The sequence below is a fragment of the Chrysoperla carnea genome, chromosome 2 (assembly GCF_905475395.1).
Source record: "Chrysoperla carnea chromosome 2, inChrCarn1.1, whole genome shotgun sequence".
NCBI classification, from domain to species: domain Eukaryota; kingdom Metazoa; phylum Arthropoda; class Insecta; order Neuroptera; family Chrysopidae; genus Chrysoperla; species Chrysoperla carnea.
Window position 1 is genome coordinate 15228519 of NC_058338.1, and position 72089 is coordinate 15300607.

A 72089-nucleotide genomic window follows, 5' to 3' on the forward strand; every position below is an offset into this window, starting at 1 on the left:
GAATTTTTTATAACTGACCCTCGGTGGAAACTTTTAGATTCAAGTAGAAGCACCCCCCTCCGTAAAGGCATTTGAAACCATTAGCCTTTTTAAAATAATTTTCTTTAGTGAATGCAGAAGATCCCAATTCTCCCAAGTTTTAGAGAAAAAAGGGATAAAACTTTTTCAAACTTAGGTTTATTTATTGTTATTAATATAGAGTTAAATATTATTTAACCAATAAGGCTAAATGATCCCGATAATTAGCCAAATTTAACCTAAAGTATACTTAAAATTTGACTAAAATCGTAGTTTTTGCATATCTTTTGATATTTTCTCATACAAAATCTAAAAATTATTATAAAGTATAAAAAATAAATAAAAAATATTTATTAATTGTGCTTAATTAGTTATTTTTTATTACACATTTTTGTGAGCTATAAAAGTTAAAGTTCATAAAATTAATTAAAACTTACTTAATATTAATTAAAAGTTAAATAATGAAAATGTGTAATCTGAATAAAAAACTACAACAAATTCAAGTTAGATTAAATATAAATTGACACATGTAAACCTACACACAAAATGTATATACTTACATACAGACATCATTGAATTATGACTATTTTACATTTAACAAAATTGAAAACTGTGCATATCAAGAGAGGTGGAGACTATAAAATGAAAATGAAAATGAAATAGTCTCCACCTTTTAAATGAAAATTATAATTATGCATTAGTAATATAAAAGTAATATAGAAATAATAATAGAAAAATAATAATTAAATAAATGTGAAATATAAATTAGATAAATAAGCATTGAAACTCTGATAGAATAGTGCACTGAAAAAAAAATTAAAATAATGACATCCTCATCCCGAAGTTGGCCGTTTCATATTGAAATAAAGTAAAAATACTTTCTTCAAACAATTGCCTAACGCTTGGAACAAGTACAGCTAAATATTTATATTTTCAATAGAATGGGATTGAATTTCAAATATGAATTCATTGATACAAAATCACTGAGATTGAAGTTAAATAAACCAAATCATTACTTCTATGAAAGAGATTGATTTTAGTTTAAAGCTATGCATTTTATTGATAGAAAGTAAAATTGTTCTTTGTTGGAATATATAATCGTGTAAGTAAAGCGCACCGTAGGATTAAGAAGAAAATTCCTTTGCGTTTGCTTTAAATAGATAATTTTTTTTATGATGATCGCATATATATCATGTCTAGTCCATATGTGATTGATTCAACTACATGAAGATTGTTACTAACTTACAGATAGTTTCAAATAAAGTTATTGATTATTTTTTATAATACATATCATTTTTTGGTATATATGCAACAAACATCGATAGCCTAGTTGGTTTAACCGTAGTAGTAATGCATATGCCGTTGGTTCAAATTCGACTCGAAGAATTTGGAATGTTTTCTGAAAATTTGGAATTTCGAATCATTAGTAAACTATATATAGTAGGTATTATTTCACCGTAAAAAAAAAATAGAGAACATCGATAAAAAAAAAATTAATTGAATAATATGAAATGGATATTATAAAACTTTTTACAAATGATAGTAGTTTATTTTTTACAATTTTTATTCGCAAAATCAATAAATCATCCAATTTTTTTCCGGAAAAAACATTCATTCACTACAAACAATGCAACATCAGTTTATAACTATTTTTGTTTGAATTATTGAATAAAAAATGTTGGTATTGGATGTCACTCATTATAGGTATCATTTATCCATCGCATATGCCTTGAGTTACGGAACGCTTTTTCATTGCTCATCAGCAATCGGCCTTCAAATTTGCGCTAATTCTAAAGTGATTCAAAAAGTGCCGAATAAAACGATCAACAAAAGGTTACTCACATGCTCTTATCATCTAACTAATTTACTTTAAGAGACAATTGCCTACAAAAAGAAATTTTAAACATATTATCACTAAAAATGGCCAGCACAGTCATAGAAATGATGTCCAAGACGCCATGATTCACCTACTGTTTTAGAGACCGTTTTAGAAGTAAATTTGAATTGGTTTTTTTCGTTTTTTTTTTTTTTTTTTTTTCGATAATAAAGTTAGAAAATCATAGCACCACTACCAAACATAATGAGAATCAGCTATCTCGAAAGTTTAAACTTTAACTTTTTTTTACTTATTTCGAATATAGGTCGAAAACTTTATGTAGTGATATTCTGTATTATAGGAAAAACTAATAGAATATCATTTATTTTCTCAGTAAAATAACACCGAAACACAATGTGAAAAATATTAAATTCATTCTTATCAATCAAAATGAAATATTTGGAAAATGTATATACGAAACAGATGAGGCTGGATACAGGAAATAGAGATATATTTAACCAAGTAATATTTATGTATAGTAAACAACTAAATTTATATTATAGAGGGATAATATTATCCTTAAATATACAGTGATATATAATGCCACCCTTAACTCTTCGCACGTATTCCATTAGTGTCTTTAGGGCATGATACAGAAAAAAATTCCTTAAAAACTTATTTCTTTATTATATTGTACTTAGAAAATAGTTTATATCGTTCGTAAAGAATTCTTTCAAAAGGACATTTGGCTATTCCTTTCATTTTCTTCAACATTCACGGATTATATTTAAAAGTATAAATTTATTTTAATCCGTTTTCATTTCAGGAATGTTTACTTTTTAAATTAAGGGGATATTTCAGTCTAGAATTACCCTCTAGAAATATATCCTCTAAGAAGAATTTTCAAAATTCCGTTTATTTTAAAAATAATACTTTTGATTTGTTCAAAATTTTGCTTGATAAATGATCAGAAGATGATAAATTATTATTTAATTGGTTTTCTAAAACTTTACTAATTACCAAAATTTCCAGTTTCTTAAGACTAACAGAAATTTGGTGCAAATTCCAGATCGTTTATACCCTTTCATTCACGAAATCGTGATCGAAAAAATTGTATTAAAACAATTAAAATTAATATTAAATGGGCTGTGAACTATCTAAAATTTATTACCCCACATCATAATTTATTATGAACAAGTGATTACTTTTGTGTTTAATCATTGGCAGATTTAGGCTTGATGCCGCCCTATAAGTATTTTGATGCCGTCCCATTATTTAAATATTTCACCAATTTGAACTTGTTTACGCAGACTATCAAAATAGCAATTGAGATAGAAATAAAAAAAGCAAATAAAAATTGTAGTAAATAAAACGACACAAGAGGGATTCGAACTGACTTCAGTTCTAATACATAACACACTAACCTGAACTGACCACTTAACTGATTGCGCTATGAGTAATGTTACAAATGTTTACAAATTATAATTAATATTCTGTTTCCTCTATAAGCAATTGCTTGTCTTTCGGCAACTTCTTCAAAGAATTAGCAGAATTATAGAAAAAAAGATATAAATCACAAATATTTCATTGATCGCCACTTCTCACTTATATTCACGAAAACTTTTTTGAAAAATTTAATCACTTTTAACACAAGTAAAACAGTAAATTCTAATTTTAATTTTGAAAGATGTTGACACTTTGACGTTTTGTAATTTTTTTTTCAAAATAACAAATTAATAATCAAATGTGATGAAACGGTTCGTGAAAATTAGTTTTGTAGTCTAAAATTTCCATTTTCTTGATATCCTATATTTGCGACCAAGGAAAACTTCAATATTTTTTAAACATTTGGAAAATAAACTAGTTTATGGAACGCGCTTTGGTAGTATTATTATATATCGTGACGGTTTTCGTTGAAGGTACCTTCGATAGTACACATTCAGTTTCTTATAAACAAAGTCTTAATATTTCATATTAAAGCTATATTTCATAACAAAATACGTTTTGTAAATTTATATACGTGATTTATTCGAAAGTTCGCAGCTTCAATATCTGAAGCTTTGCTTTATTCAAACAATTATTTTTGATGAATATCATTTTAACGAAGTAACATTATAACACAATAGAATTTTCTAGAAAATTATGCTTTTCTAGAAAATTATGCTTACACGAGTTGTTATATGTGTTGTATGTGATAATATTGGATAGAATATATCTGAATGGTGCTGAAAAAATCTACATATCAAGTTACAAGCGTTGTTTTCTCAGACTGCTAAACTATTTCTGAGACATCAGATGTTTTGGCACATTTATTAACAATAGTTTCTTGGACGCCAATTAAATTTGTTGATAGAAATTTTGATGAAAACAAGTACTTGAAGCGGTAAAAATTGATGGATTGGAACATAATGAATACATTTTTTCGTAATTAAATTTTTGCCGAACAAAAGCATCAATAGACATCTTAAGAAAAACCTATTTTAGATAGAGGGAGGTACTACGCACTTGTGGTACTACAAGACAGATATGATCTGAGTACAAGTGTTCCGAAGATCTTATTACATCGCTTCAAAGGATCTCTATAAACAAATTTGTTGCGATTCTTACAGGATACTATCTAGGCGGCAGGTACGCTTAACGCCCGATCCTGATAGTGTATTACGATTATTGTAGGAGCTATCATAGTGGTAAGGAAGAAAAAATTATGTCTCATCTACCCCATGTTTCACTCTTGCCATGAAATGGGCTCGTTTGAGCCAGCCCTTCTTTAATGGCTTCTCCGACTATAAGTCAGTTGACCTCAAAGCACTCTTGCTGTTCTTAAGCAGCTCCCAATGGTTCAGGGAGCTGGGATCGGGGATAGGTGAATCCTTTTTTGATATCACAACGGTGCCTTCGGTCTTCTACCCCAGGACAGTCACTCTAATTTAACCTAGCCTTAACTACACAGTGAGTTATTTAAATAAATAACATTTAGTAAGGACATACATCACTTGAGATCTATGTTAATAATAAAGGTTTACGAATTTCTGTTAATTTACTCGTACCCATAGACAAACTATGCATGTTCCCCCTCCCCACTTCCTTAATTGGCCGTAATTCTTACAGAAAAAAGATGCATTACAGCGATTTTTTTTTTGTTGAAGCAGTGTTTTCATTCTAAAACTTTAACAAAAAATTGTATGTAGTTAATACATTTTAATGATTAAATTTCTATGGAAAGGAAAAACTTTGTGTAAAAATGATTATTACGAAAAAGTATTCATAATCATCAGGTTTTGATATATATCGTTGATATAGATTTTTTGTTGACAAATATATTTTTCTAAATAGAATAAATAATAGAATAAAATGTTGTGCCTTGGATCGCTTTTTAAAGGAAATAGAAAGACAACTGTTCAGTGTAAATGTACAAACTTCTTTTTTATTTTTTTCTTTATTTAAAAGTTCACTGTTGTGTTTTATATTTCCAATCACTCTCTTCCTAGATTACTGCACCTTTTTTATTGATTTGTGTTTGGTTACGTAATATTTTATTTTTTAAATTTACGTACATATATGACTTTTGATCCTGTTTCCTAGAATGAAATGCAATCAGAACATGTAGAAGAAAACATATTTAAATACAATCGATGGGATTGGCTAAAGTACCTACAATATGATGTGCTCTTTTATATACAACTGTTTTGTATCATAGATTATATACAGAATGTTCGATTTACATCTAATATAGGCATATAAATATCACGAGTATGAGAGAATACATGCGTTAAGCAATGCACCTAAGTGAGAGATATTATAGGTGTGATATGAAATTGCAAAAGTGACTTGAATCGTGGCTTATCTGTTGTAGTTCATTTATTCAACTAAGAAACTCCCACTCTCCAAGCGTCTTACAACTATCTCAACGCATATTGAAGCTTCAACACATGCATATAATATCTCTCACTTAGAAGCATTGCTTAACGCATGTATTATGTCATACTCGTGATATTTATATGCCTAGATGTAAATCGAACATTCTGTATAATATAAATATAGTTTTTTTTCTCGATAGTTGTTTAATATGTATACTCTCATAAAATCAAATAGCATGCAAGACTAACTAAGTGCTATAAGGAAGTACTATTTCCATAGTTTAAACAAGTGAAATTTTCAAAATTTAAAAAACACCCGACAAATTTTTCGGGTATCTTAAACTAGCACTTAAAATATAGCTAAGAACACTCTCCGTTAAATTACCTTTCAAAAGAAACCAAAAAAATTAAAATCGTTTAATCCGTTTGGGCTCTACGGTGCCATAGACAGACACACACACACACACACATAACGGTCAAACTTATAACACCCCTTTTTATAAGTTAGGGAATTCAAATAGTTTTAAAGAAGATGTGAAAGTAAATTGGGATTCAAGGTACGACATTCTCTCATATGATTACATCAAAAAAAGTTTTCCCATTATTTGAACTACTGATGTGGAACATAATTATATTTAATGCAAATGTTTTTCTATTTAGGAAGAAAATCTGATTATTTATTTTATAGTATGAATTCTATTTCGTTTAAAGTGGTCAATTTTTTTTTATCTTAAACAATAATTTGTGTTTAGTAAATTTCACATTATTCTCAGAGTCAAAGCAAACTCATTCGAAAGCTCTAGTAGACAAAAACACAGAGCTTGTAATATTTCCATAGTATTTCAGAAAATTGTAATTCCTTTTTTTGCAAATTTTTTTCAAGCTAGAAAAATCTTCAAGACAAGTGAAAAATTACTGATCATACAATTTTTTATAAAATGATAGACACTTTCCAAGATATTACTTCTTGGAATAAAAATAAAATTGGAACGAAACTAATTGCGGTAATTTCAAATTAATCCAAATCTACAATTTTTGTTTAATATATTAGTATACCATGTAAATGAAATATACCAAGGTATACTTAGTTTAGTCCCAAGTTTGAAACGCTTAAAAATATTGATAATATGAACAAAATTTTGGTATAGGTGTTCATAAAATCACCTAATTAGTCCATTTTCGGTTGTCTGTATGTCTGTCGTCTGCCTGTCTGTCTGGCATCATGATTACTCAAAAACGAAAAGAGATATCAAGCTGAAATTTTTGAAGCGTGCTGAGGACGTAAATAGTGAGGTCAAAGAGTAACATAAGTCAATTGAGTCTTGGGCCTGTAGGACCCATCTTGTAAACCGTTAGAGATAGAACAAAAGTTTAAATACAAAAAATGTTCCTTATAAAAAAATTTGATTGAAACATTTTTTCGTAAACATCACTGTTTACCCGTGAGAGCGCATATTATACAGTAAGTATTATATGGGTATATAAGTTATATGTGTGTGACATGTATGTATGTGTAATGTGACAGAGTAATCAACACTGTCTATACATAGTATTTCAACAATTAACTCAATTGTTTGTTTTCACTTGTTTTTTTAAATAATTATAGTTCAAAACAATAAAATTTATGTTCGTATTATGTTTGCATCATATTCCAGAAATTATTAATTATAAACTTTAAAATTAATTTACCCTTCAAAACTTGAAATATATAAATACAGGTTGTATACAAATATGATCTTTCTAACAACTTATTCTAAATGAAAACAATACAAAAAGTTATTTTGAACATGCATCCGAAAACTTCACCCTCCGATGCTACAAAGATTTGCGAAAAAATATTTTAGAGAACGGATTATTATATTTTTTGAGAAAAATTTTCGTTCTTTAATGTGGTCTCATTTAAGTATATTTCGAAAAGTCAATTTCGAGTTACACTTTTTAAAGTACTATAAAAAACCTTGAAAATGAAAAAAGTTTCCAGTCATTTGCACGAAAATTAATGGGGTTATAATGAAAATAAATTTTCTCGTACAATATTTATACCATGTATATATGAAATATACATAGTATATTAATTTTAGTCCCAAGTTTTTACACCATGTATATATGAATTAAGTTTAGTCCCAAGTTTGTAACGCTTAAAAATAATGATGCTAGGCAAAAAATTTTGTCATAGGTGTTCACTAAATCACCTAATTAGTCCATTTCCGGTTGTCCGTCCGTCCGTCTGTGGACACGATAACTCAAAAACGAAAAAAGATATTGAGCTGGAATTTTTACAGCGTACTCAGGATGTAAAAAGTGAGGTCAAGTTCGTAAATAAGCATCATAGGTCAATTGGGTCTTGGGTCCGTAGTACCCATCTTGTAAACCGTTAGAGATAGAACAAAAGTTTAAATGTAAACAATGTTCCTTATCAAATATTAAACAACATTTGTTAGAAACATTTTTTCGTAAACATGACTGTTTACCCGTGAGGGCGCCAATAAGGCGGAAATTTTATAGTATGTACCATACTTGATTATCAGTTATGTATGTGTCACATGTTGTATGTGTAATGTGATAAAGAAATCAACACTGACTATGCATGGTATTTCAACAATTAACTCAGTCAATTGTTTGTTTTCACTTGTTTTATGTTTCATTCAGCACAAGAACTGATGAATTTGCCAAGAGAACTAAAATTAATGATTGACACTTTCCAATTTACTTTATTAAGGTACTGACAATATGCTCAAAAAGTTTTTTCGAAAAAAAAAAAGTCTTTATCGTTAAATAACTCGAAAAACAATAAAGTTACACATAATCCGAGGATAATTATTGGATAATTAACGAAAAATATACATATAAAAAGATATCGAAATTTTTCACTCTAAATATTTTTTAGAAAAACAAATTTCCAACAACTTTTGTTTGAAATTTTTTTTTAATAAAATTAATTATTTCAAAATATTGTTAATAAGCATACAAATATACATATTTGGCCTTTTTTCATGATTTACGGAAAAATGGATGAATATATCAAAATTTTTGATTCTACATTTTTTTTCGGGAATAAAATTTCCGACAATTTTTTATCGAAATTATTTTTCATAAAGTTAATGGTTTCCGAGATATTGACTGAAAATCGTTTTTTTATGTATACATAGCGTTAATTAACGCAACTCTAGCACTTTCGAGACACGTAAAAACATTATTTTGAGCGAACCAATACTAATTAGATACTATCATAAATGTTGTCTAACAACGTTATTAAACTTAAATGTATATTATACGGAAAAGCAGTGATGCATATAAGTACAAAACCGTTTGCTTGTGGGTAAGTGGTTTTAAAGTGTAGTTTCATTTACTTTGTCTTTAAAATATTTGATTGGTTTTAAAACTCATACATGATACATCATTGTTACCAATATTTAAAATATAGCAGCTAGTAAATTCAGACATCATTCTTACCAATATGATGCATTAACGATATACGTATCATGTTGAAAACATATTCAGGCACAAAGAATTATTTAAGCCCTAAGGAAATTTTGCAGTAATAAATATTGTACATTATTTGGAAAGTGATTCTCAGAATACAATATTCTAATAATTTTAGTATTTCATTACTCAGTTGAGGATCCACAATTTTCTCGTAAAATTTTCAGTTTAAGACTGTTGTCTCCGTAAACCATTGTTTATAAGTGAAGCTCCTGGAGTATTAAAAACATAAAGCGTTCTGACTTCCAAGATAGTGAATGAAAAATAAAAAAAATATATAGAATGTTTAGCTAATAATATACAGGGTGTTCTGTTATTGACTGCAGATCGTTGGCAAACTATTTTTGAAGATGTCTTCTCGAAATAAAAATGTTTACTTTGGCTGTGTCTATTTGTGTTTTGTATCATGAAGTTTATGGTATGTAAGCAGAACCATATTAAAATTGAATATTCGAGTACACGGTAAAAAATTTATGTCGTTTATTACCATGCTGGTATGGAATAAAGACAAATGATAGGTACTGTTTCTATTTTAGCATAAGAAATATTACAGAATTGAATAGGGGTATCCACCAGCAGTATTGTGATATCGTTAATCAGTACATGCCTGACGCCCATATTGCATTGATTCGTCCGCCATAACTATTGCTAATTTTACTATTCCCTCAATTGTCAAATCAGTATGGCGTTCAGACCGATACTGCCACAGTGATATCCTCAAAAAATTTATTACCATGTATAATCTTTTAAACTTTTTTTTGTGATTTTTTTAACTATTTAGATTTCATCTCATTTCAATTTTGGTACCGCTTAGAATTTCCAAGCAAAATTTCCAAAATGGTGAGGATAATTTTGCAACTTGACAACATGCGTTTTCTGAAACTTCATTGAGTCATGAAAACCCAACTTATGAAAGTTCTTATTAAGTTGTAGGTTAAAAAAAAGGTAGGGCTTTAGATTAAGTCTATAAACAGAAGGTCTCATGATTTTTCATCGGGCATCCCTATCATCACTATATGAACTTATTAATCACCAATTGTTTAGGAGTTTTCATACAAATGCATGCCAGCTCCCAGACTAAATACAATATTATGCTTTCGCTATTAGAATCTGATTATATTTTATTAGTTAGTATAAAAATGTACATATTTATTAAAAGTAATCTTTAATCTTTTTTCAAAGTATTCACTTTACAAATGGAATTTTTCATAAAAATAGTTTTATTTACAATAAAGTAGAAGAAAAACTTCTTCTTCAAAAAATAAACAATATAATTAGATACCTTTTATCTATCTAAAGCCTTGTAACAAGTAGCGGAAATGGAAGCATTTAATAAGCTTTGAAGCTTTTATCATAGAACATAGTATAATACATATATGCATTCATAAATAATTTGTTTGTGATAAAAATGACTCTTTAGTCTTTATATAATTTGTTTGTGATATAAATGACTCTTAAGATATTATTAGAAAAATATTCATTTACTTACAAGAGATGCATTAAGCTAGCACCCTTATAGACATATCTTTCATATTTTTCGAGTGACTTTTAATTGCAAAATTCTTGCACATTTAACATAATCTATAAACAGGACAATATCGTCATCCCGATCAAAAGACTAAATGGATGGAATCTTGTACAACCATTTGTTCCGCCTTAACCGATTGTCGTTGGATTAAGGAAAAAATAAACGGAAAAAAATAGATCTGGTAAAATAGATCCGCAAGCATTCCAGCTGTAACATTTGTAAATACAGAAATTCTGATAAACTGATTTTTGGAAACTTAGCTATATGATGTTCTCAATCAATCGGTTCGATCGTTTAGGGACTACGATGCCACTGAGAAACACACAAACTAACACTCCTTCCTTAATCAATATCAAAGTGATGGTCAAGGACATCAGATGAGATGAAAAGGATACTTAGACAGCTATCATTTTTTGGGACAAATTTTATGAAATATTTTGATTGAAATTGAAATGTTTGAGTTGGCTTTGTTCTTTTGAATTATTGTTTTGAATTACCTAATTATTTTACCATTTCACTTTTTAAAATGAATTGAGCCAGGTTTATTTGACCATTCATTTCCATAGTAATTTATATGTTAAAATTATATGTCATGTCTTTTTCAAACTCAATCGATTTTGAAGATCATCGCCAATTTTTTAGTTTTTTTCGAGTATAGAACTCTCAGGTCACACTCAGCTAAGAACACCCTCCGTTAAATTACCTGCAAATCTTATGGATGACTAAAAAATTTAGTAGCAAAATGGACTTTCAAGCTATCCAATTTTTGATTATATTAAAAAAATCGACTTCCAAAGTGGAAAAGATGGGCTAACTAAACAGTCGTAATGTGAGACTTGTAAACGACAGTTTCATTTATTATATCTTGATTACGTTTCTTTATTGAAATATAAAATATATAAAATATTAACATTGACTCACATCTAGTACTAACGTTAATGATTCGACAGGGTCTCATAACATTAGTGCGGGCAGTATTGGCACACTTGAAGAAAAAATTGTCGGGCATCAATCTGTGTAAAAATGTATGGCGCAAAATATATTTTTTTTCCCGACAATTTTTTCTTCATGTTCAACCGCCCGCGCGGTATTGAAAAAATTCTTCAAATATTATAACTATTTTGAAAATGGATGCTAGGAAGATTTCAAATAGATAAAGAATCATCAAAATCGGTACACCGAGTCCAAAATTCTGGGGTAACAACATAAGCAAAAAATACAGTCGAATTGAGAACCTCCTTTTTTGTTTGAAGTTGGTTCATAAGCATCAAATCTCTGTTATTTTGATTATTATCATTGTTTTTTATGATACAATGGCGTACAATATAGAGATAGACAAATAACTTGTCGAATAAATCCTAATTATAGAGCATTGAAAAAAATACACATATTCCAGTAATTGAACCCATGTCTCTTTTATTACTGTAGGCTTCTAAATAATAAAATGTTAACTTCTAAATAATAAAATGTTAAATTTAACAAATAAATTTGATAGATATATGTTTTATATAGGTACATGATGAATCGTTTTATGGAGAACATCATGTTTTGACATCGGATCTCGTTCTCCGAGTTGCTTTAAAAGTTAGATCCTGAAAGAGATAGAATAACACTTTAAATTATAAAGTTCATCCTCAAAGTTCAAGCCTAACAATTTTTATTTAAAACATTTTTTCGAAAATCGTTAGCTTTCGGGTGAAAAGCGAATCAAACATATGTCATTATTGAATTTAATCGAAAGAATGTTTAATCCCAGGTAATTAATTTTCAATATCATTTGAAGATCAAGGTTGAATGACCTTCCAACTCTAATTTCAGATCAAAGACACAGGTGAATGTCTTCTATTCCCCTTGACAACTTTTGGCTAAAGTATTTTTCTGATCTTTTGATTAATGCAACAATAATGGCATATTTTTAACTTTTAAGTCGCAATCTCCTCTAAAAGCCTTTTTTCGAAAAATAGTTTTAAATAAAAAATGTTTTTTTTTATGAGGATCAACTAATTCTAATTGAAAGTGTTGTTCTATCTCGAATCTTTTTGATCTAAATGAACTATTAAAGTGACCCGGAGAACTAGGTTTAGTCTGATGTCAGAACATGATGTCCCCCATCATACTCTACAACTTTTGTCGATCTTGTAGTAACTTTCTAACAGAAAACGTATTAATTATTCATCAAATGATACACAGAATTTCAAATTTTTGTTAATACTTTCAGCTTAGTCTCGATAAATATAACTTATAATAAAAGATAATTACTACGAACCTTTGTTTCATCAATATATGGTCCAAAATATGGACATGGTGCCTCAGATAATGAACCAGCTTTTGTTCGAGGCCAACATAATATGCCGTCCCATACAACATCACAATATGCTGAATCTGTTTCAGAATTTTTAAATTGATTTAAATTTTGATTATAATTATTATTATCACTAAATTCATAATTAATCGATAACACTCCACCGGTATGATTTAGAAAATTTTGTGTTTCTTCATCGTAATATTCTTTAAAACCTAAACATTCTTGTTTTTTATATTGCCATTCTTCAAACGACATTAGCGTCATGATTTTTTATATTTTTTTTGAATGTTTTTTTTTTAAAGTTTTATTTAGTACACTTTTAAAATCATTGTCAGTTCCAAAAACTAATTTCTATTAACAACTCTAAGCAAAAGCAAAATATTTCAAAATTAACTCAAAAACAAGGAGGCAGTTAAATCTATCTGAAAGGTAAATCTCTCGAAATCTATCTGAAATCACTAATCACTAATAGTACAATGCGATAAAATGTCGAAATATTCTTTTATGATATCTAGATTTAAAAAATTTCGAAAATGGTTACATACATAGGTAATTTTATCAATGTATAATATTCTCCATATGGAAAAGAGTTCATCGGAATACACTAATGAAGGAATGGATCTTTTCAAGTTAAATAAGACCCTTTTTTTTATGTATTGTTGGAAAACATTTCGTTACACAAAATATTTTTGTATATTTACTACTTTTTTTGTTAGCTTAAAATTTTAAAATATGGACTTTATATGATTTTTAGTACACTTTATTTTATAAACTCCAAGACCATATCGCATTATACCAATTAAAAATTCGAATTATAAAACAAATCATGACGAAAAGTTATGAAAATATAGTTTACAATTTTAATTGGGAAAATAAAATTTCTTTTGAACTTTTAATTTGCTAAATTAAAGTTTAGTTATCTTCAACGAAGACTCATTCATTTAAAAAGAGGAACAAACACACGTAAAGTTTGTACAGATGTTTATGAAAGAAAGTTTATAAAACACTTTTCTACTTTTCGATTTATTCGATACTAACAATCGAATCTGCAACAACGATTAGTGTCTGGTTCATAGAAAAGCATATGAAATACTGATGCGCGCTTTTCGCAATTCCCATTATATTTATATGGGTACTACTTTACGTACATATGTATTACTATATAAATGGGAAAATTTTTGAACGCATGCGTTATTAAACGATAGTTACAGCATATTTTTATTTTCGCTAAATTTATTTTTGTAAATTAACGTGAAAATATATTTTTTTCAAAGAACTCTGATGATTTTTATCTGACATTTGTATGGCGTGGCGACAAATTGTCTGAATAAATAAGTTCAGAAAAAAATTGGGTTATCTTAAAAATACATAAATTTTTTTACCTGTGAGAAACTTTTTTAATGGATCTTTATTTTTGTTTTTTCTCTTTTTTTTCTTAAAACAGAAACATTTAATAGATATCCGGATTGAGATATTTTATGAGTTTTCGATTATATTTTAGCGAATTTACTACAAAGTAAATGAAACTATTGCATTTGTACCAATGATGGAATTTCTTACAAATTTCTTCAAATGTCTATCGATCCAACCTACTAGATTAAAAAAATGACTATCATTGAAATATTTTTACAAACGGATTGGAATATGAAATAAACAAAATTTAAAAAACCCTAACAAACGCGATTTATTTTTTGTAAACCCATTTTTGGAAACTTGGCTATAAAATGTTCTCAATCAAGTCGGTTCGACCGTTTAAGGGCTACGATGTCACTGAGAAACATCCAAACGCACAGACAAACACTTTAAAATTATAACACTTCTCCTTTAATCAATATCAAAGTGATGGTCAAGGACATCAGATGAGATGAAAAAGATACATAGAGAGCTATCATTTTTTGGGATTCACTTGTAAATTGATTTTATTTGCAATTTCTGTTACAAAACAAGGTAATAACTTTTTTCCTGGTAGGTAATAAAGATTAAATTCAATAGGGCGCCTATCGCCTACTGAAGCATAGTGTTTTCTGGAATTATTATTTACATAGATATACATGAAAGTATAGGTAGGTGTATACTCATTTATTTATTTATGTATGATTCAAAGACATATTTTTTGCATTGAAATATTAAAATCTATACCCCATCAGTTTTTATCAGTTAGGCTAAGATATTTAAGCCTTCCATGATTAATAATATTATCTTTTTGACGATAACCTATGAATCAACTCAATGAATAGAGGTAGATCATGTTGTTAGATTCAAAGTACATCACTTCAGCGAACCTCTTCAGAATTTTACCTAAAGTTTAAAACTAGAATATGGTAAAACAATAGTCTCATCAATAGCCAACGATTTATGTTGAGTATGATTTATAAAACAATAATCCCTAGTCCGCTTGTAAATAGTCAGAATAATCAACTTTTTACTTTTTTCGCATATAAATTCTATTTTTAATTATTTGAAAACCAACTCACATTGATAATCAGTCTTCAGCTTACCTGCATTCTGATAAAATAGCCCCATTTCAATACAAATACTGCTCAAAATATAGAGTGTTCTAAAGAAGCAAATCCGCTGAAGCAACACTAGGCAACATGTAGCTCGATATTTGTTGTCAAGTGTTGCTTATTGTAGGCGTGCGATAATGTAGCAAAAATTTTAATTAAATTTGTCCAGATTCCATGTTTCATGCTACAAGCCGCACCGATCCGTTCACCGTTGGATTGACGACGACACTGTTCAACTTGTATCATGCGGCAAGGAGACAAACTTTTTGTCGCTTTGTGTTCCCTTTATCTCTATTGAAGACTGTGTGTAGCATACTTCAATGCTGCATGCTACATGTTGCCTCAGTGGAATTGCGCCTTAAGATACACTTGACTCCAGGAACTATACAGCATAACTTGCTATAGGTAATAGGAAATATGTTTTATAAGAAAAACAATACTAATGAAATTGAATATGTATTTTGTTTGCTAATTTGCAATCCATGTACATTCAGAATGTAAAATTCTGAATAATTAAGAGGAATAATTTGCAAGCATATGAATCCGAACTCTTGCATTTAAAAAGGTATTTGTCGACTTATTCACGGAAGATGATGATAAATATATGCCAATGATTACACTCAGCAATCTACTTACGTGTTGATACTGAAAATAATAATAATATTCATAATATCCAGTGTTCCATCGATTCTGAGAAAGAACGGTATAATGCAATAGAATATTTTGAATATCTCTTCATAACTTAATTAAAGAGAATTGAAAAAAATACACTCGCACTAGGAGTCGAACCCGGATCTCTTCCATTAATGCCAAGCGCCTAACCTAGTTACGTTAGGTTAGGTAAAATTGGCTGTCCACGGAGGACATACTTAGGCTATAGAGCCCATTGATAATTTCATTTATCAGCTCCTCAATTTCAGAAGCTGAGTGCAACTCCTTCATGCATGTACCATGCACTACATCAGCCCATAACTATTAATTAAATTAATTGTTATTGCGACGGCAAGAATCGAACCCGCTACCCTAGGCATACCGCGGACGGAATTGCTTACGTCTTAACCAACTTTGTTTGTCAACATTAACTTATTTATTTATTATTTATGTTTTGTTTACTACATTTTGCATATAATTTTTTTAACGTCAAGGAGGTCGGGGTTCGAATCCAGACACGAGTGTATTTTTTTTTTCAATTCTTTTTAATTTCGATTATTTGACAAGATTCCCCCACCGCTTGTTTATCGGACGAAGTGTTGGCGTAGGTCGTCATACTTCCAAAACTGCAGAGCTTATGAGATGAATCACTAATTTTAAAGTTATCTTTTAATAAATTCAAGTATGTTTATCATAATTTATTTGCAAATCTCGTCAAAGTGATATTCTCTGAAACTTTCGTTTACTACCAATTTGAGTAACTATTTAAAAGCTATTTTAATAAAAAATTTTCGGATTTATTTTTTAATTTTGGTTTTTTTCGTGACACATTGTAGATGCATATTTCAGCATGGATATACATAATATTATGCATTTCTTTACAAATAATATTTATGTAGATGTATTTGCACCGTGCGTGAGTTTTATTGGAGGTGTTTCCATGGTAATGATACACTACTTTAATTATAGAATTGTATGAATGCATATATAATTATATGGATTGCATTTATGACTTACATTGAAAATTTAATATTATTATCTCACAAATTTAAATAAATAATTATGATAATTTATATTCGAAAAATAATATTTGTGCAATTTGATTTCTTATTTTCACAATTTTGAATGCATTAAGTTTAATTAATTAGTGTTTTTCAATAATTTTAATTTGACATTTGCTTTAACATTAACATATAAAGAACTGCAAATTAGTCACAACAGCCTCCTTTATCGCCAAAATTTTTCGCTGGAAGCACTGGCGTCGATTTTATTGTCCCTACTATGATTACGAACACAACGAATACGTATCTATGTAAACGTATGGTAAGTGAGTGTACCTTATTCTACCAATATGTTCAAGAATCGTTGTTTGTCGTGTGAAAACAGACGACGATAGTGTTTTCTTGTGTGTTTCTCATTGGTGCAACATAAAGAGATCTAGTGTAAGATCTTAAACCTAGCTACGTACGGATTAAATCAACATAAAGAAACTGTTTGTATAACAATATTGATTTTTCTTCAAATATTGAAACATTTTTCTCTTTTTAGTTCTAGTTTCAATTCTTGGCAACATGTTATGCTAGGTTAGGTTAGGTTAAGTTTGAAGAGTGGCTGTCCTGGGGTGAGACATATTTAGACCATAGTCGTCAAATAGAGGCTGGTTCAAGGAAATCCATCTCTTCATGACAATAGCTAGGCAGTGACAGAGAAGATGAGACATTATCTCCTCTGCTTCACCACTGCTCCTGCAGTAGTCGTGATACACTGTCAGGCCCAGCCGCCCAACCAGTGTCCTGTAATAGCCGCAACAATTTTGCGAACAGAGGCCCTTGGAAGTGATATAAGATCTTCAGAACGCCAGATGAAACTTCTCTTACTTTAGTTCAAATTGTCAGAATATACGAAAAACGAGAATTTCATACTTTCCATAAAAACCCAAAATTAATTATAGAAAAACTTTCCGATCCTGTAATTATTGTTAGGAATATATTTATTGATTGGTTATTCTATTAAAATTTATTTGTTTTATTGAAAAATAAATCAACAATGTATATAAAATAAACAAATTAGATTTATATACTAAATAAATAAAAAAATATAATAAATTCAATCACTTAATAAATCTAAATAGATATAAATATATAGGTATAGGTAGGGAACGAACAAAGAAAAACAAATTATTGGCAATATTAACATATGCAATATGTTTTTATTAAATATGATGATTTATATACGCTCTAAAAACAAATATTTTAATACCGAAGTAGGTACTGGAGTATTCAAAAATCAATACAAATTGCAAATCTGTGCCCAAAAAAAAGGTGACATTGTATTTATTTTGAAAAGTCTTTATTTATTCTTCCAAATCAATTTCACCCCCTTCAAAGTAATCCTTTCCCGATGCAATGCACTTATGCCAACGAATTTTCCAATCTTCGAAACACTGGTTGTAGTCACTTTCCGGGATTGCCTTCAGTTCCGTCTTCGCTGCTGCTTGAATCTCCTCCATCGTATCAAAACGGTGTCCCCGAAGCGGTCTTTTGAGCCTCCTGAACAGCCAGAAGTTGCACGGTGCCAGATCAGGTGAATACGGTGGATGCGGAACGATATTGGTTGAGTTTTTGACGAAATGATCACGAATTATGAGTGCAGTATGGGATGGTGCATTATCGTGGTGTTAACAAAAGAGATATTTTTTCATTACCTTAAAAAATAAGAAGACTCGTGTTTTACAGTGTTAATTTTTGAATACTCGGTAATATTTGTTTACTTACTATTTAATTTGATTGATATGTCAATCTTTGTATATCCAGTGATGGACCAACCCTATGCCATTTTAATATTGCTTTTATTCATTTTCAAATTGTTTTATTTTTTTTTACTTTTTTTTCATGGTAAAAAATTCTTACTTTCCTACCGAAAATTGAATTAAAGAAATTTTGAGAGTGAAAAGGTCTTGTGAAAACAGTGCGATAAAATTTGGAGAAAAATTTTGTTTTCAGCAAAATTAGTTGAGCTGTTTTTAATGGTAATAAAAAGACTGAAAAAAACTGAAATGTGGATAAAACACATCATTTATCTATGGAGATAATGATCGTTTCGGCATAAGCTGCAGTACATGTTCGAAGAATAATCTATGAAGGCTAACAAGACCTTTTTTTGAATGTTCTTCCCCCTTTGAGAAGTTAGTCGTGTGAACCACAGGGACTGCACTCACACGACTTCAATACCACACCGACTATATACTGCCTACTATCTACTGCATTTTTTGAGGCTAATTTTAGAAAAATTTAATGAATAAACTAAACCTTAATCTTACCCCATGGCTACTTGATAACTGCCAGTCCAATAAAACAATATTTTGCCGAGGTTAAATAGATCTGTTACACAGAGGCTGATTTTAATACGTAGATTTTTTTGTCAGTTAATTTTCCACACATGAGTTTTTTTTAAATGTTCACTGCAGGCATGTGATTTTTTATGTAAAACATTAATGTATGTACCTACATATAGAACAAACAAAAAATTCCAACCCTTTTTTTACATCTTCGATGTAACATTACAGTTCCTTTGTTCTATCCATGATAATTATTTAATGTTTTTCATATTCACAAAGAGTGAGGTTTATAAATTTTTAGTAACTGTATGCCGTGTTTGATGATATTTTCAAAACAAAATAATTATGAATTTAAAAAAACAAGTGAAAACAAACAATTGACTGAGTTAATTATTGAAATACAGACAGTGTTGATAGACAGTGTAGTGTAGACTGTTGATAGACAAATATAGACAGTGTTGATGATGCAATCGTTTGTTTTTTGACGAGATGTAAGTAACAAAAGATGGCTCCCACTCGAAAAAAGCTTGCGAGGATGCCATACCAAAAAGGTATCGACAGATTAGGAGATAATCTGAAAACCAACAATTAAAGGCATGGACCAGCTACGAGGGAGGGCGAATCGCCAAAAGCCTGTTGGGTGAAAGAAACTCGCTCGGTAACAGATTCGAGGAGATCTTGAAACTAAACAGAGCTGATATTAGAGTCATCGTAGAGTTACTCACAGGGCATGATAACCTGAACAAGTTCCAACATCAGATTGGAAAAAGACAATCTCCCGCGTGTGACAGATGCGGAGAAAATTCAGAAGAAACATCGATCCACTTTCTCTGTTACTGCCCGGCGCTCATACAGCAGCGAAGGGAATGGTTTGGCATATCAGAGCATAGAGATAGATAGGGTGACATACATCAGCAAATCCACCCCTTAATGCAGAACAATGTGCCGCATATACTTTTAATGGAAGAGCCAGGTCAAAAAAAAAAATTCTTTGAATTTACTAAAGTTGATTGGTGAGTTTGAGGTTTGACTATAGTAGTTGTGTACCCACACATACTGCGGTTAGTTAAGCAAACGATAGAACATGGGTCAGATATATGCTATCGAAACCGTTAAGTTTTACTAAAGGTGGTACTAAAATGAATTTATTAAAGTTGAAAATTGTTATACAGATTGTATAATGCATATAAATAACAGCTATGATTGTCAGTCAGTTAAGTGTTAGAACAGGGCTGGTCAGTCAGCCCTTATTTATGAACAATAAATATATAAGATTCATTTATGATTATCTGAAGTGAAAGTGCTGGCATAAAATTTTCTTCGAAGTCTTTTCCAAAAAGGATTTGTCAAAATGTGTACTGTGGCCGTTGGCCTTTATAAATATGATGAGATGCAGATACTGAAATATTTTTAGAATAAATTTTCACATAATGAAATTAAACAAAAATTTAATATTTATAAAAAGCAAAAATGGTTTAATGTATAATAAAATTAAAAGAACATATTCATTTAAATATAAAATTAAATAATTCAATTATTTAATATATAACTAGTTGAATGTTCCGTGCGTAATGTACAATGACTAATTGTTCGAATATATGTCAAAGAAGCTAAAAAGAAACATCTTTATTTCCTAGTTCAGTACGTAATTAGAAACAAAGATAATGCTGCTATTTATATGCTATTTATAATTCAGAAATCTGTGTAAGAACATATTCTTAAGGGTCTAGCCTTTAAAACTATGCCAAAAAACATCTATTTCTTTAAATTTCTAGATAAGAATACTGCCTTAATGTAGGGTTTAAGGAGATGTCTAAAAAACTATTCCCTCTATTGTTGAATAAATACGGTTTTTGTATTTCCTAGATCGAAACAAAATATATTTTCCATTATTCAAACGGGTAGGTAGTTTCTGCACTCTTTAACTTTAATAATTGACTCTTTAGAATCACATTCGTGTATTACACGACTTTCATTAGAACGCAGCGACTGTTTTGAATTAACTTCAATAACGTGTTCTATTTAAAAGCTGGAATCATGAATAATTTCGGAAGTCGTGATTGTTTTTATGTCACATACACCAAGAGCGAAAAATATTAAGATTAAAAATAGTTTTCTTGATTGTACACATTTGTTAATTATAATCATATGGTGGAACAATCAAAAATTAAAAAAAACACGGTTTTGTTTATCCTTGATTTTTCAACGAGTTGTTTTTTCTTTTTAATATAGGAAGGTACTTATTTATCTTATATTTCTATAGAAAGAAAATTTTTTGTTAATGTATCCTTATTTATAAGTACCTAAGTAAATGATGAATTTTTCAACTAATTGTCCTTAAAATAAAATTATTTTATGAAATTTGTAAATGGAAATGTTAAAATATTTATACAGAATTCCATTCTGTTTCATTCGGTACCTAGTCCGGAAACTTTAGTGAATTATTGCTTTAAAATATGCACAAATCTATTTTTTATTTTTCAAGCTCCTATTCAATTGATCGTGTTTCTTCTTCGAATACAATTTTACCAACATTTATTACGTTGTTTCGCGTACAAATTAATAGACAATGGTTTAGTATTCCCAAAAATGTTTATTTAGGGTAAAGGTTAAAATAATTTTTAAATGGATAAATATGATCCCTTCTATTTGTAAGCAAATTTCTCTTTAAGCTGTTGCTTTTGTAGCGATAATGGAACTCTCTCCCCTAGCCGGACACTTATTTTGTCTAATCCCAATTCGGCGAACGCGCGATAAGTAACATTATGCCACTAAACGACCGACATTATTTTAAACGACCGAGGTGATTATCTGGAAATATTAACATTAAAATACATAAATTAGTACGAAAAAACCCTTTCATTACCGGGTGCCCACGACACCTCCCGCTCTGGATTTCAATGACAAAACATTAATCGATACCTTCCTAAAATAGATTTTTAGCTTATTTAAATATCGTTATAATAATTATTTTTTAGAATTTCTCTACAAGTGACAATTTTATTTTTAATTATTCATAAGAGAAAATTCGCTTATTTTACGCGGTCCCTGCAGGACGATAAGTATTGTTATATATTAAATTCCCCACCCATTTTTTTACCATTATTTAATATTTCCTTGTATGTAAATATTAAATCACTATCCTTATAATATTTGACGAAAAATTAAAATTAAAATCAAATACAAATTTTGCAATAAATTTATTGTTTGCTTATTTACTGAAATTTATAACGAAAAATTAAAATCTATATATCTTAATAGATTATTTATTTGATGCGTTAATTAATCGGATCCGGAAACAATTAAGGAGGGAGTAAAAAGAACCTTTCATTGACTTTTTTTGGAGTTAAAGACTTCAATCCAGACAACAAAATTCTGTTAGCAGAGCGTAGTTTCAATCTAAAACCTCTGGGTTATGAACGGAAAAAAGCTACTCCTTACTCCATTGCATCATCGAATCTGAAAACGATGATATAAGTTCATAGAATATTCGTACCAAGGGGCATCGCGGAATTATTAAATCGCTTGATTTTTTGGCGCTTATCATCCGTACTATTAGAACAACAGGAAGTTCAGATTTTTTTATTGAAGTAAGTAGGTGTTTTATTTAACACTAATTGAGAGAAATTACACTTTAATTAATATATAAGTTGTCAACGGCGGATTTACTAAATATAAAAGTTACTTTTCTTGTTATAAAATATTATAATTCTTGAGAATTATAGAAGCATTTTTATAAAATGTTCTCAACATTTTACTTTTGGGTAGTTGTCATAAAATGGATCAGCTCCAAACATCCTGTCCTTTAAAAACTCGAAAAATTTAACCAGTCATTTATTGTTCAATTAATAATTCCTGTACGAAAGATCAAGTTTCATAAGTCTGGCCGGCTCGAAAAATATATTTTAATGATATATATAAATGAGGAATGAGCAAATAAGAGCAATTACCAAAGTCACAAATATTTTGACCAGTATCGACCAACAAAAGTGCAGATGGACCGGCCATATGCTGGGGTCTGATGTAGAAAAATGAAGTAAAATAGTACCTAACAGACTGGTACCCAAGAAATAGTAACTGGAGCAGAACGAATCAAATAAGGAGACGGGAGGACGAGCTAAAGCTTACAGCGAGCCCTCACTAGAGGAGAGTAGCTCGTGACAGGGTTCATTGGAAAATGCTAAAGGTGGACTGTGTCAGAAGGCATTCTGAATTGAGAGACTTTTTATTGCAATGTATCCAAGAACCAAAAGCAATTCAGGATACAAGGCCAATATTATAAACTGTCAAAACAATAAGCAAAATTGAGACAGATGCCAAATTTATTTTCAATTAAATCAATATCTTCCTGTCGAAGTCTTGATATCTTTTTCACGGGTTTAATTTCGATATAAAAATAAATTATGTGTTTGTGTTTGATCTGGCAGTTATTCCAAAATGAGTTGCTCCATATTTTTTATAGAAGGTATGAATTACGGTTTTTTAAGCTGGTCTACTAACTTCATTTAGTAGCAGTCATTTAATTGCATTTATTTTTTTTTAAATCCGTCACTGGTAGAATTAATTAACTGTAACCTCAATAACACAATGTCACTATTGTATGCAATTTTAAAACAATCATCTTTATACCATGTATATATGAAATATACATAGTATTATAAGTTTAGTCCCAAGTTTGTAACGCCTAAAAATATTGATGCTACAAAAAAAAAATTGGTATAGGTGTTCATAAAATCACCTAATTAATCCATTTCCGGTTGTCCGTCCGTCCGGCCGTCCGGCCGTCCGGCCGTCCGGCCGTCCGTCCGTCCGTCTGTGGTCACGATTACTCAAAAACGAAAAGAGATATCAAGCTGAAATTTTTACAGCGTGTTTAGGACGTAAAAAGTGAGGTCAAGTTCGTAAATGAGCAACATGGGTCAATTGGGTCATGGGTCCGTAGTACCCATCTTGTAAACCGTTAGAGATAGAATAAAAGTTTAAATGTAAAAAATGTTCCTTACAAAAAAATAAATAACTTTTGTTTGAAACATTTTTTTGTAAACATCACTGTTTACCCACGAGGGCGTTAATTAGGTACAAATTTTATAGTATGTATTAATATCAAAGTGAGTATCTTTTGTTATTTACGTGACGTCAAAAAAACAAACGAGTGCGCATCAACACTTGCGCATTATATGAGAATATCAGTTAAATATGTCAGATATGTATGTATGTGAAATGTGACAGAGTTATCAACACTGCCTATACATGGTATTTCAACAATTAACTCAGTCAATTGTTTGTTTTCACTTGTTATTATTATTTTTTGAAGAAAAGTGGTGATCAAATCAAATTAAATAGTGCCTTAAACAAACAATTGTCATTCAAAGTTTGTAGACAAAAAATTCTAATCAATTTTAATTTTTAATTCAGTGCAAGTGTACCTACTTTCTTAGTAAATGTGAATTTCTGGTAAGTTGGAACTTTGAAAACTGTCTAAGCTTTTGTTACAAGTACCTACACAAGCTTTTATTGCACTAAAAAGTAAAAAATACGCCCCCAACCTTAGTCATCTGTCGATATATAAAAGCTTGAGAGGCTCAATTTAGAACTATAGCATTAATAGAAAAAGTCGTTTTGTTTTTTATAGCAAATGATTTTTATACCAAGTATATGAAATATATCAAGGTATACTAAGTTTAGTCCCAAGCTTGTAACGCTTAAAAATATTAATGCTATGAACAACATTTTGGTATAGGTGTTCAATAAATTCATTTAATTAGTCCATTTCCGGTTGTCCGTCTGCCTGTCTGTCGTTGTCCGGTTGTCTGTCGCCTGTCATCGCGATTACTCAAAAACGAAAACAGATATCAAGCTGAAATTTTTATAGCGTGCTGAGACGTAAAAAGTGAGGCCGAGTTCGTAAATGAGCAACATAGGTCTTGGTCCGTAGGACCTATCTTGTAAACTGTTAGAGATAGAACAAAAGTTAAAATATAAAAAATGTTTCTTATAAAAAATTAAACAACATTTGTTTGAAACATTTTTTCGTAAACATCACTGTTTACCCGTGAGAGCGCATATTATTCACAAATTGTAGTATTATATGGGTATTGCAGTTATATATGTGTGACATGCATGTATGTGTATTGTGACAGAGTAATCAACACTGTCTATACATGATATTTCAACAATTAACTCAGTCAATTGTTTGTTTTCACTTGTTTTAGTATTATATTAAATGCTGCAAAAAATCCGAGCCGCATCTTAATTTTATGATTCATTACCATCACCACTTGCTATTTAACACTAAACAAATTATCGTAAAATTTCAAGAAAAAAGTATGTGTTTGAATTTATTACAATTAGTATAATTTTATCAGGTTACTGAACAAAAACTGAATTAATTTGAATTTTGATAAAATAATAATCATAAGACAAATAAATTTCAAAATAGGAATACTTATATTGTGTTATTTCATTTATTTATATAACAAATTACACTGACTTGGTAAGTTATTTGATTTGCTAGTTGGCTTAAGCTTGACTTTTTAATTTTATTTGTATACTAACGGGTAAAGAAAATGTGATAATATTACAAACAAGAACACAAATGCTTTGATTTGATAAAAGCTTAAACTTCCTTAATTATCAATCTCAACTTTATCAATCCTATAAAATCAATCATAGGATCAGCTCATAAGATTCTGTTCTATACATAGTAGAAAGATAGAATTGTTAAGCAAGTAACTTTGAAGCTTAATATAATATTATTTTTTAAGTCGATTTTTGACAAAATCTATGTATATTGAAAAAAAATATTACTAATATACAAATAGACAGTTTTATTAAACAACTAACAGGAGGGTTATCTACATTTTTATCTTGAAAGAATAAACAAATTGATAAACTTTAATAATTAAGGATATATTATAGCCAATATCAACAATTTTTTACAAAATTGTACGTTTATTTTTGATAACCATAAATGCGTTTACTATGAGGACATGCAGTAGGTTAGCAAGTTTTAAATTTTATGGTAAAACTTAAATATAGTTTTAAACTTTAATTGGATGATTGTGGATGCAAAATGCTATGTAGTGTGTTTAAAGCTGGATTTGACTGACATAATCTATGCCGCCCAGTGCCCTTGTTCACAATATTACTTTCCCTCCAAACCTCAGTCCATCAAGGTATATAGGGGAAGGTGTAGTAACTATAATCAAATTTTACATGTCTCTCAATGTTTATAGTAGATACTGTTATCCTGTTATCCTAAATACCATGAATTTTTATGAATATTAAAAACTATCGATAAAAACATGTAAACCATGTTATATAATGTGTTACTCATTGTACAGCGTCATAATGTACCATGGTTCACACTCTAATGTTCCTAGAATCACCACTGCCTTCAACATTTCATCGCTACTGCTTACTCTAGGGAAAAGTATCATAGAATTGATGTGAATTAAACATTGAAAACCTGTACATAGCAGGCTTCCACTTCTCAGAGTGTTCAGCAACAGTTTTAACTTTAATAACAGCTTCAACACTAGTAATAACATTGACAATAAGTGTTCAGTTTACCTGCATGCTGATATATCCCCCAAGAAACTACAGAGAAATTCAAGGTATATTGGATTCTAGGTACTATATTTTACCCCACAATTCGTTTCCACTTTAACTCATTTAATATAATATTTCTAACTATATCTGTAGTTTACAAGAAAAATGATTTTAAATTTAAATTAGTTACACAATGCAGCCTGCAGTTATTACGTTTCTTATAAGAATATGATTCTTATCTACCTCTTTCTAAGCATCTTTCACATAACAATGTCTTTACAGTAATAGCACATCAATGTTTACCCCAGTGGCGGATTCCGGGTGCATTTAATAACATGTGCACCCTCTGCAAAAGTAATGGCTCAGTTGTTTAAGAAATAACCAATTCCGCAAGAATTTGACTAATAATAATTTTCTTTTCTTTGTCTATCAGGTATTTCAATTAACTTCGACAAAATATGGATGAAGCAATTTCAGATTCATTATCAATTGAAAATATTTTAACAGCTGACGAAATAAGCAAATTAAAAGCAGTTATTGAACAAATATTTAAGTGTGAAAATTATGAAATTGAAATTAAAAATGGTTCAAACGTTGGTGATAAGTTCATTGGACGAATTTATAAAATAATTATAAAAAATTCAATTTCAAAATTCAATTTAATAATGAAATTATCGATGCGTAATGAGGAATTTCGTAAAATAGCACCAATTGAAAAATTTTATCAACGTGAAAATTATATGTATAATACAATTTTACCATATTTTGAACAATTACAACATGAAAAGAATTTAAATGAAATTTTTCGAAATTATCCAAAAATTTATGAGGCAACAGATGAATTAAATAAAGAATATTTTATAATGAATGATTTAACAAGTGAATTATATCACCATTTAGATCGAAAACAGCCATTAAATTTGCAACATTGTAAAATTTTTATGAAAACTATTGGAAAATTTCATGCTTTAAGTTTTGCTTTAAAAGATTATTGTCAACGTAAGAACATAGATTTTGATGAAATTGTTTATAAAATTCGTGAAGATATCTTTTTAAATGCATCAAATCGTGATGAAATAAATGAACAAATTTTATTACAAAACGATTTTATTATTCAAACATGTTTCGATACAAATGTAGATCAATTAATTATTGAGAAAGTCAATAACTTTTCGAAACGATTTTGTAATACTTTGTATGAATTGATTCAACCGAAAGATAATGATGAGTATTCTGTTATCATTCACGGTGATTGTTGGACGAATAATTTATTGTATAAATATGAAGTAAGTAGATCTCTATCTCTATATATTATAAATGCGAAAGTAAGCATGTTTGTTTGTTTGTTTGTTTGTTTGTTTGTTACGGTTTCACGCTAAAACTAACGAATGGTTTTTGATGAAAATGTACAGCAATATAGCTCATACTTCAGAATAACACAAGAGATATAATTTATAAAGATATATTTATAAAAAATAAAAAAATTTAAAAATTAATTTAATTTGACATTACCATCAATTACAGATTTCTGTAAAAATAGTCAATATAAAGTATTTCACGGCCATCTTTTCTGATATACTCAATGAATAATTACGACTATTATACATTTAAAAAAATAGAAAACCATACATATATTTTACCTGTGTAAAACAATCCTTACCATTATAATAATAAAAAATACAAAAAATATGATTTTTTGAACTATATGAAGTTATTAAATAGTAATTTTTTTTCTCAAGGACAATGAAACGAAGTCAAATCCAATTGATTTATACTTAATCGATTTCCAAGAATCACGATATACATCACCAGTATGGGATTTAACAACATTTATGTGCACAAGCATGGACTATGAAACATTACACACGAACTATGATAGTTTAATTAAAATATATTATGATAGTATTAATGAACAATTAATTAAAATGAATTTAAATATTTCATTACTTTATCCTGATCATATTTTTCAATTGCACTTACAAAAATATTTTCAAATTGGTGTTGGTTTATCGGTGTACATGCATTTACCGTTAATGTTACGAAATCATAGTACATCAATTAATGAATTAGAAGAATCGGTAATTGCAGAAGATGGTAATATTTTGAAAGCATTAAATTTAAGTGATACAAATATTGGGAATAATTTTAGAGAACGTATTCGTGGTGTGTTAACATTTGCTATTGAACGTAATTTCATTTGAAAAATTTATGCATTCAGGCGCGTGTTCAACTCTTACTATATTTTCATGAATCAACGTGATTGGACCACCGAAATGTAACAATGGATTTTCATAACAAACCACAAAAATGAAACTAAGGAGCTTAGAATAGAATTGCGACTGCTAACTTGACAACAAAATCGGCCAAAAAGGCCGGAAGAGATAAATCGAAAAAACCACTGGATAGAATCAAAAGTGTTTATAAAAAGACTAACAAATTTGATGTAATAAACTTAAACACAAATTTTAATAAAAAAAAAAAAAACCTTTTAATAATAATAACACAGTTAATAATATTTATTTATTTATTTAATTACATCCGATAATACAATTAATTTTATGATGTGGTTAGAGTCGGTTACTTCGATTTTATTCAACCGACGACAGTGTCATCAATTTACCACCCCATTTACTATTTTTGTTCACACTGCTGTTGTCTGGATTCGAGCCCGAAACTTCCCAGCCAGTAGTCAAAGCAAGTAAAGGCACCTTAACTCACTCGGCTACTAAGCCGGTTGTTAAAAGCTTTTAAAAGGACAAGCTTTTATTAGCCCTAAAAAGTATAAAATAATTTTTCCTATGAACCACTCATACACGTTTGTATGTAAAAGCTTGAGGCGCTCAATTTAAAATGAAAAATTTATTTTCTACTTTAGTACAGTAAAAGGTTGTCCTTTAAAAAGAATTTTTTATTAAAATTTTATAAAGAAACTACAGAGACAAAATGCTAATAAAACAATTAGAATTTTAGATTAGATATAGAAATCCTATGTTACAGAGGCAAGTAAGACACAGCCGACACACTAGAATCACTAGAACTTCCTGTGAATCGCTATTTAACGATTTATATACCAAAAAACCGACACAACCATCATATTTTAATGAAATAATTAGTTTATAATTCCAGAAAAAGATCCATGTTTGCAACCACCGGAAAAATGCGAAAAATCCTAAAAGTTTCGTTATAACAGAAGCACAACTTCTTCTTGGATTCAAAACCTCATAAAGCTCTTTTAACATGGACAAAATTTACAAATTAGTTTAGGTGCAAATTTTGACTGCTTTTCTTACCCGGGATTATGGCGAAATATCATGATTTTTCACAGTTTTTAAGAATTCAAGTTTGCATTTGAAAAAATTAGTTTGACAATTGAGTTAAGTTTTAAAATTAATATGCTCAAAATTATGAAAGGATAAAAATCCCATATCAATTAAAAGCATGAAGGGGAAATATGACGTTAGCGATGGTGCTGCGGTGTTCAGCGACTATATTCATTGGCTTTAATAAAACAGGTTTAAAATAATGTAAATAAATAATTAAATCAACAGAATATGGCACAAGCATTAACGGATTGAATCAAACCATAAAAATGTAATAAAATTAAATGATGTTATTGATTTTTTTTAAATCTATTAATAAAATTATTTATAACTAGAAAATAAATGCAAAATCATGACATTACAGCATTTTATCTACTGTTTGAGGTAAAACACCGATTGAAATAGGTATGTATTTTTCTCATTACATCACACATTTCTGAATTAACCCTCTTTAGATATTCTGCATATTTGGATATAATCTCTCGGAGAGTAAAAAAATGACTTAATGACCATAAAACTCAAACATTTTTTGTAAGAAAAACACTTCCAAAATTGATTCCAGTTTTACATATTTCCGCGGTTTCAAGGCCGCAATATCCGAATCAAACCTTTTCAATGTGATGCCTCTGTGTGTGTGTGTGTATGTCGGGGGAAATCGGAAAAAATTTTCGTTTCCGATTCCGATAAAACTCTGTATATAAGGTTATTTTGACCCAAAAAATACAAAAACCGGGTTTATGTATCTATTGGATGCATAGTTTCTGAGAAAATCGCTCTTTGTGTCAAATTTTTGATAATATGTCCAAAGCCACGCATCCAATCTTTAAATAAACCCATTTTTTGGATTTTTTGGGTTAAAATTGCCTTATAAAACGATTTTTATCGAAATCGGAGGCAAAAAAAATTTTTCGATTTTTTGGAATTTTTTTAAGGGGTACCCCTTAGAAAAAATCGAAAAAATCGGGAAAAAATTTTTGTTTCCGATTTCGATAAAACTCTGTATATAATTTAATTTTGACCCAAAAAATACAAAAATCGGGTTTATGTATCGATTGGATCCATAGTTTCTGAGAAAATCGCTCTTTGTGTCAAATTTTGGATTATATCTCGAAAGCCACGCATCCAATCATTGCATAAACCCGATTTTTGGATTTTTTATGTTTAAATTGCCTTATAAAATGAATTTTATCGATATCGGAGGCAAAAAAAATTTTTCGATTTTTTGGAATTTTCTTAAGGGGTACCCCTTAGAAAAAATCGAAAAAATCGGGAAAAAATTTTTGTTTCCGATTCCGATAAAACTCTGTATATAAGGTAATTTTGACCCAAAAATTACAAAAATCGGGTTTATGTATCGATTGGATGCATAGTTTCTGAGAAAATCGCTCTTTGTGTCAAATTTTGGATTATATCTCGAAAGCCACGCATCCAATCATTGCATAAACCCGATTTTTGGATTTTTTGGGTTAAAATTGCCTTATTAAATGAATTTTATCGATATCGGAGCCAAAAAAATTTTTTCGATTTTTTGGAATTTTCTAAGGGGTACCACTTAGAAAAAATCGAAAAAATCGGGAAAAAATTTTTATTTCCGATTCTGATAAAACTCTGTATATAAGGTAATTTTGACCCAAAAAATACAAAAATCGGGTTTATGTATCGATTGGATACATAGTTTCTGAGAAAATCGCTCTTTTTGTCAAATTTTGGATTTTATGTCCAAAGCATCCAATCATAAAATAAACCCGATTTTTGGATTTTTTGGGTCAAAATCTTATAATCTTAATCCTATCTTTTGTATATTTAAAGCTATTAAACATTTTTTGTAATTTAAACCCAAAGTTTCAATTTTGTTCCTCACAAAGGTTATATATAAGTTTCCTTAAACTTTAATCTGACTAAACATCGAGTAAGAAAGATAGCCTTCTAAATAATTAAGATTAATTATTTCCAGTTAAAAATTGGCAACTGTTTTTAATATTTATAATTTTGTGTTATTAATTCATTTGTACTAATTATGATCATTACATAAAGTTAATTGTTTATAATATTATACTGTTCAACAAGTGCGGAAAATTGTCAATTGCACACGCGAGTGGATGTACAAACACAATGTAATTTGTGATTTTGCCGCTCGACTGTATATTATTTTTCGGGCCAACTGAAAAATAGATGATTGCTGATTGAATCAAACAGAAATTTGACACACGCAATGGGCAATTATCTAGTGTCGAAAAATTTCAAAAATCATTTATTATATTTGTTACTTCAGAAGTTTCGACTTGGTGAACTAACTTTGATGATTATTTTTTTATTTGAAAGCTGGTGCTTCACGCGTGGCCCCATTTCAATTTAGTTTAGTTTTGACAATGAGAAAACCATATAAGTCTTAAATTTGCATTAAGTATGTGCGTGACAAATGGCAAATAACTCAATATCACGCCAACCCATTTCGATGATTCTTTTTTGAGTGGCAAATTGTGTACTTCAGATTCACTAAAAATTACAAAATAATAAAACTTTTAACAAAAAAAAACCTACTTAAAAAAAAGCTATTTGCAATAAGGTAAGGTGTCAGCCAAGTTAATGTAGCAAACTATTTTATCAGAGTTGTTTTCTTGGCTGACACCGACTCCAAAAATAACAATAATTGTAACTACATTATATTATCGTTATTTTTATACTTTTTAGTGCAAATTATATTTATTTGGAATAAATTTTTTTATTTTTGCAGTTGGTTTTTTTTTTTAAGTTAAAAGTTTTTTTGTATGCATGAAAACAATAAATCTGCGTAGGATATTAATCAAATACGGAACATAATCTCGGATGATAAAAAAAAACTTATTAGTATGCCTCACTGCATTTATTTTAATCCAAATTAATTTGCATACATTTTAACATGAAATATTGTTGTTATTGCGTATTTATTTAATGATAATTTGTTTAAAAATTTTAACAAAACAATTTAATCCATTTCAAAAATATGTATTTTTTTAATAGATAGACAATGAATTGTAAAAATAGAAACTTTACGACATATACCTAACTTTTTGTCGGTTATTATGAAAACTGAAAGAGATACAGATAAATCCATAAATTTCAGAATTTTTCGGACAAAGTTTTTTTCAAAAACCAGCAATAAATGATGATATAATACTTTTATTTCCATAAATTTTTGTTCTCATTATAATTAAGAACATATGTATAGAGAGCAGAGCTATAAAAATGTAATTTTATTAAAAAATTAATTTAAAATTCTTACATATTTTAAAAATATTTCATTATAATTTTATTCAAACATGATAATCTCTGCTTCTATTGATCGGACTGAGACAAATAAAAATAGAATTTTTCTTATTTATTTCTGCATCCACCTTGCCTGCTATCGAACCCTGAGCATAGCAAAACATCCTCGAAATCTCAAGAAAACCGCATTAATCTCATATTTTCAATTTTTTCTCATAACTTTTCGAAAAATGAAGAAATTGAAATGAATTCTGGAAAAAGATGTAACTTATGATCATAAAAAAGTATGGTAAATTTTAGCCCGATATATAACCACAATTTTGACAAAAACAAGAAAAGTTCAAATACTAGAATTTCCTGCACTGTACGTGACCGCCACAATCATATCAATAGAAGCAGAAATATTCAAGAAAATGTCACCAAAGAAAACAATGTACCGGTAAAAACCGCGTACAGTAGGTCCTGTGAATCGTTCCAGAATCCAACTATAGGATAACTAAAAAAAACAAAAATAACAAATGGAAAAAAATATAACAAATTTTATTTAAATAATAAACCAGTAATTATACAATAAAATAATAGGATATACTACGCAATCCATTGTTTTCATGATTTCCGTGTTTATTTACACTCGAAATGTAAAAAATAAATAAATGACAAAAAAAAATTCGATATATGTATTAAAATAATTGTTAGTAATAATTACTATGTAATTTATTAATTTATATAATAAAAAATAAAAAAATTAATTTAAAAAAAATATACCCGGCTTCAAAACAAAATGCCTTATTTTACAAAATTCACAAACATAAACGAAACCGAAAAACAAGTAATTACCAATTTACAAAATAATTCCTGATGCCATGTTTGATTCCAGGGTCACAAAGAGGTTGTTCTTACCAACTTATATACTATTGAATTCATAGCTTTTTCTTTCAGCAGTCTGGCAAAAAGCCTTTTTCACAAACAGTGAATACATCGAATGGCATGCGATGTCCTCATCCCCTTCAAAGTAATCCCCTCCCGATGTAATGTGGTCGATGTAAACTCTTCTATCGTTTCAAAATGGTATCCCCGGAGCGGTCTCTTGAGCTTGCTGAACAGCCAAAAGTTGGTGTTTGCGGAACGATATGGGTTGAGTTTTTGACGAAATGATCACGAATTATGAGTGCAGTATAGGATGGTGCATTATCGTGGTGTAAAAACCATGAATTGTTTTTCCACAATTCCGGCCTTTTAGGTAGATTGCGTTACGCAAACGACGCATAACGTTCAAATAATATTCCTTGTTGACTGTTTGGCCGGGCGGAAGGAATTCATAATGCACAACAAAACCCGCGCAGTTTAAATTGAAATTAAGAGATACCTCCTTCTCTGTTTGAAATCGGTTAATAAACACATAAATTACTTAGATTCGGCCTTCAACGAGATTCCATAATTACATATTTGTTGCATCAAATTAATGTACTTTCCCATTTAATTCTATGTTAATCAAAAAAAGCAATCTTTTAAACAGTTTCTGAAATGCAATGCTTTGAAAAGCAATTCACTTCAAACTTGTTCAAGCTAAGAAAATAAAAATTTAGTTACTCAATTTTAGTAGTATTGTTGTGCAATCTATTACTGCGGTAACCCTTTATTTCTGGTCTAAGAAAGTTGGTACCAAATCATGCGTAAAGATTATTGAAAGATTAAAAAAAAATTCCTTGATTTTGTTAATATTGTTATAAAATATAAAATGCGTGATTTAATTGCTAAAGGAATATTACCAGAAGGTAAAGAAGCTGAAACCATCGATGAAATAATTCGAGAAGAAAATATTATCAATTTTACGAAAACAATTGAAGCTGGTTCACAAAAAGGTGATAATTATTTAGGTGGAATTTATCGTATAATTATTAAAGGTATTGATTCGATAACTAAAGAACCACGTGAATTATACTTAATTTTAAAATGTTCCGCACGTGGTGGAGAATTTCGTGAAAGTTTTCCACATAATATCGTTTTTCAGCATGAATGTTACATGTACAATGAATATTTACCAAAATTATATGACATACAAAAAAAATATGGAATTGAAAATGGTTTAAAAAACGTTGCAAAACTTTATAAGTATTCTACGGTGGATATGGACGAATTTATAGTTCTTGAAGATATGAAACAGAAAGGATTTGTAATGTTGAATCGGCAAGAATGTTTAGATCTTCAACATTGTAAGTTTGTATTACGACAGTTAGCCTACTTACATGGATTAGGATTTGTATTCAAACATAAAAATCAACAAGAGTTTCAAAAAATGACCGAGCATTTAGTGTCACCATTCCAACACATGGATCGACCAGAATTTCGTATTTTTATGGAAAATGTAGCGAAAAAAGCTTTGGGTACATTAGATGAGAATACCAATGTATATAAAGGTTTTGTTGAATTACAAAAAAATCTGCATGATACTATGGATCAATTAAAAATTGCAGATAAGGAATACTCCATTGTGGTTCATAATGATTGTTGGAATAATAACTTTTTATTTAAATACGAGGTAAGCTTATAAAATTTTTGAATCCCTTCATACCACATCAAAGTTTTAGTCAAAGATAAATTCGCTACTACAGATCAAATATTACGTGTTAAGTCATTAATTATCAAATTTTGAGGAGACCAGTTTCCGTATATTTTTTTTAAGTTGTTGATGATATAATACTAAGAAATTAAAAACAAAAAAATTCACACTCTACTTCTAAATCATTTAAATGCAGGCTTGTTTAAGAAAATACGATGCTTAAAAACTGATACTCAAAAAAAAAAAAAAAAAAAAAAAGGTTAAGGTAGTACTATCGGTAATAGACTTTGCATTCAGAATGAAACTTGGCATAGTTGTCCATTATTATATCATAATTAACCAGTTAAATTTTTAAGGGCCTTCTGAGAACTGAAAAAAAGATATTTTAAGGATATTTTAACATTGATCCATATGGGAAATCACAGATTTTATTTTATTTCACAAAACTGGACGTTAGGATTTTCAGTTCTCTGAAGGCCCCTAATAATTTAACTGGCTACTCATGATATAATAATGGATAACTATGCCAAGTTTCATTAAATTTTGAACGCAAAGTCTATTACCGATAGTACTACCTTAAGATAAAAAAAAATTCGTACTAAAATTGTACTTCAAAAAAATCCTTGAACTACTGATTTCTGAGAAAGGAATAACAGATATAATTTAGTAACTTTATGCATTACAGCCGGTTAAATCCGGTAGTTCTGTTTTTTCGCAAATTTATAATATTGTCCCAATGAATAATCTCAATTTTTGACCTCGCTTAGTTTTTGATAGAACCTTTTAAGGACGTTCACACTCATTGATATACGATGGGAAATGATATAGAGAACGAATTGTATAACGCAGCCACTATCTATGAAAGCCTAGATTTAAAAAGATTTAAAAAAAAATGTGATAACCAATCATTCGAAGAATTTTGAAAAGTCATAACAGTGAATGAATCATAACAGTCATAACAGTGAATTAAATCGAGCATTTTACATTTATGTACATAAAGATTACAATATTAACAGACACATTTTCTATTTCAGGATGAAAACGATCCCACGAAACCAACTAACATTTGTTTAATAGATTGGCAAATATCTGAATTACATTCTCCAGTCAAAGATTTATCTTATTTTATTTACAATTGTACCAGCAGTGAATTACGTAACTCACATTTTAATGATCTATTAAATTACTATTATGAACAATTAACTCAAGTAATTACAGATTGTAATTGTTCAATAGATGTCTGTTATCCACGGACTGTCTTTGATGGTCATGTAAAACGATTTTTCAAGCATGGAATCATTTTTGCGTTATTTTTAATGCCGTTATTTACAAGTGACAATGAGGAAATTCCAGATCATTTTTCGAATGAATCGCGTAAAGAAAATGAAAATTGGATAGCAACCATAAAGAGCAAAAATGAAGATGTATATCGTAAACGTATGAGCAGTATTATAACGCATGCTTTTGAAAATAATTTTATTTGATTTTTGGAAGATATTTTTTGTAAAGAATGAAAATAACTATATTATTAACCTGTCAGCACTCGCTTTATACAATTTTATCTATTTTCGATTTATGAATATTCCAGTTTTATTCAACACATTTATGCACATTCTCATCTCGAGAGTAAAGGTGTAAGCAAAATAATTTACTTTGAAGTTAATTATGGTGAAATTATAGTTAAAATGAATTTAATTAATTAGATTATTTCTCTGCTCTTATATTTGCACGGTCAAACATCATTTAATAATCACGTATTAAAAATTTATTTATGTAGATTATGATTTAGAAAGCTAAAAATATTTAATGCGGGAAATATTTGACGCATGTGCAGAACGCGTGAGCAAATCTCGCATCACGTTAGAAGGTTGACGTGAGTGTTGACAGGTTAATTAGTAAAAATAAATATAAATTTTTAATTTATAAAAATTTTTGTTTTAATTTAATCTTTATATTTGGAAAAAATAATTCGCTGCATCACCAAATTTTTTTTAATAAATAAGAATTGCTTTTGAAAAAAATCACCAAAAATTATTTTACAGTCACGAAAATGGCATTTTTTCATAGGAGTAAGAGGTTCCTTTTTGTTTAACTAATGGAAATAACTGAAAATCAGATATTTAGGGGTATCATAATGCCTATATTTCAGTTGATAGGTTAGGTTAGGTTAGGTTTATATTATATTGGCTGTCCACGAAGGACGCACTTAGGCTATAAAGCCCATTGTGATAACAGTTGATTATTCAGTCGATTTTAGTTGATTATTTGTTAAAAATTAGTTTCCTGACTCTTAGAGCATATTTTATGTGGTTTTTACTTAGTACAGGGTGGTTTTTTTCAGTTGAAATATGCCTTAAACTCAAAAAATAAGTTTAGTCGAAGAAAATGCTTCAAACGAAAAATGTTAGTTTCAGATACACATATCTTCAATTAAAATCTGACTGTTATTCACAAATGATAAACTTTAGACGAATACTTTAAATTAAAAAGTTGTTCTTTATAAAAACTCAAACATATTTGCTTGAAACATTTTCTTGTAAATACCGAATAAACAACTTTTTTGAGAACCTCGTCTTCATTAATTACATAAATTCGTTGCAAACGAACCAAAAATTTAAAATTGCAGTCGGCTTGCTTGAGTAGACATTCAATATAATAATAATTAAATGTAATTAAATTGTTTAAAAAATTAAATAAAATTAAAAAAAAAAAAAACACAAGGTCATTTGTAAATTTATGTTTATTATTTAATTTATAATACTTTTACAAAATTTTATACAACTTGTTTGATTTCAATGAAGTATTTCACTAGTCATACCTCTGTATCAGAAAAATCGCATGAATTTATATAGAAATATATACCAATACATACTAAAATGTGCGTTTTTTGTATAACACATACCACACTTCTGTAAAAAAAAATTCTATGATATTCAATTGGTAATTAATTAAGGTTCTATTTCCTTTAGGGGCATTTTCAATTTTACATAAGAAATCGAGGTTTTTTGGATTTTTTTTCCTACAACAGTTGCTTTCCACTCTACCATCGCTTGTCAGTGGTCAGAAATGAAAAAAAATCAAACCAATTTTTGTCTTCTAGTCTTTAAATGTCATCAAAAATTGATGTAAAAAAAGGCAATAAAATAAATTTATTTATTTTTTTGATTGGTTATTATTTATTTGGAGACTGGATTTAGTTTGTTTTACTGGTTCTTGAGTTTTTTGAGTTTCAGTTAATATCCAATTGAAAAGGATAATCTATATGATTTATATTTTTTCAGCCAACATTGAAAAATAAAATAATAATAAAAAAGCCCGACGACCTGGGAATTTTTTGCGATTTTTGGAAACTTTATTAATCAAAAAATATATTTATTAAGTTTTATTGAAATCTCTAGTATTATGCAATACTTGCATGTCTCCTTAAATCCCATTAAACTGGAGCCACTTAAGAAGTTTACGAAAACTTGACATAATGACCCCTTATTTTATATTAATAAAAACATTTTCTTTTTACATAATTCAATTTATATAAATATTTTTTCTTGGGCTTTCAAAATCAAATGAATAATTTTTTATTAAAACCTGTTTTTACTTCCTTTATTAGTAAACATATTTGACCCTGAAATTTTAATTATCAAAAGTAATTGATGTGTTATAAAAGTTTGTTTTTTAGATTTTTGTTGATGTTATTTATTACTCTGCAACAAATTTATTTTTATTACCAAGTTAATTGTATTTTTAAGTAATTCAAATTATCTTCATATTTTCACTAAATAAACTTTTACGTATATTACATAAATGATGGTATGAACAAAATAATTTTTTCGCATGTGCAACTTATATCCGTATACATTTTATGGATTTAGTTTACATCTGAATATCTGGTAAAATTTTGAGAATCATCAGCGAGCTACCATTTTTGAAATTTGAAACAAATATCAGAAAAGATCTTACTTTCACATTTTCCTCTTAAAACTGTTTATTAAATTAGATACTTGCATTCTGCTAAGACAGGTAAGGTGAAACTTACATGATTTTGTATTTTGGGAAAATTTTAGCCATCATAAAAAAAAAATCCTGTAGTTTAGAGTTCTTAATAAAACTACTCCTCCAGAAATACCTAGAGTTAATAAAATTTTGTTCATCTAAATAAATTTATTCGCAATTGCATGCTTTAAAATTCCACTCATACGAATTTTATAAATAGCATCATTTTTAGTTTTAAAATTAAACGCACTTAAACCAGATTGTTCATCACTTATTTCCATATTAAAATGGTCTGGAATATCGTCACTATCGCTAGTAACTAACGGAATTGTCATTAATGCAAATATAACACCATATGCAAAAAATCGTTTTACGTGATCATCAAAGACAGTCCGTGGATAACAGACATCTATTGAACAATTACAATCTGTAATTACTTGAGTTAATTGTTCATAATAGTAATTTAATAGATCATTAAAATGTGAGTTACGTAATTCACTGCTGGTACAATTGTAAATAAAATAAGATAAATCTTTGACTGGAGAATGTAATTCAGATATTTGCCAATCTAAGAAGCATGCATCACTTGGTTTTGTAGAAATATTTTCATTCTGAAAAAAAAAGTTGATTAACTTTAATGACTCATTCAAATTTTCTATTTCTTGACTACGACTGAGCCTGTGTCATTAGCTGATGTTTTAAAGTTACTGAACCCAAATTAATAAAAAGTTACGAGAAATTGAATACCCTTATGTATTCGTTACTAAATTAATCAGTGCTTGTTACTATCGAATCGTGAAGTTACACGTTATTTTTTATACATATTACCAAATAAAATTTCCAATTTAATATGATTTTATGCCAGTTACGATTTAACTGTATAAGTCAAAGTATACACAGTGTTTAATTGAAAAATGGTTGTAAACTACTCACCTCATGTTTAAATAAAATGTTATTATTCCAACAATCATTATGAAGGAGAATTGAATATTTTTTATCTACAAATTCTGGTTTTATTAAAAATTCAACTTTATCTCTCAATTGTAATTGAAAATCCTTAAATTTCTTTAAATTTTCTGTATCATTTTCCAATGATTCTGCTGCTTTATTTGTCATTGCCTTCATATGTTCAATAAAAACATTATGCTTCAGATTATCAAGTTCATAAAAAGCATTCGTTATATTGGAAGTCAATTTTTCGAATAATTCCGGTTTTTGATGTTTGAATACAAATCCCAAACCATGCAAATAAGCCAACTGCCTTAATACAAAATGACAATGTTCTAAATTCAAATACTGAAGACGACTAAGCATTGTAAAACCTTTTTCTTTCATATCTTCAAATATTAAAAATTCATCTAAATCATCGATACAAAATTTATAAAGTTTGGCAACTTTTTTGAAACCATTCTCCAAACCATTTTCTTCTTGTATTTTGTATAATTCGGGTAAATATTTATCGTACATGAAAACTTCACGTTTAAATACTGTATTATGTGGTATCGATTCACGAAATGCTCCAGCTCGTGCAGAACATTTTAAAATTAAACTTAATTCACGTGGATTATGCGTTTCAGAATCGACACCTTTAATAATTATACGATATATTCCACCCATATAATTATCACCTTTCTCTGAACCAGCCTGAATTGTTTTCGTATAGTTGATAATATTTTCTTCACGGATTATTTCATCGATGGTTTCAGCTTCTTTACCTTCTGGTAAAATTCCTTTTTCAATTAAATCACGCATGTTTTTTTTTTATAATTTTATCACTTTAAAACTGTGTGACAATATAGCTAATGATTTATAATCAATTCAAACAAAAATAATTTAGATATTTAAAATGATGATTTGTAAAAACTGCTAGTAAATTATTAAAGCAATTATCTTATAAGCAAATAAAATTTACTAATCACCATTATTACTAAAAATGCTAATCACTATTATTTATGACGATGATATTGATTGCACTAGAGAATCATTTGAGAGTGTACTATCCTTTTTTTTGATGATACTTCAGAACTCATTAAACAATGTTGTGCAATTTACTATTAAACATATATTTGTTACAAAATTTAATGAATATATACAGCGCCCGCATTTTATCCAAAAACTCAGTTTTGTCATCTTAAAATTTCGACAAAATGATTCATGAAATATTTTTGAAGAAAATATATTAACCGATTAAAGATAATCAAGATATGATATGATATGATATTTATAAGAATATTTATATTAAATAACTAATGCATAATGTACAAATAAAAATAAACATTTTATCAATATTTATCATTTTACTATCTTTTTGTCAGGGCTTAAAAATTTTTTGTTGGTATGTCATTCCAAAAATTACATCTATTTTTGACCTGAGAGTATTAAATATACTATTCGTATTCTTCGGTGTAATTAAGACTACTTCCTCTAGAGTTCCTAAAAAAACTATTTCCTCTCAAAATACACTAAAATTTGAACCATCTAGATAAATTTATTCGCGATTGCATGCTTTAAAATTCCACTCATACGAATTTTATAAAGAGCATCATTTTTACTTTTAAAATTAAACACACTTAAATCAAATTCTTCACCATTTTTTTCCATATTATAATGGTCTGGAATATCGTCACTGTCACTAGTAAATAAAGGAATTGTCATTAATGAAAATATAGTACCATGTACAAAAAATCGCTTTACATGATCATCAAAGACAGTTCGTGGATAACAGACATCTATTGAACAATTACAATCTGTAATTACTTGAGTTAATTGTTCATAATAGTAATTTAATAAATCATTAAAATGTGAGTTACGTAATTCACTGCTGGTACAATTGTAAATAAAATAAGATAAATCTTTGACTGGAGAATGTAATTCAGATATTTGCCAATCTAATAAGCATATATCAGTTGGTTTTGTAGAATTATTTTCATCCTAAAAGAAACAAAAAAACTCATATTTATTTATAAAGAAAACAAAAAAATAAAAACATGTTTATCAACTGATTTCACCAATACAGAGACACTTAGATGTGCGAGGTATCAACTTATATATTAATATAGGTACGGGGGGGGGGTCAATTGTTGTTTATCAAGGAGCTATGGTAATTTATCATTTCATCTCTCGCTTTAAATCCAGGTTCCCTAAACAAGATTAAAATAACGCACACAAAACAAATGCTTATTTATCACGACTTATGCAACCTATCAGCGCGCTCTTTCCATTTTCCCATGTGCTATATTGCGATTTGACTGGTAAATATTGCTAGCTTATAAACTTTTGTTTGATGCAAATCTATCGTTAGTTATTAACAATTTGACTAGATTTATTACAAACTAACGAATCTTAAATAATCCAATGATATATAGATATGGAGATGAAGCTTAAATGCATAAATTAAATAGAAAGGTATAGAAACACAAACAGAAAGAAATAAAAAATGTGTAAGTACATGTAAAATAAAATTAATCATTATGAACAAGCCCTAATTTTTTACATTAATCAATATTGTAAATGTTTTAAAAATCCTAAATCCTAAACTACTCACCTCATGTTTAAATAAAATGTTATTATTCCAACAATCATTATGAACAAGAATTGAATATTCTTTATCAACAAATTCTGGTTTCATTAAAAATTCAATTTTATCCATCATTTTCAACTGAAATTCCTTAAATTTCTTTAAATTTTCTGTATCATTTTCTAAAGATTCCGCTGCTTTATTTGCCATCCCTAGTGTATGTTCAACAAACCCATTATACATCGGACTATTAATTAATTCATTAAAAACATTCGTTATATTGGAAGTCAATTTTTCGAATAATTCCGGTTTTTGGTGTTTGAAAACAAATCCCAAACCGTGCAAACAAGCCAACTGCCTTAACACAAAATGACAATGTTCTAAATCCAAATACTGAAGACGACTAAGCATTGTAAAACCTTTTTCTTTCATGTCTTCAAATATTAAAAATTCATCTAAATCATCCGTACAAAATTTATAAAGTTTCGCAACTTTTTTGAAACCATCCTCCAAACCATTTTCTTCTTGTATTTTGTATAATTCTGGGAAATATTTATCATACATAAAAACTTCACGTTTAAATACTTGATTATGTGGCACCAATTCACGAAATGCTCCAGCTCGTGTAGAACATTTTAAAATTAAACTTAATTCACGTGGATTATTTGTTTCAGAATCAACACCTTTAATAATTATACGATAAATTCCACCCAAATAATTATCACCTTTCTGTGAACCAGCCTGAATTGTTTTTGTATAGTTGATAATGTTTTCTTCACGGATTATTTCATCGATGGTTTCAGCTTCTTTACCCTCTGGTAGAATTCCTTTTTCAATTAAATCACGCATTTTTATAAATAATTTTAAATGAAAATGAATTCTATAACTGTTAAATTATGTTACAGATCAACTGATATTATTATCAATTATAAAACAAAAATTATTTATTTTAAAAGATGTTTTGTAATATTTACAAATAAACTGATGAATGACTGAGTGACTGTTTGTAGTTTGTTGGAATTTCGATTAAAACCAGTAATTTTAGAAACAAATAAAAAATAACAAATCACTATGAATATGATGACGATTTATTGTAGTGGAAGGCCATTTGAGAGTGAAAAAATTCATATAATAATTATATTTTTTAATACGAATGTTATGGCATACACTCTTTAAATGGTGCGGCCCACAAAAATGTTGCAACATTATAAAATAAATTACGTTTTTGTGATTTGAACATTTTCAAACAGTTCTTGCAGTTTGTATAATATCTTTTGCGCCCATTCATCGTTGTTAGTGTAGTACAGCCAATAGCATTTTTAAATCTAATTTTTTGAAAACAGTTTGAAAAGGATGTTACATAGCTCATTTTTTTCATAATTTAGTTTAGAAAAAAGCCATACTTTTAGAATTTGACCCTCGACCCCTCTTTCATTTTAAACTCCCAAAAAACGGTTAACCAATTGTAAAACATAAAAAATAAACCTATGAAAATAAACGTATGTATTCAAATGTGAAAATGAATCCAAATCTGAAGTCAAAAATGTGAAAATTCAAAATGGTGACTGGAAAATTTTATTTCTAACCAAAAATGTACATGCCGCTACTTCACAATAATAGTAAATTATATTCAAAAGCTGATAAAAATTTTCGCAAACTGGGGGATTTCCGAGGTCGCTGAGTTCAAAAAATTTATTCATTTTATATACAAAAATTTCACTACCACTTTAGTCACTAAATTCTGGTTTGACTCCATCGTTAGTTAAAGTTGTGCTAATAATTCTTCAACAGGAATAGGTAAAGTTAACTCATACCAGTTTTATATATCAATAATAGAAGAAATTTTTAAATCATGTACGGCTATGTAAAGACAATTTTACTTTGTCATAAAGTAAACAAATACTTTGTGGAATTTTTAATAACACAAGTAAATAAATAAAACTTCAGTTTATGCTTCTTTATCTGAAATGTAGATTAAAAAATGAGAAAAAATTTTATATTTTCAAAGAAAATAGAAAAAAAAAAATTGTTTTATCATCATTTACAAATAATTTGTCAATAATTCATGTATATTCTTTAATTTCTTGATTACAGATAGCTTTTAATGGTCGCGGTTAATAACGACTAATATTTATACGTTAACTGAAAGCCAAATTTCATTAGATGAAACCGGCAGCACACCTTTTTATGAGCATTTTGCTCACGCTCCACTAAAAACATAAATAATAAAACTTTTATTTTTCAAATATTTGTGGTTGAAACTTTTTATTTTCATGGAATCATATCTATTTTCGAATTATGAATTTTTCAACCTATCTACACTTTTAAAAATTTGTTTTTTCAACCCCTCCAGAAAGTGAGAGAATTTCTTTTACCACGAGATTGAAGATGTAAGCAAAAATATAACCTTCGGATATTTTCGGGCTTCTTCATATACTTTCGTTAGGTTCCGGCTATTTGGCTCTGTACGCAATAAATCGTTGTCAATATATTTAATTGCGTTATAATTTTAATGATAATAATTAATAATTATTAATTTACTTTAATAAAAACTTTAATAAATGCAGATGACGTTGTTGTAATTAATCTTTTTTTATTATCTTTTTATATTATAATTTTTATTGAAAGCATTCTTACTGGTATATAATCTACAATTATTAGTTTTTAATATGCAAAGAATTAATTTAATAAGTATTTACAGTATAATCAATGAATATGGTTATGATTATTTTGATTTTTGTTCTAAAGTTATTTCTTGATTCAAATTCGTACTCAGTAAACTATAGAATATTTAACCAGTTGACGCAAGTGCTGACGGGTTAAGCAAAAGGTATTTGTGGTTACTTGAAATGAGTTTCTCATAAATCAAAAAAGTTTCTGAGTTATCTGCAATTGAAGAACATAACAGTGGTTATTTTTGTGAGACATAATAAATTTTTAAACTCAATCTGTTTTAAAAATACTCTCTGATACTGGAGTAGATACTATCATACATTATTATAACACCAGAGAAGATAATTTAGCCATTAAACGTATCTGGCCAATGATATTCCGCTCAATTAAATATTACATAAACATTTGAATAAATATCCCACCAGTTAATAATGACTGTGAATGAATGCAGGAACTAGGCCAACAAACATGAACGGGGCTTCGTATATTATTATGTGATTCACAAATTAAGTAGGGGTAATCTGTGGCATAGATAGATGACATCCAAGAACACCCAAATGATTCATTCTTAATTGTTACTGAAAAATATATCAGTTTTATAATAAAAACTTATAAATTGCGCGTCCACCAGAGAGTCTGGTATAGTTTTTTGTGGGAGTCCTATAGCGGGATAGGGAGTTTGGTAGATACAGTGTTTTCTGAAGGTTTTTAGATCGCTCATTACAAACATGTTCGCCGATTTTACGTAAAGTGGTGCAAACAAAAGAAAATTAACAAATTTAATTGTTTGAATCGCTGTAACTCGAAAACTATCGATTGTGTAGCGACAAAAGTTGTCGACAAACAAACATCCCTACTTCCTCACAAACTTACGCATTTATTATATTAATAGAATTGTTTCCAAACTGTCATTTCTAAGACATTTTATTAAATTTTAGTAAAGTCAAATTTCTATGTACACTTCGGTTTGCATAATTAGTCCCTCAATCTTTTTCCCTCAACTAATTTATAAGTAGAAATACAATAAATCTAGTGATTGTTAAAAAAACAATTATAACTTATGTTTTATTCATTTTGATTTTAATTTAATTCAAATTCATTATCATTATTAATATGGCCGGGGAAGTTATTTGTCAGGTTTGCATGGAGTGGGGCAAAGAAATGTGTGATTTTGAAAACTCTGTAAAACAAAAACCTCTCAATTTTTCCAAGTACATAATTTTTTACAATCTTAAAGTACATAAAATATATTTAAATAAATTTATTCGCGATGGCATGCTTTAAAATTCCGCTCATACGCATGTTATAAAGAGCATCATTTTTACTTTTACCTTTTTTTTCCAAATTATATAGGTCTGAAATATCCGTAGAATCACTAGTAAGGTTAGGAATTACCATTAGTGAACGTATAGTTCCAAAAACAAAAAATCGTTGTACATGATCATAAAAGACAGTGCGTGGATAACAGACATCTATTGAACAATTACAATCTGTAATTACTTGAGTTAATTGTTCATAATAATAATTTAATAATTCATTAAAATGTGAGTTACGTAATTCACTGCTGGTACAATTGTAAATAAAATAAGATAAATCTTTAACTGGAGAATGTAATTCAGTTGTTTGCCAATCTAATAAGCATATATCAGTTGGTTTTGTAGAATTATTTTCATCCTGGAACAAACAAAAAAAAATTAATATATTCTTAACGTTCTTTTTGTATACACTTTTTATACTCGGTGTAAAAAGAAAAGGACAGTCTTAAAATACACTAGAGAGAATCCTTACCCACATCGAGTGTAAAAATTGTATGCAAAGGAAATAGACATATGATTTTTGAAATCGATTACAAATCCACAGTGTTTTTGACCATCGGAATCACATTATTTTAAAATTTGAATAATAGTTATTTCAAGAAGGTAAAAGCATTTTACTTGTAAATGGAAAACGCGCAGATTGAATAGTGGAATGAAAAACATGTGCACCTGTGCCCTAAAGGTTTTTCGAGTATATACTGCAGAAATAAGAAATAAAAAAAATACCATGATCCATTAAAAACCAAAATTGATTTTTTCATTGGTAACAAAATATTGAAAATGTAATCATTTGATACAATTAATGCGTTTGATTTATCAGAAAATCTTGGTGACAGACTATCATAAATCTAAAAAGTCCTCATCGATCCGATACCTGGAAAAAATTTTCTCTGGGTCAAGGGTCTGAATTCTTGTTATGATAAAACTTACCGTTTTGTTAACAGTCGTTTTTGTAACTTTTGATCCCAAGTAAATTTTTACAAACTTTGAGCTGGGTGCGAATTTTGTACCTACTCACCTCATATTTAAATAAAATGTTAGTATTCCAGCAATCATTATGAACAAGAATTGAATATTCTTTATCAATAAATTCTGGTTTCATTAACAATTCAATTTTATCCATAAACTTAGATTGAAAATATTTAAATTTGTTTAAATTTTCTGTATCGTTTTCCAATGATTCTGCTGCTTTATTTACCATTTCCTTCATATGCTCAATAAAGGCATTATACATCACACTATTAAATGATTCATTATATACATTCGTTAAATTGGAAGTCAATTTTTCGAATAATTCCGGTTTTTGCTGTTTGAAAACAAATCCCAAACCATGCAAACAAGCCAACTGCCTTAACACAAAATGACAATGTTCTAAATCCAAATACTGAAGACGACTAAGCATTGTAAAACCTTTTTCTTTCATGTCTTCAAATATTAAAAATTCATCTAAATCATCCGTACAAAATTTATAAAGTTTTGCAACTTGTTTGAAACCATTCTCCAAACCATTTTCTTCTTGTATTTTGTATAATTCGGGTAAATATTTATCATACATGAAAACTTCACGTTTAAATACTGCATTCTGTGGCACTAACTCACGAAATGCTCCAGCTCGTGTAGAACAGTTTAAAATAAGACTTAATTTACGCGGATTATTCGTTTCAGAATCAACACCTTTAATAGTTATTAGATAAATTTCGCCCATAAAATTATCACCTTTTTCTGAACCAGCCTGAACTGTTTTCGTATAGTTGATAATGTTTTCTTCACGGATTATTTCATCGATGGTTGCAGTTTCTTTACCCTCTGGTAAAATTCCTTTCTTAATCAAATCATCCATTTAAAAAAAATAATGGTATTAAAAATGAATTTAATAACTTTTAAAGTAACAATCAACTGTTACGTATTATTATTAATTAAAATAAAGGTGATTTATTTAAATAATTTTAAAATTTGTAATATTTACAAATAAACTACTGAATTTGAAACTGCTTGTAGTTTGTTGGAATTTTGATTAAAACCAGTAATTTTATAAACAGCAAAAAAGTTATAAATCACTATGAATGTGACGACGATTTATTACAGTATAGAAGGCCATTCGAGAGTGAAAATTTGTATAAATATTTTATTTTTTATACAAATATTATAGCATATACTCTTTAAATATTGCGGCCCTAAAAAAGCGCGGCTACTAAAAGTAAGTACCTATACTTTGTGTATTTTATTATTTTTGACCTTATTTTCTATACGTTCCATGCATGGCTTAAATATTACCATAGACCCAATCGTTCTTTTTCTTAATAATTTATGACTTATAAATATTACAATTTTTACGTAATTCTTCATTTCCATTATAGGCCTATTTTTGGACCATTAAACCTCTATTTGTGGACCAACTTTTTTAAGGGATTCAGTTTGAGACCATAAGGGATGGGTTCGAAATTTGAGTTTTTTGAGAACACAATTGATTTTTGATGATAACATTAAATGGGAAAGCTGAAGATTAGTGCCAGGAAAATTAATAAAAATTGTTTTTTTGATATTTACTCATACTTCAAGTATAGACCCGTTTGTATTGTTAATACAAATTCGAATATTCGAAAAAAAATATCATAAATAAATGGTAGGTATACAAAAAGTGCTTCCTTCTCATATATTAGTATACCACCTCCCCACCCCCTCCATTTCCGAAAAAAACAATTTTTTTAATTTCAAAACTTCAATTGCTTATAGCTAGAGAACGGATAAAGGTCGAGTCTTAACTCAAAAAATGTCTTTTTCAACTATCATCAATAATAAAATTTTTCAAAATGTTTCAAAAAACTCGCCATAAAGATCGTTCCGGGGCAAATTTTTATGCAGTTTGGATTTTTGTTTTTGATAACATTAAGAAACCCATCCCCTATGGTAGCAAATTGTGTACCTAAAAAAGCTAATCTCGTTTTTTGATTGATTCTCTCGTTCCTTGGGGTACTGGCCTATTATTACAACACTTCCTAAAATTTTTTAATAATGTAATAATAAAATGTAGACAATTATTGTTTTATTATATCTGTGAAAATTCATTATTTTACAATGTAATTAAATCCATTAATTCCTAGATTAAATTTTTTGAAGAAAATTTTTTAAGATAATAATGGTTTTATTTATATAAATGATAAAAAGTCAGTAAACATGAAATACACAAACAAATTTCGTAAGCATGCAACGCCAAACACGAAAATTTAAAATATGCAATCGAATTGGAGTCGAACGATACTTTCGGAGTCAAAATTCAGAGTGATCTAAAAATATGAGTAAAGTACATATGTTGACTAATATGCTATTCCACAGGCTGCGATCGTATTCCGTTCCGTACCCGATCATTATAGGTAAGTTTCCAAATCTATATTTATAAAACTCAACTCCTGCTTAATCCAATCAAGATATTCTGTAACATCCGTAAATACATATGGAGCACCATATGCTCCACAATTAAGATTCCATGCTGTAATGCCAATTTGAATAAAAACACCATTTTGTTGACCAACTAAGGCACCACCATCCTCACCATTACAAAATTCTTGAGGACTATTGTTACGTTTAATGCCACACAGAAAACTTTTATGCAAACGTTTCTTTTCTACACCAAATATCTTCAACTTTTTCAGGCATCTATCTCGTGACATAAGCGCTATATCATAATTTTTTAATGTATTTGGATACACTCCAATGGAATTGGAGGCCCAACCACCCATTAACAAATTATTAACATCACTAAGTGCTTGCATATTTTTGGCAAGACATACGCTATTAACATTTGTTGTAAATTTTAAATCACCTTCCAAAATAAGTAGAGCAAGATCACTATGTCCCGTAGATTTATAATCTGGATGTGTTATTCCAAAATTTACACGACGCATTTGATTAAAATCTCGATCATATTTACTATTCCATTCGTCAGCTCGAACTTCAAGAGTTGCAAAATCAACATTCTTTTTAAAACAACTTGCGGCTGTTAAAATTACACGAGGATGAATTATCGATCCACCACATGTGGCAGACGACAATGGATCATATTCGGAATCAACAGCAATTGTAACCATCCATGGAAATTGTGAAAAGTAATGTGTTGATGATCGTGCAATATGATCATCGTAAGCACGAGAGCCACATTTTGGTAAGGGTTTTTCGTTAGCTTGTGCGTCAGTTCCACGTGTATTTTTTAAAGACATTCTTCTGGGTAATGTTGGATCGTCTCCGCAGCACACTATTTCATCTGGTATGGGACAAAATTCGTGATTCACTACTCTGAAAAGAGACAGTCGAGGTATTGAAAATCATTAAAACAACAACAGTAGTAATGGAAATCTTTCCCCCCAGAACCCTCCAAAAGATTCCTTCCCCGAACACTGCTTGAAAAAGTCCCCACAGAAATTCTACCACGAAAAAAAATTAAAAATTTTAGACTTACTCAAGTACTGAATTAGGGCCACATTCTGCACGTTCTTTTATACATCTACAATAACCAACTAATCGGTGTGTAGAGTTTCCAATCTTTTGTCCATATTCTTCATGAATTAACAATTGCATACACATGAAAATTTGGAATAGAAATACATTAAAGCTGTTCATGGTACCTAAAATATAACAACGGAATGAAGATTACGAAAAATATAATTTTATATTTCATGAGAAAGTGACCTTTTATACTAATTTGGAAACCTAACTTTATGAAACATAACTTTTTATATTAATGACACGAAATGTATTAATTACTAATTGATATTTAATACTCAGATTGTTCGGAACAGAGAAGGAAAAACATAATAGGCTCATCAAAGATGAAAAATTTAATTACAATTTATATAGAGCTTTGTGCACATCTTTTTTAAATATAATAAGTGAAACAAACAATTGACTGAGTTGATTGTTGAAATACCATGTATAGACTGTCTAGGGTCCCAGGTATATTTACGACTAAGCAGAAAGGATAAATTTAACCGTGGCGTGATGGGGTAAAAAGGTAAGCCCGCCTCTGCTTAAGAGGGCCTCTATTAAAAATTTGTTTACAAGCCACAATAGGTATATGCGGCACAATCAAGGATGCTAAAACGTAGCTTAATACATAGTCATTTTTACAATATTAGCGATAGATAAAGAATAGTGTATTCCACTATTTTTGAAAAAGTACTTCAAAATGTTGATTTTACTAATAAAAAGCCACCAAAAATTTATTTCGGAAAAATACACACGCTTTCTTGCCAAAAACTTAGATTAAATTTTAAACCATTCTTAAACTGTCAAAAACGGGGACATCCAATTTGATGACAAGATATGGGTATCACTATACGAAGTAACATAAATAAGTTTGAAAAATATATTAATAGATATCTGATTATAATAAATATAAATACTTATTATCTGTATGTATATATTATACCCAACTGTCTACACTGAACTAACTGATGGTCTATGACTCATACCGCTATGACATCACAGTAGGGCTTACCCGCGTTTTAGGTTACGTGATATACAGTTTAAAAATTACGATTTTTAATTTTAATACTCTTTTATGACTCGAAATCAGAATATTTAAGTATATTTTTACATAAGTTTTAACTTTTTTCAAATTCCATGATTTATTTTTGACTAACGATAATACCCTATTGATATACAATTTATACATCCTAAATAAAAAAAAAAGGATAACGATAAAAACAATAACAAAACAAGAAACTCAAAACATATGTTATACAAAATTTATTGTTATATCTTCGCTTATTCAAAACATCTAAAAAAACAATAAATACAGATTGATAAAAAACATGAGTTTTTATTGTTCCTCCGTGTGTCAATAAGTTAATGCATTTAAAAGAAATATATATTTTTTTCATCTACACTTTATACAAACTCGCTAAGAATATCCTGAATCCACGGCAAAAATGTTGCGACATCTGTAACTAATGAAGGTGTTTTATCGGCTCCACAGTTATGGTTCCAAATTGCAATTCCGATTTGAACATATCTTCCATTGTTTTGCCTACAAACCAATGGTCCACCATCGTCCCCTTCACATTGGTCCAATTCCTTTTTCTTATTTGTACACAAGAAACTGTTATGCAATTTTTCTCCCCGGCCACCAACTTGTTCTCTTAGTTTTTTTAAACATTTGTCTGTGGATATCAGCGATAATGGTATATATTTCAAAACCTCTGAATATTTTGATTCTAAACTCGTTTTACCCCATCCAGTTAGTAAGCAATCATTTTCATAATCCTGTGTACGATATGGGCCCGTAGGTAAACATATTGGCATAACATATTCGTTAAGTTCCACAGGATTTTTTAGAATTAATACTGCAATATCATTAAATTTCGTCAAACGATTGTATTTAGGATGTATGGCGATACTTTTCACTAAACGATCCTGGCGTGGGTATGAAATGTTTTCGATCGTTACATTCCATTCACCTGTACGTATTTTTAGCTTCGCATCATGCCATTTTACTTCAACGCAATGAGCAGCAGTTAAAACGACTTGAGGGTGAATTAAAGAACCACCACATTGGAACACATTGACTTCCTCATTATTTAAAACATGTTGAAGTAAAATTGCAACCATCCAAGGAAATTCACCAAATTTGGCTTGATATGTTGAATTTGCTTTAGCTATAGTTCCATTTAAGCTTTCATAATGTAAACCCTTATAGAGTCTTTGGCCACATCTTGCAAATGAGTCTTTCCCATTTGTCTCGATCTGAACTATATTTGAAGCATCATGAGCCAATTTAACATCACCAGTTTTTAAATTTTTTGAAGAAGCAGATCTTACTGGTTTCATTATCGAAGCGGACCTGGTTTTTTGTCGAATGTCACCGTAATTATACTCAGCTACAAATTCACAGCAAATTATGTCATCTGGTGCAAAACATATATTGGGATTTGGCATTCTGAAAAATTTCAGATTATATTTTAATTTTAAATAGTAATCAATTTTCAAAATAGTGCATGGGCAATGTTTTTTAATGTCCTCGATTATACAACGGCATGTCAAAACTACAATTCCCAAATTTCCATTTGAATAATTAGGTTGTGTTGACACAGTAATTTTGAAGATAATTCAAACCACCTGAATTCATCAGTTTCATCCGATTTCATAAAGAAAAAATATATTGGAAAAAGTGAAACAGGTTTTGAAAGCGATACTTCCTTATACCGTTGAGTGCTTTTGATAGGTTAAATACAAAAAAGGGTTTTGCCTATAATAGAATAAAATGGTCCAGCTAGTATGTCCTGATGTTTATGCCCTACTTGTGAGTTCATAATTAAATCACTAGAGTTCAGGTCAGAATTTTGGAATCGTGATTTGATTGATTATACCGGATACCAAAATAAAACTTACTTAATAAAAGCTTGCTTATTGCATTCGTGGTTTGGAATACATTTACACGTTCCAACAACTGAATCTGTGTTACTTTCATGTTCACCATGAAATTTACTATAGCGTTTAACATAGTTCGAAACCAGTTCTTCAAAATACTTTAAATTTTGTGGAATTAATTTATTTGCATGTAACTGATTTCTATGTGGTCCAATCATTGAATTTGTCATAACATAATTATTTCGATCATTATAGTAATATATTTCTGGTTTGACCGTTGTTCTACTTGTTTCATTTTCTACTACAAAATGTGGCGGTCCAAATATTTCTTCAAGTATCTTTTCTATTTCCTGATCACTCATTTGTGGATCATGTGGTAATACCTTCGATAATATTAAAATTAAAGTCGACATTAATGCCAGTATAAACATTTTAATATTATGCTGAAAAAAGAAAAAAAAGAAGTCATTGACAATATTGATACTTCTGATTTAACGAAAAGAGGAGTAAGCTTTTTCGTGTTGTGAGTAAGCGACTTACTACATATTTTCTCAGTTAAATATTTCGAAAACTACTGATTCTTCGGAAACTTTGTATAGAACATTTTGTATGTAAAATTTACTCACAAACAAATGTTATAATAGCTAAAGCTGTCAGAAACTAAATAGGTTACAAAATATTTAACGTACATGATTTTGCAATGAAGTTTTCATACGCCATTTAAGCAGAAAAAGCTTAATTTTACTGGACTAAAAATTAATATTAATAAAAGATATTAAAAATTTTACTTACTAATAATATAAAAAAAATGCACAAAAAACAATAAAATAATAACTTTTTTATAAATTTTAAAAAACAATTAAGATTTTTTAATTAGGTAGTTCAAGAAAAGAACACAACAAACGGAATTCGGAGGAAATGCATATCTGAAAAAAGTTTTTGATCGCTACCATTGAAAATATAAAAATAAATAACCAAGTACCTGGATATTAAAAATTACGGTTGTTTTATTTAATTCGAAAAACTTTTTTATTATGAGATGCAATATTATTGATAATTCAAATCGGATTATTTAACTACAGCAATTAAGCCCTATATATTAACATCAAAATTTACAGTTGGTTTCAAAATTTATTAATCTGCCAAATTTCAATAGTTATTCTTCCAATTACACTCCGGTACTTCGAATAATTCAATTGCAAGTATTTTAAAACCTACAGAGAGCTTTGACTTTCTCAAGAATTGATTACTGTACACTGCGAACTTAATCTTATTAACAGGGAGCACAGTAGGTGGAGGGGACAGATAAAGCGACCTCAGCGCTATTGTCTATTTAAAATACGACTAATTTTCAATTGTTTAGATGTAAATGGTGAAGTAAATCTCAAATTAAATTGTGAAAAATAAGAGACGAAATTACCTATTTAAATTTGTTAGAAAATATTATTAAATCTATGTAAAACATAAATACAACCCATTGGCATATATGTCCATCTACTATGGTAACTCCCTGAAATAAAACTCATGCACGTAGGGAATAGTTAATCACTAAAAATCTATGCCAGTCAGAAAAGGTAATCCATAGATATATATATCATTTCTGTGAATTGAATAGTAAAGAGTATATCGCAGACAGCGTACGTGTATGAGTACCTTCGTAGAAATCTCTCTCGAAGCACGAAATAAATTTTCTGATATCATTCTCAAGACCTGATCTACTGTACAATGTTCAAGGAAGTAATGAGAAAAATCTTCTTGGCCTTGCAGTCATGGTCCGGTCCTAGTTTTGTAAAAATTGCAAGAACAAAACTAAGAGTACTTCTATGGGCCAGGAGTGTTTTTAAGAAAAACTAGAGCAAGAGAGTCCTTCGAGTCTTCTATTTTTCGCTAAGTGTTTCAAAACTGAAAATAAAAGTGTTACTTTTAACGTATAAAAACTTTTAATAAAAAGCTACATCTTTTTTGGCATGATCTTTGCAATCTCCTTTACTAACGAATAGGTATTGAAGATTTAGTTAGTAATTTAAGATCTAGTAATTTTCGGAAGTATTATCGGAAACATCTAAGATATACTTTTTTCAAAATCGTGTAAATTACATGGCCACATATGTTTCCAGAATATTTGTAATAACTTTGAAAGTATTTCGAAGCTCCATTAATAATATGTACACTTTTGAAATACATGGCCATGTAAGAAGAACAAAATTGACTCATGTTTTCTGGTTACCCAATTCCTTGAAATAATATTAAGCAATAAAATCATATGATATTATATTCCCGTAGAAACCATAAAATTGTAGACAATATTATTGATTACCTAAAACTTAATCTAGTCATTAAATTTTCGTCGTATATTTTTTTCGCTTATTTGAGATAAAATGATCGAAATATATATTCGTAAAATGATTAAATGTATCTAGTTTCTTGTGTTGTAATAAATCGACCTTTGGTGGTACATTTTTTCATTGAGCAATACAATCGTCGCATTTTTTAATTGTTTATTTTGAAGTGAATATTGTCTGCTCGTAGGGTAACAAAAAATAATTTAAAACAAGTGAAAACAAACAATTAACTGAGTTAATTGTTGAAATACCATGTAAAGACAGTGTTGATTACTCTATCACATTACAAATATACCGATACATGTCACACATACATAACTGATAATCCCATATTAATACATACTATAAAATTTGCATCTAATGTGTGCCCTCGTGAGTAAAAAGTAATCTTTACAAAAAAATGTTTCAAACAAAAGTTGTTTATTTTTTGATAAGGAACATTTTACATTTGAACTTTTGTTCTGTCTCTAACGGTTTACAAGATGGGTCCTACAGATGCAAGACCCAATTGACTTATGTTGCTCATTTACGAACTCATACTGTTCATAGACGGACAGACGGGCGGATGGAAAACCGAAAATGAACTAATTAGATGATTCTATGAACACCTATACCAAAATTTTTTCGTAGCATCAATATTTTTAAGCGTTACAAACTTGGGACTAAACTTAATATACTATGTATATTTTATATACATTTTGTATACATGGTATAAAAATCCTATTGACATAGCTGGGTTTAGACTAGGGAACATTCAGCAAGCGGGACAAATTCGATTCAAATATTTCTATTATTAGAAATATTATTATTAAAGTAATAAAAATAAGATTATTCCTATTGGTCGGGACACCGGGATAGAATTATTAAAATATTGTATTTTCATTGGACCTTAGTGTGTATACATTGTTAGAAGTGAAGTTATTATGAGCATGTTAAATATAGCCGGAGTTTCCGTCCGAAGTTAAAACCACAAATAGGTTTGATAAGATGTATGACTACACAAAATTCAAATAAACCGCAAAATGATAAGGAATTATTTTACGCTTTGTCCAATTGATCAACAACGGAAGTAAATATCTATTTATGAAAAATAGCATCGAAAATTTCTGTGTAATAACTATACGCCTTCTTATGTTTATTTTATTTTTTCTAGGTCAAGTTATGTCATTTCATGGGTCAAGTTTATTTTATTTTCATGGTCTTGGTCCTTGCCAGATTTTTATTGTGAAGAGCTCGTTTCTCCTATTTTTGTGCCTGAGACTTTATTTGATTACAGCCCATTTGTGAAACCAATTTCTATATTCCCATCTACTACATAACCACAAGATCATAACCTCATTGAGAATACAATTAATATTTCACAAGAATAAACTATTAAAAAAAAGTGTCTACTCTCCACCCGCAAAATGCGCGATATGGCACATAGTTCCAAAAATACCATTTTTTTTAGTTACAGACCTGTGTAATGGATTATATATAGATACCTTCTTTAATTCGTATTTATTGAATTGGAAAAACTCTTTGTTAAATGAAATGAACAGTACATTAAACAAACAAGCGCTTACGGGAAATATAATACAAAGTTCTAGGTACTTTATTTATTGAGATTATATTATAATTTTTGATGAGAATTCCAGGAAAGAGAGATATATTATTCGCTTTTACTCGAAATGTGTGTATTTTATAAATAACCTGCAGTTATTAAAATTTTATTATTTATTTACTTTGATTATATTTTACAACATGAATAAAAATTTTCAACTTGGTATCGAATTAATATTGAAGGTGCACTCCGGATGGGGACTTTACCCTTTTAATTAGTTTCTATGCAGCTGTTTGAATGCCTGGAAAGACATATATTTATTCAAATTTCACTCATACAATTTCAGAAGTTAAAATAGTAAGGAGCTATTTACGTAGCCACGATTCTAGGGTACAATCCACTATATTGTGATTGAATGACCGGAAAACTGGATATTTGCAAGGAAAACATGGACTAAAAATCTCCCATACAATTTACTTAACCAATTTGACACCCAATACTTACAAATAATTTTAACATTTTTATCACCACTTTATTTTCTTTTATTGCTTTTTTAAATAGTTTAAGATGTTAGAAGAGAAAAATTGAAAGGATTTCTTTATGCAGCCTTTGAATCTTCCTTCTCTGCCCATTATATATTCAAAGGATAAAACCATACCTAAAAATGAATGAAAAAACTCCTGATATAATCCCATATTTTTAAATCATTAGAAATCTTCCAACTATAGTTTACTGAAAACATTTTCAGAAAGATTGTTTTTTTCTGCTTTCCCCTACTACATATGTTAATCAATTTTCTTTATTTTTATATGATTAAAGTAGCAATAAGCAGTAATAAGTATAAAAAAATATGAAAAAAAATAAATAAATCATGGATACCAATATTAATCAGGATAATAAAAGCAGGATTGCAGCTAATAAAATTATTAAAGTATAATATAATTAGTGCTTCAATTAAATTATCATGTTTATGTTTGCTACTAAAGAATATAAATATTCTTCGATTATATTGATAAGGATATTGCTATCGAGTGTAGGTATTTGTTAACCATGAATAGTGAAAATTCTGAATTGATTTTAACCAAAAATGAAAAACTTTCTCTTGACGAATTATTACATGAAAAAGGTGAATTTTTGTGTGTGTTTCGTTATGTGTTGTTTGCCACAGTATGGAGCAACGAAATGTGCGATTTCGAAAAGGTTTAAGTCGTAAAAAATAAAATTACTTTATTTATTATAAATGCCATTCATAATTTACTTGAAAATACAATCTAATTAAATAACTTTTTACGTATTTTAAAAAGGTGTAAGTATATTTTGGAAAAAATTTATGGAGTTTTGTTTTACAGCATTATTAAAATTGCACAATTCACTGCTCCACCCTGTAAGCATCAATTTTATTATCTCCGATTTATTTCGACTCGCCTGCCTATTCGGTAACAAATATGATGCAAGTCTTTATTTATGTGAAGACAATTTTTCAATAGATTGAATTTTATGTAAGTTTGTTTGTTTAATTTTCCCAAAAGAATGTAAAACTGCAGTTAAATTTTAAAATAGACTGACTTTAATTTTTGTGATTTTTCCAATAAAAAGTAACGCTGAAAATGCAAAGAGTCGGCCCTGGAGTTTTAATAATCATACCTGATCTTTATCTTATGGCAGTTTGAAACAAAATTTTTTTAAAATAATTTAACAAAAATTGTATTTTTGCAGGATTATCAAACTACGATGTAATTATTGAGGCAGGTTCACAAAAAGGTGACAACTTCATGGGCAAAATTGCTCGCATAATAATTAAAACTACAACGACTCCTGAATTAAAACTAATCCTAAAGTGTTCAATTCGCAATGGAGAATTTCGTACAATTTTTCCACATAATCGAATGTTTCAACGTGAAATATTTATGTATACGAAATACTTACCAGAATTGTATAAAATCCAGTGCACTAATCAATTACAAAATGGTTTAATGCCTGTTCCACATGTTCATAAATATTCATGGAAAGATTGTAATGAATTTATTTTAATGGACGATATGAAACACCATGGATATGAGATGTTAGATCGACGAAAGTATTTAAACATGGATCATTGTAAATTAGTTTTACATCAATTAGCACATTTTCATGGGTTAGGCTTTGTCATGAAACATACACAACCGCAATTATTTGAAAAATGGTCTTCGGATAAACAAACTAATATGATTGCTTCCAATTTACTACGAAATACATCATATGAACAGAAACTTATGGAAATGTTTACACGTGCATCCTTAGCATTGGATCCATTCACAGATGAAGATATTTTACGGAAATTCTTGGCTTATAAAAACTCGATGTTGAAAAATTTGATGGATTTAGAAGATCCAGAACAAAAAGATAATTATTGTGTATTTGTTCATAATGATTGTTGGATAAATAATTTATTATTTCAATACGAGGTAAGCACTTATACAGTATGTCCCAGTCATCTTTTAATTTTCGGGCTAAATGCAAGATACCTACAGCAAACCAATACATGTAAAAAATAAGAAATTTTCCGTAGAATTCAAAGCATTATTTTCTTACACTTTTACAGTAGGGAATCACATTGAAAATAGTAGCCAAAATTGATAAAAAACGGTTTTTATATATGGAAAAAATTGTTTTCACCAAAGAGCAGACAAAAGATTTTCAAATTTACCCCAATAAAAACCTGTAGTGAAATCTTCAATGAAAAAATTCCAATTATGTAAACAAATTTACTTTTCTTTTTCAGAATTCATCGAAAATAATTCCAAAAAAATTATGTCTTATCGATTGGCAAATTTCAAATATTAATTCACCAATCAAAGATGTTTCCTATTTTCTGTATCAGTCAACAGATCCAAACCTTTTAACTGAAAATTTTTCTAAATTAATGGATTATTACTATGAACAATTAACAGAATGTATAGAAAAATGTCATTTGAGCATTGAAACTGTTTATCCATATGACATATTTGAAAAGCATTTAAAACGTTACATGCGTCATGGAGTCCATTATATGATTATAACAGGGGCTTTACATCTAAGTAATGAAGATGAAATACCTAATCATACAATGAACATGGATAAAGATCGGTTTACAGAGGATACACTCAATATACGAAGTAAAAATGACCAGCTTTATAATTTACGAATACGTGGTGTTATTAAGCATGCAATTTTAAATAATTTCTTATAATTGTACTATTTTTTTAAATTATTAAATATTAATTATGTATAATTATTTTACTCAATTTATATATTGATTTACTAGATGACCCGGCCACGGGTTGCTGTAAGTCAGTTGTAATACAATCAATTAATATTATATATCAATTATTCATCACAATTTATAACACGTCACCACCCGTGTTATGAGCATTTTGCGAATTTCCGAAGGAAATGGAGTTATTGCTTTTCCTGGTACCGAAATCTTCTGTTGAATCCTGGTCCCAAAATAAAGCACATAAGTGATGGCTAGCGAAAAACTAATATCACAGCTGAAAAGAATGACCAAAAATTAGTGGATTTCAATAAAAATTCCAATAAGATCGGATCAAATTTGCCTATGTTATCAAAAAAATCTTTTTTTTTTAAACTTTATGACGTCATTAGAATCCAAAAAATTTAATTTTGCTCTATTACGTCCAAATTTTATCCAGTTTTGTTAAACCAAGTATGTAATCCTACTTAATTTGGGTCATACTAATTAGGTTTTTGATAAAATTCCGTATACAGACGAATACAGCCTGTAAGCTAGATAAACACTAGAATAAACTAGCGCACAGCGCACACTTTATTTTTGCTGGCCACAACAGCTCAAAACCAGTAATTATAATAGCAAATACAGCAATTAAACGTAAATATAATTATATGCAAATACTTATATAAACATATCCATGTAAGCGATGATTCAAAACTATTTGAATACCGATATTCTCTCTTCTAGTAAATCAATTTAATATCATAGGGAACGAGGTCAGATTTTTCCATGAAGAGGAGAAAACTCGAATACACACTCGTATTGTATGATTGTCTTGGAATGGACTGATCTGGATTCAAGTGAAATAAATGAAATGTCGCCGAGAATAATCTAGATTAAAGTAAATCATTGAATAGTTCTTATATAGACAAATCGATTGACGTAAGATCACATAAGTCCCAACTGGGTACTAATTATCGGTAATTTTGCCTTATTACTAAATCCTGGAATTATGTAGAAAGTCATCTCAAAATCATTTCAGAAACTCAACATTTCTCTGGAACTGCTTGAGAGCCATACGAAAAGATTACAATGCATTGCAAAGTAATAAGAGTTTTAAGACTTTTGAAATTTGATTTTGAAACACAGAAGGACAGAGCAATTAAGGAAAAACCTTACATTGAAGAAGAATTTTACAAAAGCTCATTTTCAGCTGAATTTGGAAAAGAAATAATTTCAGTACAAGTGCTCTTGCAGGAATGTACTGCTTTTATAAGTAAGAGGCGCATACTATTAATGATATCAGAGTGTTATACAATTTTCTCTGATTAAATTTTGAACAAAAATTGAATCATTGTTTCTAAATGAGTATTAAAATGTAAATAATATTTATTGTATTTGAAATAAAAATAATGCTATTTGTTTGATAAGAGTAATTAATTTTATTAAATACATAATAAAAAAAATTAATATATTTACCTAAGTGTAGTTAGTTTCATTTTTATTATTATCCTAGCTTTGTTGGGAAATTTCTCCTTTAAAAACAAAGACTATCACGTTATAGCCCTCACTTATCGTCCTTTTTGATCATAATTTTATGGATTTTAATTTTTTGAAAATGATTTTTTGCCTATGATTCTTTCTATAGGTCCAATTTTGGATCAAAATTACCACATCCACCGAGTTTCATCAAATTCCAAAACAAAAATTTTTTGCAATTTTCTTGATTTTTTCAAAGGGGTTACCCCTTAAAAAAATGCAAAAAATTGAGGTATTTTTTTTATCTCCAATTTCGATAAAACTCAGTATATAGGGTAATTTTTACCCAAAAAGTACAAAAATCGGGTGCATTTGATGACTGGTGGAATAGTTTATGAGAACGGACTAAAATCGATCCAAATATTTCGATATCCCAGAAACTCTGCACCCAATCATGAAATTAATAATATTTTAATTCACAAGGCGGGAAATAAGTTTCTCAACCGGGATAAAGATCCTATACATGACTCTTTATTCTGTTCTGAATGTTTGACTTCGTTAGTGATTTTTCCTTTATTTTTTTGATAAGAATCAAAATGGATTTCATTAAGGAGGATCCCTCACCAGTAATAGAAAAAAATAAATTAGTAGAAAATGATCCAAATTTTTAGTATGTTGTAGTTAACGATACATATTATTAAATAAAAAAAAATTGGGGTATCTTATCGATCAATTAAGAGAGTAATTAATTAATGAAAAATACACTAAATAACATAGCATGATATGAGGATGGTATGTTATTTAGTGTATTTTTAATTAATAAAAACTCTCTTAATTGATCGATAAGATACCCAAATTTTTTTTGATTTAATAATATGTATCGTTAACTACAACATACTAAAAATTTGGATCATTTTCTACTAATTTATTTTTTTCTATTACTGGCGAGGGATCCTCCTTAATTTGTTGTATTATGATTTTTAATTTTAAATGTCTAGATTTTTAGTCTTAATCCACTAATTGACGGCGGTCATATAATTTTTTTGAAATTATGCTATTTGTACGCGTTGAGAACGAAAATCGTGCACCCTATTATAAAACAGTCTTAAAATTATGCTCCTCATAGCCGTAGATAGAAAATTTTTACATTTAACAACCAATACAAAACTGATGCGGATACATTGTTGCAACTAGTTGACCTTGCAAACAATTGGATCGGCCGTCACATACCATGGCCAAAATCCGCGTCATTGCCTGCAAGGTCAACTAGTTGCAATAATGTATCAACACGCGTTTTATATTAGTTGTAAAATGTAAAAATTTTCTACCTGTAGTAATGAGGAGTGTTCTAAAGTCCGTCGACGTCAAAGCACTATTACTGTTCTTAAACATCTCCAAATGGTTAAAGGAGTAGTGGGTGAGGATGGGCCAACCCTTTTTCGGTATCACAACAGACCCTATGGTCTAAGTGTGTCCCACCCCAGGACAGCCACTTTGACCCAACCTAACCTAACCTAATGAGGAGTGTAAGTGTAGCATATTATTATATTTTATACCCTGTATATATGAAATATATATCAAGGAATACTAATTTTAGTCCCAAGTTTGCTCTCCTAATACTCTAGACATCTTAAGACAATTTAAGAACTTTTGATATTTTCCACCACTTTTCTACGGAATTCCGCACGGGTCGAACTAGTATAAACATATTGTATAATCAACATTATCAATAAATATTATTTACTATTTTAAAATTATTAATTTTATCAATCTCTTATCTATAGACTACTTTTAATTTCATTTTATTGTTCAAAAATAAATTTTTTAATCGTCATTTTCAAGATAAAATTTGTTTAATAATTAAATTAAACAGAAATAAACACTTATACATTGTTTGAAGCTAGCACCCCCCCACACATTAAAAATAAACAGCAAAAATATATCAAAATTAATTGAGTATTAGCTGCCTTATTTACAATTTTAGTGCCTGAGAGATTCAATTAGTCGAAAATTGGCAGGCTAACTTTCGTAACTATAAAATAGTATCGACTTTGTTGAGGTGTCGATCGAAGCATATTAACGGCAATATGAACGGAAATGAATTAAATAACATTCGGTCGAGTTGTTTCGAGTCGGGATTTTTTTTTCCTTATCGATATTGCGCGAACGAAAAATGATATTGACTTCGTTGAAGTATCGATCGAAGCGTATTAACGGCAATATGATCCAGAATTTCATGCCATTCCGTCGAGTCGTTTCGAGTTGGTCAAGTTTTTTTTATGATTCTTTATTATAAAAGGAAGTTATTTGAGTGGACATCAAGGGTCGCACCAGACCCACCCCACGACTTGGTGATTTTGAACTCATATCGAATAGTTTCAGATTCCTTAATTGTTATAAAAGCTTTAGAAAGTTTTTAAAAAACAATTCTGATATAGGGTATTGGAGTGCTAGCTTGAAGTCGGCTAGCATCCCAACTTAAATTTCTTTCAACCGATTCGACTTCTTAAATTAGAAATTAATCACCTAATTAATTCTAACTCTTCATTGTCTAATTTGGTGTTTATTGTTTGTGGTCGAAGTGCTAGCTTAGCAAGGATAATTTTTATTTTAAAAAATATAAGCATTATGTAAAACTTTTCACTAAAGTTGATCCATATTCTAGTTCTTTCCAACAAATTTAGATCCGGTTCAGCTCAATCGGCGCAGAAATTTTTTAGTTTTTGAAGACACATTCTTAAGACACTGTAATTAGTGTGTTTCGTCTCTTTAAAGCAAATTTTCTCCCATCTTATCCTTAGGCCTATTATTAGCCATTACTTCACAAGTAATTACTATCGTCGATGAATTATATTCTAATTTGTATATCTTATCTTATATAATTGTAACATTCAGTCTGATCTATTTACAGGAAGACACACAGTTAAACCTAATGTTAGACCTAAAAATTCTCTTTACTTGAAAATATGCGTCTACCTACGAAGGGTGTAATCATACAAAATGTAAATATATCAGTTACTAATGCGTTTGGATAATTGTTATTCATGCATATCAAAAGAGTTGGAGCTCAGCGTTTATCCGAAAATGAGAAGTTGACTCCATTAAATGGTACATTTACATTTATTCCATTTATTCTAAATTTCAACACCATGATCTAGAAAAAGACGCTTTCCCGGCTTTAAGTAAATTGAAATAAAATTGTTGAAGGCCTGCTGGTGTATGTTGGACCATCCTGCATACTACATTTAGAAACCGAGGGCCGAAAACAGTCGATAATGTTTATTTCTTGATTCTATATTAATCCATTCATTACTTTTTATTCTATCCCTCAAAATTGATAGATAAAGGCTAGTTTTAAAATCACTATCTTTAATAAAACCTGCAAATCTCTATCTCTAACAGTTATGGAGAAATTCAACACCATAGTTTTGTCCTGATTTGCGCCCTTTCGGGTAGACAGTGACCTTTACGAAAAAATTTTTCAAACAAAAGTTGTTTATTTATTTATAAGGAGAACTTTCTACATTTAAACTTTTGGCGATAAAAATTTGTACTATTAAACAGGAAGTGGACCGCTTTTTCATCAGTTCCAGTTTAGACCACCTGATAACCTACCATTTATCAAAAGTTTACAAGCATAGAGATATGTATATAATATTCTATGCTTACAAGATAGTAAACAAAACATTTCCTTTACATACTATGTATCTATGGACGTTGCAAACTATATTTCTTTTTTTCTATAGCTGGATAGAGACTTTCTTAGTATTAAAACCGATAAAGCTATATATAACTAGATGGGTCGCCGTGCTCTAAATGTGTCACCCAGATGTTAAGATTAGTACACATTCTATTCAACAGTACAACATTCTGTACTTAAAAATATTACATATTCATCGAATCTGAATCATGCGATGATATTCTTCCCAATACAATATATGGATTTTACCAATTTATCTAAACTAAGATAATACAATTAATTATTATTAGTAATCGTAAATGTTTTTTGATTTAAACAATAGTTTTAAAATAGATGATTACAAACAAAATACTTATAAATCGTTTATTTCCATTAAAAATTTCATACAAAATATAAAAACTTTGGGTAGATACATTTTATTTTGATTAACTGTAAATACAACAGAAGAACATTTGTGTTAGTTGAATATATGATCAAGTATAGCCCAAGGTTCAATCAATTTATTTAAGTATTTTCTGTTTTAAAATTATTTTATAGTTGTGATATTCGTTGTTCTCTTTAGTTTGATATTTTCAATTAATGTAAGTATTATTTTGTTTTTCTTTTGTAAAATTTATTTATTACGTGCCATTTTGATGTCTATTTTAATAAGAAACTTTGACGTAAGAAAGATTCGACATAAAATAAGCCTCTTTATATATATATAACAGCTAATTTTAATAAAAGAGAGAAATTACAAGGTTATTGGTTGAAGATAATATTAAAAATATTTTTTATTTGCATAACTAATACCATATATTGATATACATTAACATTAGAGACCTTTTTAGAAGTGGAATTGTATTAATTATATGCAAACTAATAATTATAATATATGCACTTTTCTTAAATCGACAGTGAAACTTATTAGAAATAAAAAGCTGTGTATAATTCGTTTCGTCTGTTTGTTTTTTATCTGACTTACACTCAGGAAGTATTATTTATTAAAAAAAAACTACCTTATGTATTCTGCATTTTAAAAAACAAGTTCAAATTTACTTCTAAAACAATGCAGAGGCGTCGTGAATGACAACAAACCGTGATATACTATCATTTTTCTAAGCTTACATAACTTTTCATATGGCGTGGCGTAGTACCACATGACCGCATGTATAATTTTAAAGGATTTATTTTTTTTAAATAATAATTAATAATCCTTATATTTTATAAAAATTAATTTTGTGTTTTGTTATCTACATATTATGATTAATCATTAGGAACTTTTATCCAACCAATTTATTCTTTGTGAGCAAAAGCCTATTGATAAGTTTCGTACAAAAAAAAGGAATAGATGACAACTCGAATATTAAATACTATTTGCAATGTGTTTTGAAACTTTGATATCAATATAGATATTTATATATGCACATACACTTTATGTGTGCACGAGTAAGTCGATGAACTGGTTAGTTGCTCCTTTTCGTCTCAAAGATAACTGAGCTCAACTTCATTAATTTAAAATTAATTAAAATGTAATAAATATCTGCATTTTAATTGAAATATGTGCAAATATATATTACTATTACATTAATTTTTAATATTTTTAATTTGTAATTTTTCCAATGATGTACTTTATGAGAATGTATGTGTTAAGCATTTTTTTCATGATATTAAAGTTTCATTAAACATTGTAAATAATATTTAATATTCGAGTTGTCAATCCATTACCTTATAAAATAAAAATGGATATATATTGACTTTATAATCTCCACTTCTTTGTATAGAGTACCTACGGTAAAATCAATTTTTACTCTCAATGAAGTTCATTTTTATCTACGGATCAAATAGAAACATCAATCATAATACCAGAAATAAAATTGAAGGTCATATCAATTATACATTGTACTTAGGAATGCAATTTTAAATCAATTTTATTTTATTATACCAAATGTAAAATATTTTGTGAATAAAATAACTTTTAAAGTTAATTTCCGCTTGGAAATAATGACTATAAAGAGAATACAAAGCCATTAGCACGGGTAATATAGATCCCTCGAGAAAAATTATCGACATGGTGGGAGAAAACCTTTCGTTATAACACTGAAATATAACTGTGATTTTCTATCTTATACTTAGTGTATTACACTTAGAACAAAATAACAAAGTATAAGGTATTTTTAAGCCTTGTAACATAAAAGCCTCTGACTTATTCTTCGCAGTAATAAAGTTTTTTAAGCTTTATAATAAGAGAGCTTAAGAGAGCTTCGGCTTAACGCCCGTGTTGACTAAATTTTGTGAGTCTATCTTCAAAATTTATGAAATATCGCTCGAGTTAGTAAACTAGTAGTACAAAAAATTTCATCATCATGTCCACCCCCCCCCATCCCCTCACTCTTCCACTCTCTGGGGGTTAAATATAATTTCCGAGAGTCCATAAGCAATTCCATCGCAAGTATTTATATTAATTTTGGTCTTGACACCAGAAATCAAACCCTTAATCCAAGATATACAGACTACTTAAAGTTTTAAAATTTGCTATTTTGCTTTAGATATATAAAATAAATAATGGCTACGAATTCAAGGCTGATCAAAGATAGTTTATTACCCGAAGGTAAAGAGGATGAAGAACTGTTAAAGATAATCAAGGCAGAAGGATTTAAAGACTATGAAATCACAATGTCAAGTGGAGCCGAACGTGGTGATAACTTCACTGGAACGCTAGTAAACATCGAAGTAAAAGGACATAGTGAAAACGGCGAAGCAAAGCAATTAAATTTAATAACGAAATGTTCTCCGCGCCTTGGAGATTTTCGAAACATGATGCCGATTACACAATTCTACATAATTGAAACTTTCATGTACGATACATATTTTCCAGCAGTTTTTAATATTTTAAAAGAATATGGTTTGGATAATGATAAAGCGCTTAGAACAAAATTATTCTCTATTCCAAAAGTATATGGAGCATCCGCTGAACCAATGGATGAATTTATGATAATGAACAATAAAAAATGTGAAAATTATAAAATGGGAAATCGAATGGAGCCATTAGATGATGCCCATTGTAGACTGGTTTTAAAGCAATTAGGCTACTTACATGGTTTAAGTTATGCTTTGAAACATTTATATCCAGAAAAATTCGCAGAAATCGCTAAAACGTTTGCTTCTTGTAATGTGTTTGAAAATGCTCCCGAACAAATGGTAGCCATATATAGAGCCCATATTACAGGATTAGTTGAAATGGGTAAAACAACTTTAGATCCAGAAACAAATCAACTTGAAATTGATAAAATTGTGGAATTTTCCAAAATTGCATTCGATGAGTATATGATGGGATTATTAAGGGATAGATCAAAATTCGATCCAAAATATTCGGTAGTAATACATGGGGATGCTTGGACAAATAATTTTTTGTTTAAATATGATGTAAGTATTATTCAATTAACCTCTTGTTTAGGCACAATTGCTGTTTTAAGCATAAAGATATCATTACTTGAGTATTTTTATACTTTGTCTATTGCGAATATATAAAAATGTTTTTGTTATACTATTGGAAAGGTCTGGAGAAAATGAACGCTTTGCTGAAGTGACTGGGTACTGAAAAATGTGTGACCATTCTAAAAAGAAAAAAAAATGTCGTCATGTTGAGGAAGCAAATCGTATTGATTAGTTCTTCTACATATCAAAATACTTATCTTGATGATTACATGTTTCTGTTTCACTTATGTACACTTGAATTAAAAAACTTTTAAATAAATCAGTTAAAGATGTAGGAACGGCTGATAGCAATTTTCAGAAAAAAACAAAAATTAAAATATGTACAGTCAAACCTGGATAAGCGAGAGTTCAAGAGAGCACAATCTCATTCTCGCTAATAGAGGTTTCTCACTAACTCGAGTTTCTCGCTAATGCAGGTACATGGGTAGCGTTTCTTTCTTATAGAGCTAAATATGTAATATGATAAATTTATGTGCATAATATGCACAACATATATTAAATGTGCACGACAGTCGCTTCCAGAGGTAAAGATAAGTAGCAGTCTAACTTACGGAGGTCCATGAGGGAAAAACGAGTCACTATTACAGAGGTTTCTGTTTCCCGCTAATAGTGGTTTTGGGAGCTTAAAATGACGGGTCCTGGCTATTACTCTCACTTATAGAGTTTTCTGACTTATCCAGTTCTCACTTGCCCAGGTTTGACTGTATATATATTTTTAATTTTGATGGTGAAATATATTGGACCTTGACAATATAAGACGAAAAGAAAAGAATACAATTTTTCAATATCTGGCGTAGTTTTCAAAATATTGAAAATTTTGTTTAAATATTTAGCTTTCGATTCTTATTTTTCGTCTATATTCATGTATAACAGAATTCATCATCAATGCTTAAAAAAAAGATAAAAATAATTTCAATCCTAAATCTTCCCTGCTACATCCCTTATTTGGACGATGACACTTGGTTTTTTCTTTTAATCCAAGTTAAAGTTATCAAAAACTTTCAAAATATGTCGTTTTTTGAGATATTTCCATAAGATCAATGCATTAAAACTCGAACTTTAACATTGAATAATTAATGAAAGATCTCGTTTTTTTTCAGGAATTAGGCAACCTAACAGATGACATGGTTTTTCTTGATTTTCAACTATCGCGTTGTGTATCACCTGCTATTGAATTACTTTACTTTCTAGCAGTATCCGTGTCAACTGAATTACGAAAAAATTCATATAATGAATTATTGGAGATTTATTACAGTAGATTGAGCGAAATGTTATTCAAATTTAATTTAGAGCCTTATGA

General features: G+C 29.0%; 7 protein-coding genes across 8 annotated transcripts in view; 4 read left to right on the top strand and 3 right to left on the bottom strand.

Annotated features, from left to right (window-relative positions):
• The first annotated feature begins 27896 nt into the window (after positions 1 to 27896).
• On the top strand, positions 27897 to 29554 carry LOC123293369. The gene is made up of 2 exons (XM_044874162.1): positions 27897 to 28339; positions 28793 to 29554. Exons 1-2 carry the CDS (start codon positions 27917 to 27919, stop codon positions 29252 to 29254), a joined length of 885 nt encoding a protein of 294 aa, XP_044730097.1. The 5' UTR covers positions 27897 to 27916; the 3' UTR covers positions 29255 to 29554.
• Positions 29555 to 35150: 5596 nt separating this feature from the next.
• LOC123292035 lies at positions 35151 to 40726 on the top strand. Of its 2 annotated transcripts, XM_044872537.1 has the most exons (3): positions 35151 to 36158; positions 37214 to 37400; positions 40612 to 40726. In XM_044872537.1, the coding sequence occupies exons 1-3, from the start codon at positions 35358 to 35360 to the stop codon at positions 40623 to 40625; spliced, it is 1002 nt and encodes a 333-aa protein (XP_044728472.1). In that variant the 5' UTR covers positions 35151 to 35357; the 3' UTR covers positions 40626 to 40726. The 2 variants fall into 2 exon arrangements, with proteins under 2 accessions (XP_044728472.1, XP_044728471.1); XM_044872536.1 differs by lacking the exon at positions 40612 to 40726 and having other exon boundaries at positions 37214 to 37687.
• LOC123292032 lies at positions 39724 to 42031 on the bottom strand. Its single transcript, XM_044872533.1, has 2 exons — positions 41103 to 42031; positions 39724 to 40780 (listed from the first exon to the last, which is right to left on the bottom strand). The coding sequence occupies exons 1-2, from the start codon at positions 41919 to 41921 to the stop codon at positions 40328 to 40330; spliced, it is 1272 nt and encodes a 423-aa protein (XP_044728468.1). The 5' UTR covers positions 41922 to 42031; the 3' UTR covers positions 39724 to 40327.
• A 220-nt stretch (positions 42032 to 42251) lies between these two features.
• Positions 42252 to 49552, bottom strand: LOC123291637. The gene is made up of 4 exons (XM_044871986.1): positions 48694 to 49552; positions 47639 to 48033; positions 43714 to 44572; positions 42252 to 43100 (listed from the first exon to the last, which is right to left on the bottom strand). Exons 1-4 carry the CDS (start codon positions 49513 to 49515, stop codon positions 42648 to 42650), a joined length of 2529 nt encoding a protein of 842 aa, XP_044727921.1. The 5' UTR covers positions 49516 to 49552; the 3' UTR covers positions 42252 to 42647.
• Positions 49553 to 50990: 1438 nt separating this feature from the next.
• LOC123291638 lies at positions 50991 to 55942 on the bottom strand. Its single transcript, XM_044871987.1, has 5 exons — positions 55830 to 55942; positions 55059 to 55480; positions 53565 to 54606; positions 52129 to 52313; positions 50991 to 51965 (listed from the first exon to the last, which is right to left on the bottom strand). The coding sequence occupies exons 2-5, from the start codon at positions 55466 to 55468 to the stop codon at positions 51041 to 51043; spliced, it is 2562 nt and encodes an 853-aa protein (XP_044727922.1). The 5' UTR covers positions 55469 to 55480; positions 55830 to 55942; the 3' UTR covers positions 50991 to 51040.
• Positions 55943 to 59972: 4030 nt separating this feature from the next.
• Positions 59973 to 62130, top strand: LOC123291641. Its single transcript, XM_044871990.1, has 3 exons — positions 59973 to 60048; positions 60639 to 61366; positions 61684 to 62130. The coding sequence occupies exons 1-3, from the start codon at positions 59973 to 59975 to the stop codon at positions 62128 to 62130; spliced, it is 1251 nt and encodes a 416-aa protein (XP_044727925.1).
• A 5580-nt stretch (positions 62131 to 67710) lies between these two features.
• LOC123292031 overlaps positions 67711 to 72089 on the top strand; it is a 4643-nt gene continuing 264 nt past the window's right edge. The window contains exons 1-3 of the mRNA XM_044872532.1: positions 67711 to 67893; positions 69841 to 70717; positions 71890 to 72089. The exon at positions 71890 to 72089 is cut by the window's right edge and continues 264 nt beyond it. Of these exons, the coding sequence (XP_044728467.1) occupies positions 69857 to 70717; positions 71890 to 72089 (1061 nt within the window). The 5' untranslated portion in view covers positions 67711 to 67893; positions 69841 to 69856. The remainder of the gene's footprint in view (positions 67894 to 69840; positions 70718 to 71889) is intronic.

What these genes read in the sequence shown, in the direction of transcription:
- LOC123291641 (XM_044871990.1), top strand. Translation starts at nt 59,973, where the DNA reads ATGAATAGTGAAAATTCTGAATTGATTTTAACCAAAAATGAAAAACTT. An exon ending in CGAATTATTACATGAAAAAG is followed by an intron (nt 60,049 to 60,638) that starts GTGAATTTTTGT and finishes GTATTTTTGCAG; the next exon opens with GATTATCAAACTACGATGTA. An exon ending in ATTTATTATTTCAATACGAG is followed by an intron (nt 61,367 to 61,683) that starts GTAAGCACTTAT and finishes TTTCTTTTTCAG; the next exon opens with AATTCATCGAAAATAATTCC.
- LOC123293369 (XM_044874162.1), top strand. Translation starts at nt 27,917, where the DNA reads ATGAATGATTTAACAAGTGAATTATATCACCATTTAGATCGAAAACAG. An exon ending in ATTTATTGTATAAATATGAA is followed by an intron (nt 28,340 to 28,792) that starts GTAAGTAGATCT and finishes TTTTTTCTCAAG; the next exon opens with GACAATGAAACGAAGTCAAA.
- LOC123291637 (XM_044871986.1), bottom strand. Translation starts at nt 49,515, where the DNA reads ATGGATGATTTGATTAAGAAAGGAATTTTACCAGAGGGTAAAGAAACT. An exon ending in ACATTTTATTTAAATATGAG is followed by an intron (nt 48,034 to 48,693) that starts GTGAGTAGGTAC and finishes TGTTTGTTCCAG; the next exon opens with GATGAAAATAATTCTACAAA. An exon ending in ACATTTTATTTAAACATGAG is followed by an intron (nt 43,101 to 43,713) that starts GTGAGTAGTTTA and finishes TGTTTCTTTTAG; the next exon opens with GATGAAAATAATTCTACAAA.
- LOC123292032 (XM_044872533.1), bottom strand. Translation starts at nt 41,921, where the DNA reads ATGCGTGATTTAATTGAAAAAGGAATTTTACCAGAAGGTAAAGAAGCT. An exon ending in ACATTTTATTTAAACATGAG is followed by an intron (nt 40,781 to 41,102) that starts GTGAGTAGTTTA and finishes TTTTTTTTTCAG; the next exon opens with AATGAAAATATTTCTACAAA.
- LOC123292035 (XM_044872536.1), top strand. Translation starts at nt 35,358, where the DNA reads ATGCGTGATTTAATTGCTAAAGGAATATTACCAGAAGGTAAAGAAGCT. An exon ending in ACTTTTTATTTAAATACGAG is followed by an intron (nt 36,159 to 37,213) that starts GTAAGCTTATAA and finishes TTTCTATTTCAG; the next exon opens with GATGAAAACGATCCCACGAA.
- LOC123291638 (XM_044871987.1), bottom strand. Translation starts at nt 55,468, where the DNA reads ATGTTTATACTGGCATTAATGTCGACTTTAATTTTAATATTATCGAAG. An exon ending in AATAAGCAAGCTTTTATTAA is followed by an intron (nt 54,607 to 55,058) that starts GTAAGTTTTATT and finishes GAAATTTTTCAG; the next exon opens with AATGCCAAATCCCAATATAT. An exon ending in AGGATATTCTTAGCGAGTTT is followed by an intron (nt 52,314 to 53,564) that starts GTATAAAGTGTA and finishes TCGTAATCTTCA; the next exon opens with TTCCGTTGTTATATTTTAGG.